The 72,089-nt window shown below is 49.8% G+C and overlaps 1 protein-coding gene across 1 annotated transcript; it reads right to left on the minus strand.

The window, feature by feature from the left end:
- Nucleotides 1–23,649: 23,649 nt before the first annotated feature.
- On the minus strand, nt 23,650–36,313 carry LOC141154128 (death domain-containing protein CRADD-like). Its single transcript, XM_073639604.1, has 2 exons — nt 36,159–36,313; nt 23,650–27,191 (listed from the first exon to the last, which is right to left on the minus strand). Exon 2 carries the CDS (start codon nt 27,166–27,168, stop codon nt 26,575–26,577), a length of 594 nt encoding a protein of 197 aa, XP_073495705.1. The 5' UTR covers nt 27,169–27,191; nt 36,159–36,313; the 3' UTR covers nt 23,650–26,574.
- Between the last annotated feature and the right edge of the window lie 35,776 nt (nt 36,314–72,089).

The following is a 72,089-nucleotide window of genomic DNA, read 5'->3' on the forward strand; positions in this document are numbered from 1 at the left end:
GAGCCATGATACAGTGTGAGGGCTACTAAGGGAGACATGATACAGCGTGAGGGCTACTAAGGGAGCCATGATACAGCGTGAGGGCTACTAAGGGAGCCATGATACAGTGTGAGAGCTACTAAGGTAACCATGATACAGTGTGAGAGCTACTAAGGTAACCATGATACAGTGTGAGAGCTACTAAGCGAGCCATGATACAGTGTGAGGGCTACTAAGGGAAAAATGATACAGTGTGAGGGCTACTAAGGGAGCCATGATACAGCGTGAGAGCTACTAAGGGAGCCATGATACAGCGTGAGGGCTACTAAGGGAGACATGATACAGCGTGAGGGCTACTAAGGGAACCATGATACAGCGTGACGGCTACTAAGGGAGCCATGATACAGCGTGAGGGCTACTAAGGGAGCCATGATACAGCGTGAGGGCTACTAAGGGAGCCATGATACAGTGTGAGGGCTACTAAGGGAGCCATGATACAGCGTGAGGGCTACTAAGGGAGACATGATACAGCGTGAGGGCTACTAAGGGAGCCATGATACAGCGTGAGGGCTACTAAGGGAGCCATGATACAGCGTGAGGGCTACTAAGGGAGCCATGATACAGCGTGAGGGCTACTAAGGGAGCCATGATACAGTGTGAGGGCTACTAAGGGAACCATGATACAGTGTGAGAGCTACTAAGCGAGCCATGATACAGTGTGAGGGCTACTAAGGGAACCATGATACAGTGTGAGGGCTACTAAGGGAGCCATGATACAGTGTGAGGGCTACTAAGACAGCCATGATACAGTGTGAGGGCTACTAAGGGAGCCATGATACAGTGTGAGGGCTACTAAGACAGCCATGATACAGTGTGAGAGCTACTAAGGGAACCATGATACAGTGTGAGAGCTACTAAAGGAGCCATGATACAGTGTGAGGGCTACTAAGGGAGCCATGATACAGTGTGACGGCTACTAAGGGAGCCATAATACAGTGTGAGGGCTACTAAGGGAGCCATGATACAGCGTGAGGGCTACTAAGGGAGCCATGATACAGTGTGAGGGCTACAAAGGGAGCCATGATACAGTGTGAGGGCTACTAAGGGAGCCATGATACAGCGTGAGGGCTACTAAGGGAGCCATGATACAGCGTGAGAGCTACTAAGGGAGCCATGATACAGTGTGAGGGCTACTAAGGGAGCCATGATACAGTGTGAGGGCTACAAAGGGAGCCATGATACAGTGTGAGGGCTACTAAGGGAGCCATGATACAGCGTGAGGGCTACTAAGGGAGCCATGATACAGTGTGAGGGCTACTAAGGGAACCATGATACAGTGTGAGAACTACTAAGCGAGCAATAATACAGTGTGAGGGCTACTAAGGGAGTCATGATACAGTGTGAGGGCTACTAAGGGAGCCATGATACAGTGTGAGGGCTACTAAGACAGCCATGATACAGTGTGAGGGCTACTAAGGGAGCCATGATACAGTGTGAGGGCTACTAAGGGAGCCATGATACAGTGTGAGGGCTACTAAGGGAGCCATGATACAGTGTGAGGGCTACTAAGACAGCCATGATACAGTGTGAGGGCTACTGAGACAGCCATGATACAGTGTGAGGGCTACTAAGGGAGCCATGATACAGTGTGAGGGCTACTAAGGGAGCCATGATACAGTGTGAGGGCTACTAAGGGAGCCATGATACAGAGTGAGGGCTACTAAGGGAGCAATGATACAGTGTGAGGGCTACTAAGGGAGCCATGATACAGTGTGAGGGCTACTAAGAGAGCTATGATACAGTGTGAGGGCTACTAAGAGAGCCATGATACCGTGTGAGGGCTACTAAGGGAACCATGATACAGTGTGAGAGCTACTAAGGGAACCATGATACAGTGTGAGAGCTACTAACGGAGTCATGGTACAGTGTGAGGGCTACTAAGGGGGCCATGATACAGTGTGAGGGCTACTAAGGGAGCCATGATACAGTGTGAGGGCTACTAAGGGAGCCATGATACAGTGTGAGGGCTACTAAGGGAGCCATGATACAGTGTGAGAGCTACTAAGGGATCCATGATACAGTGTGAGGGCTACTAAGGGAGCCATGATACAGTGTGAGAGCTACTAAGGGAGCCATGATACAGTGTGAGGGCTACTAAGGGATCCATGATACAGTGTGAGGGCTACTAAGGGAACCATGATACAGTGTGAGAGCTACTAAGGGAGCCATGATACAGTGTGAGGGCTACTAAGGGAGCCATGATACAGTGTGAGAGCTACTAAGGGAGCCATGATACAGTGTGAGGGCTACTAAGGGATCCATGATACAGTGTGAGGGCTACTAAGGGAGCCATGATACAGTGTGAGGGCTACTAAGGGAGCCATGATACAGTGTGAGGGCTACTAAGGGAGCCATGATACAGTGTGACGGCTACTAAGGGAGCCATGATACAGTGTGAGGGCTACTAAGGGAGCCATGATAGTGTGACGGATACTAAGGGAGCCATGATAGTGTGAGGGCTACTAAGGGAGCCATGATAGTGTGAGAGCTACTAAGGGAGCCATGATACAGTGTGAGAGCTACTAAGGGAGCCATGATACAGTGTGAGGGCTACTAAGAGAGCCATGATACAGTGTGAGGGCTACTAAGGGAGCCATGATAGTGTGAGGGCTACTAAGGGAGCCATGATAGTGTGAGAGCTACTAAGGGAGCCATGATACAGTGTGAGAGCTACTAAGGGAGCCATGATACAGTGTGAGGGCTACTAAGAGAGCCATGATACAGTGTGAGGGCTACTAAGGGAGCCATGATACAGTGTGAGGGCTACTAAGAGAGCCATGATACAGTGTGAGGGCTACTAAGGGAGCCATGATACAGTGTGAGGGCTACTAAGGGAACCATGATACAGTGTGAGAGCTACTAAGGGAGCCATGATACAGTGTGACGGCTACTAAGAGAGCCATGATACAGTGTGAGGGCTACTAAGGGAGCCATGATACAGTGTGAGGGCTACTAAGGGAACCATGATACAGTGTGAGAGCTACTAAGGGAGCCATGATACAGTGTGAGGGCTACTAAGAGAGCCATGATACAGTGTGAGGGCTACTAAGGGAGCCATGATAGTGTGAGGGCTACTAAGGGAGCCATGATAGTGTGAGAGCTACTAAGGGAGCCATGATACAGTGTGAGAGCTACTAAGGGAGCCATGATACAGTGTGAGGGCTACTAAGAGAGCCATGATACAGTGTGAGGGCTACTAAGGGAGCCATGATACAGTGTGAGGGCTACTAAGAGAGCCATGATACAGTGTGAGGGCTACTAAGGGAGCCATGATACAGTGTGAGGGCTACTAAGGGAACCATGATACAGTGTGAGAGCTACTAAGGGAGCCATGATACAGTGTGACGGCTACTAAGGGAGCCATGATACAGTGTGAGGGCTACTAAGGGAGCCATGATACAGTGTGAGGGCTACTAAGGGAGACATGATACAGTGTGAGGGCTACTAAGAGAGCCATGATACAGTGTGAGGGCTACTAAGACAGCCATGGTACAGTGTGAGGGATACTAAGACAGCCATGATACAGTGTGAGGGCTACTAAGGGAGCCATGATACAGTGTGAGGGCTACTAAGACTGCCATGATACAGTGTGAGGGCTACTAAGGGAACCATGAAACAGTGTGAGAGCTACTAAGGGAGCCATGATACAGTGTGAGAGCTACTAAGGGAGCCATGATACAGTGTGAGGGCTACTAAGGGAGCCATGATACAGTGTGAGAGCTACTAAGGGAGCCATGATGCAGTGTGAGGGCTACTAAGGGAGCCATGATACAGTGTGAGGGCTACTAAGACAGCCATGATACAGTGTGAGAGCTACTAAGGGAACCATGATACAGTGTGAGAGCTACTAAGGGAGCCATGATACAGTGTGAGGGCTACTAAGGGAGCCATGATACAGTGTGAGAGCTACTAAGGGAGCCATGATAGAGTGTGAGGGCTACTAAGGGAGCCATGATACAGTGTGACGGCTACTAAGGGAGCCATGATACAGTGTGAGAGCTACTAAGGGAGCCATGATACAGTGTGAGGGCTACTAAGGGAGACATGATACAGCGTGAGGGCTACTAAGGGAGCCATGATACAGCGTGAGGGCTACTAAGGGAGCCATGATACAGTGTGAGAGCTACTAAGGTAACCATGATACAGTGTGAGAGCTACTAAGGTAACCATGATACAGTGTGAGAGCTACTAAGCGAGCCATGATACAGTGTGAGGGCTACTAAGGGAAAAATGATACAGTGTGAGGGCTACTAAGGGAGCCATGATACAGCGTGAGAGCTACTAAGGGAGCCATGATACAGCGTGAGGGCTACTAAGGGAGACATGATACAGCGTGAGGGCTACTAAGGGAACCATGATACAGCGTGACGGCTACTAAGGGAGCCATGATACAGCGTGAGGGCTACTAAGGGAGCCATGATACAGCGTGAGGGCTACTAAGGGAGCCATGATACAGTGTGAGGGCTACTAAGGGAGCCATGATACAGCGTGAGGGCTACTAAGGGAGACATGATACAGCGTGAGGGCTACTAAGGGAGCCATGATACAGCGTGAGGGCTACTAAGGGAGCCATGATACAGCGTGAGGGCTACTAAGGGAGCCATGATACAGCGTGAGGGCTACTAAGGGAGCCATGATACAGTGTGAGGGCTACTAAGGGAACCATGATACAGTGTGAGAGCTACTAAGCGAGCCATGATACAGTGTGAGGGCTACTAAGGGAACCATGATACAGTGTGAGGGCTACTAAGGGAGCCATGATACAGTGTGAGGGCTACTAAGGGAGCCATGATACAGTGTGAGGGCTACTAAGGGAGCCATGATACAGTGTGAGGGCTACTAAGGGAGCCATGATACAGTGTGAGGGCTACTAAGGGAGCCATGATACAGTGTGAGGGCTACTAAGACAGCCATGATACAGTGTGAGGGCTACTAAGGGAGCCATGATACAGTGTGAGGGCTACTAAGGGAGCCATGATACAGTGTGAGGGCTACTAAGGGAGCCATGATACAGAGTGAGGGCTACTAAGGGAGCAATGATACAGTGTGAGGGCTAGTAAGGGAGCCATGACACAGTGTGAGGGCTACTAAGAGAGCCATGATACAGTGTGAGGGCTACTAAGAGAGCCATGATACCGTGTGAGGGCTACTAAGGGAACCATGATACAGTGTGAGAGCTACTAAGGGAACCATGATACAGTGTGAGAGCTACTAACGGAGCCATGATACAGCGTGGGGGCTACTAAGGGAGCCATGATACAGCGTGAGGGCTACTAAGGGAGCCATGATACAGCGTGAGGGCTACTAAGGGAGCCATGATACAGTGTGGGGGCTACGAAGGGAGCCATGATACAGTGTGGGGGCTACTAAGGGAGCCATGATACAGCGTGAGGGCTACTAAGGGAGCCATGATACAGCGTGAGGGCTACTAAGGGAGCCATGATACAGCGTGAGGGCTACTAAGGGAGCCATGATACAGTGTGAGAGCTACTAAGGTAACCATGATACAGTGTGAGAGCTACTAAGGTAACCATGATACAGTGTGAGAGCTACTAAGCGAGCCATGATACAGTGTGAGGGCTACTAAGGGAAAAATGATACAGTGTGAGGGCTACTAAGGGAGCCATGATACAGCGTGAGAGCTACTAAGGGAGCCATGATACAGCGTGAGGGCTACTAAGGGAGACATGATACAGCGTGAGGGCTACTAAGGGAGACATGATACAGCGTGAGGGCTACTAAGGGAGCCATGATACAGCGTGAGGGCTACTAAGGGAGCCATGATACAGCGTGAGGGCTACTAAGGGAGCCATGATACAGTGTGAGGGCTACTAAGGGAACCATGATACAGTGTGAGAGCTACTAAGCGAGCCATGATACAGTGTGAGGGCTACTAAGGGAACCATGATATAGTGTGAGGGCTACTAAGGGAGCCATGATACAGTGTGAGGGCTACTAAGGGAGCCATGATACAGTGTGAGGGCTACTAAGGGAGCCATGATACAGTGTGAGGGCTACTAAGGGAGCCATGATACAGTGTGAGGGCTACTAAGGGAGCCATGATACAGTGTGAGGGCTACTAAGACAGCCATGATACAGTGTGAGGGCTACTAAGGGAGCCATGATACAGTGTGAGGGCTACTAAGGGAGCCATGATACAGTGTGAGGGCTACTAAGGGAGCCATGATACAGAGTGAGGGCTACTAAGGGAGCAATGATACAGTGTGAGGGCTAGTAAGGGAGCCATGATACAGTGTGAGGGCTACTAAGAGAGCCATGATACAGTGTGAGGGCTACTAAGAGAGCCATGATACCGTGTGAGGGCTACTAAGGGAACCATGATACAGTGTGAGAGCTACTAAGGGAACCATGATACAGTGTGAGAGCTACTAACGGAGCCATGATACAGCGTGAGGGCTACTAAGGGAGCCATGATACAGCGTGAGGGCTATTAAGGGAGCCATGATACAGTGTGGGGGCTACGAAGGGAGCCATGATACAGTGTGGGGGCTACTAAGGGAGCCATGATACAGCGTGAGGGCTACTAAGGGAGCCATGATACAGCGTGAGGGCTACTAAGGGAGCCATGATACAGCGTGAGGGCTACTAAGGGAACAATGATACAGCGTGAGGGCTACTAAGGGAGCCATGATACAGTGTGAGGGCTACTAAGGGAGCCATGATACAGCGTGAGGGCTACTAAGAGAGCCATGATACAGCGTGAGAGCTACTAAGGGAGCCATGATACAGTGTGAGGGCTACTAAGGGAGCCATGATACAGAGTGACGGCTACTAAGAGAGCCATAATACCGTGTGACGGCTACTAAGGGAGCCATGATACAGAGTGACGGCTACTAAGGGAGCCATGATACAGAGTGACGGCTACTAAGGGAGCCATGATACCGTGTGACGGCTACTAAGGGAGCCATGATACAGTGTGACGGCTACTAAGGGAGCCATGATACAGTGTGAAGGCTACTAAGGGAGCCATGATACAGAGTGACGGCTACTAAGAGAGCCATAATACCGTGAGACGGCTACTAATGGAGCCATGATACAGAGTGACGGCTACTAAGGGAGCCATGATACAGTGTGAGGGCTACTAAGGGAGCCATGATACAGTGTGAGGGCTACTAAGGAAGCCATGATACAGTGTGAGGGCTACTAAGGGAGCCATGATACAGTGTGAGGGCTACTAAGGGAGCCATGATACAGTGTGAGGGCTACTAAGGGAGCCATGATACAGTGTGAGGGCTACTAAGGGAGCCATGATACAGTGTGAGGGCTACTAAGGGAGCCATGATACAGTGTGAGGGCTACTAAGACAGCCATGATACAGTGTGAGGGCTACTAAGGGAGCCATGATACAGTGTGAGGGCTACTAAGGGAGCCATGATACAGTGTGAGGGCTACTAAGGGAGCCATGATACAGTGTGAGGGCTACTAAGACAGACATGATACAGTGTGAGGGCTACTAAGACAGCCATGATACAGTGTGAGGGCTACTAAGGGAGCCATGATACAGTGTGAGGGCTACTAAGGGAGCCATGATACAGTGTGAGGGCTACTAAGGGAGCCATGATACAGAGTGAGGGCTACTAAGGGAGCAATGATACAGTGTGAGGGCTACTAAGGGAGCCATGATACAGTGTGAGGGCTACTAAGAGAGCCATGAAACAGTGTGAGGGCTACTAAGAGAGCCATGATACCGTGTGAGGGCTACTAAGGGAACCATGATACAGTGTGAGAGCTACTAAGGGAACCATGATACAGTGTGAGAGCTACTAAGGGAGCCATGATACAGTGTGGGGGCTACTAAGGGAGCCATGATACAGCGTGAGGGCTACTAAGGGAGCCATGATACAGCGTGAGGGCTACTAAGGGAGCCATGATACAGTGTGGGGGCTACTAAGGGAGCCATGATACAGTGTGGGGGCTACTAAGGGAGCCATGATACAGTGTGGGGGCTACTAAGGGAGCCATGATACAGCGTGAGGGCTACTAAGGGAGTCATGATACAGCGTGAGGGCTACTAAGGGAACAATGATACAGCGTGAGGGCTACTAAGGGAGCCATGATACAGTGTGAGGGCTACTAAGAGAGCCATGAAACAGTGTGAGGGCTACTAAGAGAGCCATGATACCGTGTGAGGGCTACTAAGGGAACCATGATACAGTGTGAGAGCTACTAAGGGAACCATGATACAGTGTGAGAGCTACTAAGGGAGCCATGATACAGTGTGGGGGCTACTAAGGGAGCCATGATACAGCGTGAGGGCTACTAAGGGAGCCATGATACAGCGTGAGGGCTACTAAGGGAGCCATGATACAGTGTGGGGGCTACTAAGGGAGCCATGATACAGTGTGGGGGCTACTAAGGGAGCCATGATACAGTGTGAGGGCTACTAAGGGAGCCATGATACAGCGTGAGGGCTACTAAGGGAGCCATGATACAGCGTGAGGGCTACTAAGGGAACAATGATACAGCGTGAGGGCTACTAAGGGAGCCATGATACAGTGTGAGGGCTACTAAGGGAGCCATGATACAGTGTGAGGGCTACTAAGAGAGCCATGATACAGCGTGAGAGCTACTAAGGGAGCCATGATACAGTGTGAGGGCTACTAAGGGAGCCATGATACAGAGTGAAGGCTATTAAAGGAGCCATGATACAGTGTGAGGGCTACTAAGGGAGCCATGATACAGAGTGACGGCTACTAAGAGAGCCATAATACCGTGTGACGGTGTAACATACCTGGCGGCGTCCTTGCATAGTGGTCCATCTCCCACTGTGCAGGAGCGCGCACTTGATCTCCTGTCCAGAATGTCTCTCTGGCTTCCCTCCATGCTGTCTTGTTTGTGTCTGTGTCTGTTTCTGCTGCTTAAGGGCGGCGCCCGATCACTTCCTGCCTTTTGTACCTGCTGTGGGTCACACCCCTTGTGCGTCCTCAGCCTATCGCTGTCTGTCTCTTGGTATATAGCTCAGCAGCTCCCTTCTATCCCTGCCTGAGCATATGTGTTTCTTTCAGTGTGTGCTTGCACTCTGAAGGTGCCAGGTCCCGTCTTTGTTTCCCTGTCCGCCTTTCCTGGAGGCTTGTTTCCAGGCCTGTCTGAACTAAGTCCTGTATGTTTCTTGCCTTGCGGTGTCAGCTCCCGTGTCTGAACTGTGTCCTGTATGTCTCCTGCTTTACGGTATTAGTTCCCGTGTCTGAACTAAGTCCTGTATGTCTCTTGCCTTGCGGTGTCAGCTCCCGTGTCTGAACTGTGTCCTGTATGTCTCCTGCTTTACGGTATTAGTTCCCGTGTCTGAACTAAGTCCTGTATGTCTCCTGCTTTGCGGTATTAGTTCCCGTGTCTGAACTAAGTCCTTTCTGTGTGCTGTCTGACACTTGGTATATAGCTCAGCAGCTCCCTTCTATCCCGGCCTGTGCATATGTGTTTCTTTCAGTGTGTGCTTGCACTCTGAAGGTGCCAGGTCCCGTCTTTGTTTCCCTGTCCGCCTTTCCTGGAGGCTTGTTTCCAGGCCTGTCTGAACTAAGTCCTGTATGTTTCCTGCCTTGCGGTGTCAGCTCCCGTGTCTGAACTGTGTCCTGTATGTCTCCTGCTTTACGGTATTAGTTCCCGTGTCTGAACTAAGTCCTGTATGTTTCCTGCCTTGCGGTGTCAGCTCCCGTGTCTGAACTGTGTCCTGTATGTCTCCTGCTTTACGGTATTAGTTCCCGTGTCTGAACTAAGTCCTGTATGTCTCCTGCCTTGCGGTGTCAGCTCCCGTGTCTGAACTGTGTCCTGTATGTCTCCTGCTTTACGGTATTAGCTCCCGTGTCTGAACTGTGTCCTGTATCTTGTCTGTCCTGTCTGAACACGCTCCTTGCCTGTTCGTCCCGCCTCTCTGGGGGCAGTATTCCCAGACCCGCTCCTGTATCCCGCTGCAGTGTCGGTCTCCTCCGTACACTCAGTTCCAGTCTGAACTCTCTCCTATCCTTTACCTGTTTTGTCTATGTCCATTCCCTTCCTTTTCCTGCAGAGTCTGTACTCGTACCTAACTCCTGCTTGTTGTCTCTGTACTCCCGTTTGTGAGTTTTTGGTCCACTCGCTACTTCACTGCAAGTACCCTGTGGGTGTCTGGCTCTGTCTTTCCCTTCCTGTCTGTTCCGTGTGAACAGAGTCCTGTCCTGCCCTGCTTCTGCCCGCTGCTCCTGCAGTCCTGTCCTGCCCTGCTTCTGCCCGCTGCTCCGGCAGTCCTGTCCTGCCCTGCCTGTACCCTATCCTGCCTGTATTGTTCCTGAGTCCCAGTGTGTACTGGGCCCTATCCTGCCTGTATTGTTCCTGAGTCCCAGTGTGTACTGGGCCCTATCCTGCCTGTATTGTTCCTGAGTCCCGGTGTGTACTGGGTTCTATCCCGCCTGTGTTCCTACCTTCTAGTGCCTCCCCGTCTGCACTCTAGCTGTGCTTGCCTTTACCCCCCTGCCTGCATACCCGCCTGCCTGCATACCAGTCTGTGTGCCAGCCTACCAGCCTGTTCCTGTATTCCCCTGTGTGGGTCAACAGCCGTGTCCGGGGTCTGTCCTGGAGTAGCACCTGGTCCCTCTGCTCGGTTCCTCCTTGGTGCACTGGCGTCGTATGCCGTCGTGCGACCCTGGTCGGATCGGGTGAATACTTAGTCACGCCCCTCCAGGCATACACTCTCCGGCACGGTCCAGTGGAATCACTACCAATCACATGCACACGCCGCTCTAGCCCGGGCGTGTGCATAACAGACGGCTACTAAGGGAGCCATGATACAGAGTGATGGCTACTAAGGGAGCCATGATACCGTGTGACGGCTACTAAGGGAGCCATGATACAGTGTGACGGCTACTAAGGGAGCCATGATACAGAGTGAAGGCTACTAAGGGAGCCATGATACAGTGTGAAGGCTACTAAGGGAGCCATGATACAGAGTGACGGCTACTAAGAGAGCCATAATACCGTGTGACGGCTACTAAGGGAGCCACGATACAGAGTGACGGCTACTAAGGGAGCCATGATACCGTGTGACGGCTACTAAGGGAGCCATGATACAGAGTGACGGCTACTAAGAGAGCCATGATACAGTGTGAGGGCTACTAAGAGAGCCATGATACAGTGTGACGGCTACTAAGGGAGCCATGATACAGAGTGACGGCTACTAAGGGAGCCATAATACCGTGTGACGGCTACTAAGGGAGCCATGATACAGAGTGACGGCTACTAAGGGAGCCATGATACCGTGTGACGGCTACTAAGGGAGCCATGATATAGAGTGGCGGCTACTAAGGGATCCATGATACAGTGTGAGGGCTACTAAGGGAGCCATGATACAGTGTGAGGGCTACTAAGGGAGCCATGATACAGTGTGAGAGCTACTAAGGGAGCCATGATACAGTGTGAGGGCTACTAAGGGAACCATGATACAGTGTGAGGGATGCTAAGAGAGCCATGATACAGTGTGAGGGCTACTAAGGGAACCATGATACAGTGTGACGGCTACTAAGGGAACCATGATACAGTGTGAGGGCTACTAAGGGAGCCATGATACAGTGTGAGGGCTACTAAGAGAGCCATGATACAGTGTGAGGGCTACTAAGGGAGCCATGATACAGTGTGAGAGCTACTAAGGGAGTCATGATACAGTGTGAGGGCTACTAAGGGAGCCATGATACAGTGTGAGAGCTACTAAGGGAGCCATGATACAGTGTGAGAGCTACTAAGGGAGCCATGATACAGTGTGAGGGCTACTAAGGGAACCATGATACAGTGTGAGGGCTACTAAGGGAACCATGATACAGTGTGAGAGCTACTAAGGGAGCCATGATAAAGTGTGACGGGTACTAAGGGAGCCATGATACAGTGTGAGGGCTACTAAGGGAGCCATGATACAGTGTGAGGGCTACTAAGGGAACCATGATACAGTGTGAGAGCTACTAAGGGAACCATGTTACAGTGTGAGGGCTACTAAGGGAGCCATGATACAGCGTGAGAACTACTAAGGGAGCCATGATACAGTGTGAGGGCTACTAAGGGAACCATGATACAGTGTGAGAGCTACTAAGGGAGCCATGATACAGTGTGAGAGCTACTAAGGGAGCCATGATACAGTGTGAGGGCTACTAAGGGAGTCATGATACAGTGTGAGGGCTACTAAGGGAACCATGATACAGTGTGAGAGCTACTAAGGGAGCCATGATAAAGTGTGACGGGTACTAAGGGAGCCATGATACAGTGTGAGGGCTACTAAGAGAGCCATGATACAGTGTGAGGGCTACTAAGGGAGCCATAATACAGTGTGAGGGCTACTAAGGGAACCATGATACAGTGTGAGAGCTACTAAGGGAACCATGTTACAGTGTGAGGGCTACTAAGGGAGCCATGATACAGCGTGAGAACTACTAAGGGAGCCATGATACAGCGTGAGAACTACTAAGGGAGCCATGGTACAGTGTGAGGGCTACTAAGGGAGCCATGATACAGTGTGAGAGCTACTAAGGGAGCCATGATACAGTGTGACGGCTACTAAGAGAGCCATAATACAGTGTGAGGGCTACTAAGGGAGACATGATACAGTGTGAGGGCTACTAAGGGAGCCATGATACAGTGTGAGGGCTACTAAGGGAGCCATGATACAGTGTGAGGGCTACTAAGACAGCCATGATACAGTGTGAGAGCTACTAAGGGAACCATGATACAGTGTGAGGGCTACTAAGGGATCCATGATACAGTGTGAGAGCTACTAAGGGAGCCATGATACAGTGTGAGGGCTACTAAGGGAGCCATGATACTGTGTGACGGCTACTAAGGGAACCATGATACAGTGTGAGAGCTACTAAGGGAGCCATGATACAGTGTGAGGGCTAGTAAGGGAGCCATGATACAGTGTGAGGGCTACTAAGGGAGCCATGATACTGTGTGACGGCTACTAAGGGAACCATGATACAGTGTGAGAGCTACTAAGGGAGCCATGATACAGTGTGAGAGCTACTAAGGGGGCCATGATACAGTGTGAGGGCTACTAAGGGAGCCATGATACAGTGTGAGAGCTACTAAGGGAGCCATGATACAGTGTGAGGGCTACTAAGGGAGCCATGATACTGTGTGACGGCTACTAAAGGAACCATGATACAGTGTGAGGGCTAGTAAGGGAACTATGATACAGTGTGAGAGCTACTAAGGGAGCCATGATACAGTGTGAGGGCTACTAAGGGAGCCATGATACAGCGTGAGGGCTACTAAGGGAACCATGATACAGTGTGAGAGCTACTAAGGGAACCATGATACAGCGTGAGGGCTACTAAGGGAACCATGATACAGTGTGAGGGCTACTAAGGGAGCCATGATACAGTGTGAGAGCTACTAAGGGAACCATGATACAGTGTGAGGGCTACTAAGGGAGCCATGATACAGCGTGAGGGCTACTAAGGGAGCCATGATACAGTGTGAGGGCTACTAAGGGAGCCATGATACAGTGTGAGGGCTACTAAGGGAGCCATGATACAGAGTGAGGGCTACTAAGGGAATCATGATACAGTGTGAGAGCTACTAAGGGAGCCATGATACAGTGTGAGGGCTACTAAGGGAGCCATGATACAGTGTGAGGGCTACTAAGGGAACCATGATGCAGTGTGAGAGCTACTAAGGGAGCCATGATACAGTGTGAGGGCTACTAAGGGAGCCATGATACAGTGTGAGAGCTACTAAGGGAGCCATGATACAGTGTGAGGGCTACTAAGGGAACCATGATGCAGTGTGAGGGCTACTAAGGGAGCCATGATACAGCGTGAGGGCTACTAAGGGAACCATGATACAGTGTGAGAGCTACTAAGGGAGCCATGATACAGTGTGAGGGCTACTAAGGGAGCCATGATACAGTGTGAGGGCTACTAAGGGAACCATGATGCAGTGTGAGAGCTACTAAGGGAGCCATGATACAGTGTGAGGGCTACTAAGGGAGCCATGATACAGTGTGAGGGCTACTAAGGGAACCATGATGCAGTGTGAGAGCTACTAAGGGAGCCATGATACAGTGTGAGGGCTACTAAGGGAGCCATGATACAATGTGAGGGCTACTAAGGGAACCATGATGCAGTGTGAGGGCTACTAAGGGAGCCATGATACAGTGTGAGAGCTACTAAGGGAGCCATGATACAGTGTGAGGGCTACTAAGGGAACCATGATGCAGCTCCCTTAGTAGCCGTCACACTGTATCATGGTTCCCTTATTAGCCCTCACACTGTATCATGGCTCCCTTAGTAGCTCTCACGCTGTATCTTGGCTCTCTTAGTAGCCCTCACACTGTATCATGGCTCCCTTAGTAGCCCTCACACTGTATCATGGCACCCTTAGTAGCCCTCATGCTGTATCATGGTTCCCTTAGTAGCCCTCACGCTGTATCATGGCTCCTTTAGTAGCCCTTACGCTGTATCATGGCTCCTTTAGTAGCCCTCACGCTGTATCATGGCTCCCTTAGTAGCTCTCACGCTGTATCATGGCTCCCTTTGTAGCCGTCACACTGTATCATGGCTCCCTTAGTAGCCCTCACGCTGTATCATGGTTCCCTTAGTAGCCCTCACGCTGTATCATGGCTCCTTTAGTAGCCCTCACGCTGTATCATGGCTCCCTTAGTAGCTCTCACGCTGTATCATGGCTCCCTTAGTAGCCCTCACACTGTATCATGGCTCCCTTAGTAGCCCCCACACTGTATCATGGCTCTCTTAGTAGCCCCCACACTGTATCATGGTTCCCTTAGTAGCTCTCACACTGTATCATGGCTCCCTTAGTAGCCCCCACACTGTATCATGGCTCTCTTAGTAGCCCCCACACTGTATCATGGTTCCCTTAGTAGCTCTCACGCTGTATCATGGCTCCCTTAGTAGCCTTTACACTGTATCATGGCTCCCTTAGTAGCTCTCACACTGTATCATGGCTCCCTTAGTAGCTCTCACACGGTATCATGGCTCCCTTAGTAGCCGTCACTCTGTATCATGGCTCCCTTAGTAGCCATCACACTGTATCATGGCTCCCTTAGTAGCCATCACACTGTATCATGGCCCGGACAGGTCAGCAGCAGGTCCCGAGCCGACCAACGTGGAGATGCCATCGCACCAGGACACGCAGATGATGTCTGAGTCGCTCTAGAAGATGGTCTTGGATTCTTGTTAATTGTCTGGTGTTCACGTCTCAAGTAATCTTGTTGGGGGGCACCAGGGTGAAAATGTAGCGGTGGGGGTGTAACATACCTGGCGGCGTCCTTGCATAGTGGTCCATCTCCCACTGTGCAGGAGCGCGCACTTGATCTCCTGTCCAGAATGTCTCTCTGGCTTCCCTCCATGCTGTCTGTTTGTGTCTGTCTCTGCTGCTTAAGGGCGGCGCCCGATCACTTCCTGCTTTTTGTACCTGGTGTGGGTCACACCCCTTGTGCGTCCTCAGCCTATTGCTGTCTGACACTTGGTATATAGCTCAGCAGCTCCCTTCTATCCCTGCCTGAGCATAGTGTTTTCCTTCAGTGTGTGTTTGCACTCTGAAGGTGCCAGGTCCCGTCTTTGTTTCCTTGTCTGCCTTTCCTGAAGGCTGTATTTCCAGGCCTGTCTGAACTTAGTCCTGTATGTCTCCTGCTTTGCGGTATCAGCTCCCGTGTCTGAACTGTGTCCTGTATGTCTCCTGCTTTGCGGTATTAGTTCCCGTGTCTGAACTGAGTCCTGTATGTCTCCTGCTTTGCGGTATTAGTTCCCGTGTCTGAACTGAGTCCTTTCTGTGTATCTTGTCTGTCCTGTCTGAACACGCTCCTAGCCTGTTCCTCCCGCCTTCTAGGGGCCGATTACCTAGACCCGCTCCTGTATCTTGTCTGTCCTGTCTGAACACGCTCCTTGCCTGTTCGTCCCGCCTCTCTGGGGGCAGTATTCCCAGACCCGCTCCTGTATCCCGCTGCAGTGTCGGTCTCCTCCGTACACTCAGTTCCAGTCTGAACTCTCTCCTATCCTTTACCTGTTTTTCCTCTATGTCCGTTCCCTTCCTTTTTCTGCAGAGTCTGAACTCGTACCTAACTCCTGCCTGTTGTCTCTGTACTCCCGTTTGTGAGTTTGTGGTCCACTCGCTACTTCACTGCAAGTACCCTGTGGGTGTCTGGCTCTGTCTTTCCCTTCCTGTCTGTTCCGTGTGAACAGAGTCCTGTCCTGCCCTGTTTCTGCCCGCTGCTCCGGCAGTCCTGTCCTGCCCTGCTTCTGCCCGCTGCTCTGGCAGTCCTGTCCTGCCCTGCTTCTGCCCGCTGCTCCGGCAGTCCTGTCCTGCCCAGCTTCTGCCCGCTGCTCCGGCAGTCCTGTCCTGCCCTGCTTCTGCCCGCTGCTCCGGCAGTCCTGTCCTGCCCTGCTTCTGCCCGCTGCTCCGGCAGTCCTGTCCTGCTTCTGCCCGCTGCTCCGGCAGTCCTGTCCTGCCCTGCTTCTGCCCGCTGCTCCGGCAGTCCTGTCCTGCCCTGCTTCTGCCCGCTGCTCCGGCAGTCCTGTCCTGCCCTGCCTGTACCCTTCTGCCTGTATTGTTCCTGAGTCCCGGTGTGTACTGGGTCCTATCCCGCCTGTGTTCCTACCTGCTAGTGCCTCCCTGTCTGCACTCTTGCTGTGCTTGCCTATACCCCCCTGCCTGCTTACCCGCCTGCCTGCATACCAGTCGTGCCTGCCTATACCCACCAGTCAGTGTGCCAGCCTACCAGTCTGTTCCTGTATTCCCCTGTGTGGGTCAACAGCCGTGTCCGGGGTCTGTCCTGGAGTAGCACCTGGTCCCTCTGCTCGGTTCCTCCTTGGTGCACTGGCGTCGTATGCCGTCGTGCGACCCTGGTCGGATCGGGTGAATACCTAGTTACGCCCCTCCAGGCATTCACTCTCCGGCACGGTCCAGTGGAATCACTACCAATCACACGCACACGCCGCTTAGCCCGGGCGTGTGCATAACAGGGGGGCTTTACTATAGGTATTCAGCCAATGCTATGTCAAGCTAGGAAAGTGAATGCCACTTTCTGAATACACCAAATCCACTGTCCCCAGCAACGAATACGAAACCAAAATGGCTGAAGAGCCGTTGAGCCAAGGAGAGTGTGAAGGACGGTGTTTGATGCTTTTCGGGCTCCATTACGGCCACGTCAGATTTTGTATAGTCCGACTTACTTAAATACAAAGAGATGTGACCTGTAAATGACGAGGGTCTTTATTCTCGACACTGATTTACGCTTGTGGTCACACACAACTCTCTTACTACTAATGTCAATGACCTGATGTTACAGTCCTGCTGATCGTTATTGGCACCATGAAGTGTAAGGACATAATGTGGAATATCTCCTGAAAAAAATGAATCAAGTGAAACAGTTTTTTGTATAGAGACTCATGTTAAATACAAAAGAGCAAATGATAAATAATAATTTACAACAAAGAACAATGGGAGGGAAAAATATAAAACCCTAAAGCTGCTGTCACTGGTATCGGCACCTTTACATTAATTTAGAATGGAAACGCATTTTGACTCATCTGTGGTAAATCACAATATTCTCCCATGATTAATTGTCGGTGCCCAAGTGACATGAATTAGCGAATGAATGATGACTTCGGTGTTTTAAAAAGCCACATGGTAGGCTCTGTTCCTTTGTCACAATGGTGAAGACAAAGGAGTTGTCTGAGGACATCAGAACTGCTATTATTAGCAAATACAAGACTTCCAAAGGGTATAAGGCCATCTCCAAAGACCTTGGTATCCCAGTTTCAACAATGCACAAAGTTATTAAGAAGATTGCCAAGTATGGAACCGTCAAGAACCTCCATGGACATGGGGAAAGACCAAAATTGACAAGAGATTTTTTGGTGTGAATGGTGGAAAAAAACACTATGTCTAACAGCCAAAGACCTGAAGGCCAACCTGGAACAGTCCGGGGTCATGTTTCAACAAGTACCATATGCCGCACACTCAACCAGGCAGAGACTGATCTTTGCCAAAGAGTACCATGACATACCACAATCCTTCTGGGAAAATGTTCTGTGGACAGATGAAACAAAAATACAGCTTTTTGGCAATGCAAAGCAACAATTTGTTTACAGACGGTGCAATGAAGCTTATAAGGAAAAGAACACCTTGCCAACAATTATGCATGGTGGAGGATCCATAACACTGTGGGGTTGCTTTGCTGCGTCTGGTACTGGAGGCCTTGACCGTATAACAGGAATCATGAAATCAGAGAATTATCAAGAGATTTTAGAGTGAAATGTCCTACTCAGTGTAAGAAAACTTGGTTTGAGTCGAAGATGATGGGTCCTCTGGCAAGAGAATGACCCAAAGCACATATCCAAAAATACATAGGAATGGTTGAAAAGAAATTAACTGTTATAAAATGGCCAGCAATGAGTTCTGACCTCAATCCCATTGAAAATCTTTGGGGTGAGCTGAAATCTGCCATTGGGAAAAAACCCTGCAAATATTCAAGAGCCTGAACAAACTGCAAAGGAAGATGGGAGAAAACTGCAGCTGAGAAGAGCAAGAAGCTTATAGATGGCTACAAGAAACGTGTGGAGACTGTCAGGAATGCCAAAGAGAGTGTGCAACCAAGTATTAATTAGGGGGGCAACCCAGTATTAATTAGGGGGCAACCAAGTATTAATTAGGGGGGGCCTTTATTGCTGCACATGTTAGTTTTTCTGTTTCTTCGTTGAAATTGCAACATGGAAGTTGAAAAACAATGTTTTATTGTTGTATTACTTTGGATCACTAATTGAAAAATCCTGAGGATTAGTGTTGAGCGATACCTTCCGATATCGGGAAATATCGGATCGGATTGGATCGGGCCGATACCCAAAAAGTATCGGATATCACCGATTCCGATACCGGAAACCAATGCAAGTCAATGGGACACAAATATCGGAATGAAAATAAACCCTTTCTTTCCTTGTAGGTTAATTCTAAATGAAGGAAAACAACTAACAATAATGTAGAATGTATTGGGGGAGGTGGTTGCCCAAATCGATGGGAACAGTGATCACAGTGAAACATGAAAAGCCGGCAATTCAGCAGCGGCATACACCGGTACCCGACAATTTAGAACAGAAAGAATAGAGCATCACACATACAGTGCCTACAAGTAGTATTCAACCCCCTGCAGATTTAGCTGGTTGACACATGCGGAATTAACTTGGCATTGTGACATTTGTACTGTAGATCAGCCTGGAAGTGGGAAATGCACTGCAGCAAATTTTTTTTTTTTTTTTTTAAACGTAAAAAGTTAATTCAGAGTGTCATTTATTATTCAACCCCTCAAACCACAAGAATTCTGTTTGGTCCCCCTAAAGTATTAAGAAGTAGTTCAGGCACCAAGAATAAATAGCTTCACATGTGTGGATTAAAGATCTCTTTTGCCAGCCTTTTCTGACTATTTAAGACCCTCCCCAAACTTGTGAACAGCACTCAGACATGGTCAACATGGAAAAGACAAAGGAGCATTCCAAGGCCATCAGAGACAAGATCGTGGAGGGTCACAAGGCTGGCAAGGGGTACAAAACCCTTTCCAAGGAGTTGGGCCTACCTGTCTCCACTGTTGGGAGCATCATCCGTAAGTGGAAGGCTTATGGAACTACTGTTAGCCTTCCACGGCCAGGACAGCCTTTGAAAGTGTCCTCCCGTGCCGAGGCCAGGCTTGTCCGAAGAGTCAAGGCTAACCCAAGGACAACAAGGAAGGAGCTCCGGGAAGATCTCATGGCAGTGGGGACATTGGTTTCAGTCAATACCATAAGTAACGTACTCCACCGCAATGGTCTCCGTTCCAGACGAGCCCGTAAGGTACCTTTACTTTCAAAGCGTCATGTCAAGGCTCGTCTACAGTTTGCTCATGATCACTTGGAGGACTCTGAGACAGACTGGTTCAAGGTTCTATGGTCTGATGAGACCAAGATCGAGATCTTTGGTGCCAACCACACACGTGACGTTTGGAGACTGGATGGCACTGCATACAACCCCAAGAATACCATCCCTACAGTCAAGCATGGTGGTGGCAGCATCATGCTGTGGGGCTGTTTCTCTGCCAAGGGGCCTGGCCATCTGGTCCGCATCCATGGGAAGATGGATAGCACGGCCTACCTGGAGATTTTGGCCAAGAACCTCTGCTCCTCCATCAAGGTTCTTAAGATGGGTCGTAATTTCATCTTCCAACAAGACAACGACCCAAAGCACACAGCCAAGAAAACCAAGGCCTGGTTCAATAGGGAAAAAGTCAAGGTGTTGGAGTGGCCTAGTCAGTCTCCTGACCTTAACCCAATTGAAAACTTGTGGAAGGAGCTCAAGAATAAAGTCCACATGAGACACCCAAAGAACCTAGATAACTTAGAGAAGATCTGCATGGAGGAGTGGGCCAAGATAACTCCACAGACCTGTGCCGGCCTGATCAGGTCTTATAAAAGACGATTATTAGCTGTAATTGCAAACAAGGGTTATTCCACAAAATATTAAACATAGGGGTTGAATAATAATTGACCCACACTTTTATGTTTAAAAATTAATAAAATTCAACTGAGCAACATAACTTTTTGGTTTGTAAGATTTATGCTTCTGTTCATAAAACCTACTCTCGTTTGCAGTTTGAAGGCTCTAACTTATTTGCATCTTATCAAACCAGCTAAATCTGCAGGGGGTTGAATACTACTTGTAGGCACTGTAGATTAGATAGATTGAAACATGTCAGTCACATACATAAGAAGTACAGTGATAGTGTTGGTTACTGTACTTGTCATTTAGTGTAAAGGATTTATTAAAAAAAATAATTGTGTTTTCATGCACTGTCTCTTTAAAAAAGCCGGCCGGCAATTCAGCATCTGTACCCGACAATTTATAACAGAAAAAATAGAGCATCACACATAGATTAGATAGATAGAAACATGTCAGTCACATATATATGAAGTACAGTGACAGTGTTGGTTACTGTACTTGTCATTTAGTGTTAAAATAAAGGATTTATTAAAAAAAAAATTGGCGTGGGGTTCCCCATAATTTTAGTCTCTAGCGGAGGTTAAGCAGACGGCTGGGGCAGATGTTTGAAGCCTGGGAAGGGGGTAATACCCACGGAGCTTCCCAGACTACTAATATCAGCCCCCAGCTGAATACCTAGCCTTTACTAGCTATTAAAATGGGGGACCCCCCCCAAAAAAAATGACGTGGGGTCCCCCCCTATTTTAATAGCTAGCAAAGGCTAGGCAGACAGCTGGGGGCTGATATTAATAGCCCAGGAAGGGTGCCATGATTATTGGCCCCCTCCCAGGCTAGAAACACCAGCCGTCAGCCGCCCCAGAAATGGCGCATCCATAGGATGCGCCAATTCTGGCACTTAGCCTCGCTCTTCCACGCTGCCCTGGTGCGATGGCAGGGGGTAATAGGGTTGGGGTTCATGTCAGCGCCAGCTGCCATGAAGCCCAGGTTAGTAATGATGGGCGTCTATAAGACACCCCCATTACTAACCTACAAAGTGTTAAAAAGAAAACACACACTACACCCAGAAAAAAATAATTTATTTGAAATAAAACACACCATTTTATTTAATTCTTAGGCTGCGTGCCCACGTTGCGGATTACAAGCGTTTTTGCTGCGGATTTTCCGCAGCGGAAACGCTTGTAAAACGCTAGGTAATCCGCATCCCATTGTCCCCAATGAGAATCGGCAAGTTCTATGCACATGCTGCGGATTTTTCCGCAGCGTTTATGCTGCGTTCAAAAATCCGCAGCATGTCCATTAATTTTGCGTTTCCGCATGCGGAATTGCCTTGTGCAATGCATTAAAAACGCAAGGCAATTCCGCATGTGGAAAACGCGCGATAAACGCGTGCGGAATTCCGCATGCGTTTTTCCAGGAGAGGACATGCGGAAATGAAGCAGAAATTTTCTGCTTCATTTCCGCAACGTGGGCACATAGCCTTAGTTTACTAAAAAAAAAATAGTTACCTGTCCACGTTCCTGCGCTGATCTCCCATGCACAGCTGTCACATCTGGAGATGGTGACAGCTGTGCATGGCTGCTGTAAGCTCACGCTGCCGGGAACACGTCCGCTCCCGGCAGCGGGAGCCACTGACTGAGGTCACCGGAGTGCATTCAGTCAGCGCTGCTCCGGAGACCTCCTTTACGGCACTGCTGTACCGTGGGAATTTCTCACGATACAGCAGGGCCGTAAAGGAGCTAACCGGAGCAGCGCTGCCTGAACTCCGGTGAACCCGCTTATGCAATGACGGGGCTGCTTTACGGCCCCATCATTCTAGCGGCGGCAGCGGTTCAGAGCGGTCACATTCTATGTGGCTGCTCTAAACTGGAGATCATCGTGGGACACTCGTGGACTACTACGGAGGGGTAAGGATAAGGTTGTGGTTTATTATTTTATATTTTATAACAGGAGATCGATGGCTTCGGGGAATTAGGTGTCTAGGTGAGTATAGGTGTAGTTTTTTATTTTTTACTTTATTTTAGGTGGCGATCGGCGGGGACAGGTAATGTATGAACTAATTTATTGTAGGTAACCACTGGCCACCAATGACATGTATTTACAATTTATTGGGGACACAGTAGGGCAATTTATATAGCAGGATCAGGCTGATGGGAACTACTGCTCCCATCGAGCTGATCCTGCTGGCACGAGTGGACGGGGGACAGACATAGGCCGATGGGAGTAGTAGTGTCACATCGGCCTATGTCTGCCTGCACGCACACACCCGCAGACATCGCACAGACACCGCGCACACCAGCACACACTCGCAGACATCGCACAGACACCCACACACACCCACAGACATCGCACAGACACCGCACACACCCGCACACACTCGCAGACATCGCACAGACACCGCGCACACCCGCAGACATCGCACAGACACCGCGCACACCCGCACACACACCGCGCACACATCGCACAGACACCGCGCACACCCGCAGACATCGCACACACTAATCATGACCGGTCTGATGGTCTTGGAGGTGAGGCTGACCTGTGCGGCCGTGGGAAAGTTCATGTGAGTTCATGCAATGCAGTCAAGCATGAACTCACATGAACCCTCTGAGGGCACCGTGGCTACTTCAAATGAACAGCTGATCGGCATCACCTGATACCTCAGCTGTTCATTTGAAATAACCGGCGGGAGAGAGCAGCACAGAACGGGAAAGCTGGCGGTGAAGTCTTTTCACTGCCGGCTTCCCCGCCCGGGTCCTTCGCTCCCCTCTCCTTGGTGCTGCGCTCCCCGCCCGGTCCTAACTTACGATCGGGATGGGAGGAGGCGAGGGGAGCGGAGGATCGGGGTGGGAGGCTGCGGGGAAGCAGTATGGGGCTGTGTGATTGTTTAAAAGTCGGCGGCTTTTTACCGCCCGCCGGCTTTTAAACAATCAGGAGAATTCTCCCACGCTGGGATGGCATTCTGATGACAGGCTGGATCTCAGCTGAGCGCTGCCATCCAGCTTGTCATCCTTCAGAGACACTGCAGAGCGCAGGCATTATGGGAACTTCCGATTCCGGTATTCGATATTCTAAAAGTATCAGAATTCCGATACCGCGAATATCGGCCGATACCCGATATTTCAGTATCGGAATGCTCAACACTACTGAGGATATAACTTTGGTACATTGCCATTTATTTCTGAAGATATTGTAAAGTCTATGAAAAAATGAAGAGGTGCCAATAATGGTGAGCAGGACTGTATATGCTTGGTGGAACATTTTACATTTCACAGATTTTGTTGTTTCCAAACGGTTTGATGGAATTGCTGTGATGTAATCACAGTGGGAAAAAAACAGAGTGAAAAGCAAACAGTCTTTAATAAAAATGATCCAATTATAAAAAGAAAAAAAGAAGGAAAAATGTGCATTATTTCCATTGACCTGGATGATCTTGTATAGGGTTTTTTCCATTGAAAAGGAAACAGCATCATTACAGTCAGGTATATTACTCTCTCAAATGTTCCGGTGTTTCAGAAAAAATATCCTTTGAAATACCAACCGGGAAGCAGACTAGTCTGGCGCAGCCCCCAGCCGGCTCTTCCCAGCACCGCTGTCGGTGATTGACAGGTCTCTCCTTTTCTACATATGAGGGGGAGACGCCGCAGCAACTGAGAGAATAATATACCTGGCTGTAATCGTGCAACCAGGATCTGATTCTTGCTGTCCACGGTTTGGGCAACGTCGAACAGGTTTCCTTTAAATGAAAACATAATTCATATTGAGCTGGAGAATCTTGTTTCTAGGTTGTTTTTACCCTACAATGAATGCCATAAATACCCCCAAACAATGGGGAAATTGGGTTTTTTCTTTCACCATTTCATCCCCCCCTCAAATTTTTTTTTGCACACGGTTTAAATGAATGGCATTATTCAAAACAGAACTTGTCCCGCAAAAAACACGCCCTCAATGAAAGGAAAAAAATGAAAAATCGTCCCGCCCTTAGTCATCTCACACGTCCTGATATTTCAGGCACTGGAAATACCAGTAGCGGAGATATCCGTGTCCATGTGTACCTGTGTGACATACGTGTGCCGCATCAGAATCACATGTCCTGGTGCCTGGTAAACAGCGGTACGGTTTGCGCTGTTCCCAAGCCCTGGGTGCTGCAGGCAAATCTCATTGTCCCCTGCTTGAGCTGCGATCAGAGCCAGCAAGGGACAATGCTGGGACTAATATTCTGCTTCCGCTGTCTCCAAGTGTAAAAATAAGAATAAAATAAAAAACACCTATTTCATCGTCGGAGAGCTGAGTATAAGTGTCCCACGTTTAAATCCATCTGAACAACATTTCTTCATCAGTGTGCGCAGTGGCTTGAGGCGACCACACACGCTGAGGAGAATTACTCTGCTCCTCAGTGTGTGCAGACACCTCAAGCCCCCAAACACACTGATGAAGACATGTTGGTCAGATGGATTACAGTGTGGTACACTGGATTATTTAATCTTCGAACAGGTGAGTATAATGATTTTTTTTATTTTATTCTTATTTTTACACTTGGAGACAGCGGGAGCATGATACTATTCCCAACATTGTCCCCTGCTGGCTCTGATAGCAGCGCAAGGAGCAGGGCTGTGGAGTCGGTATTCCAAACCTCCGACTCCTCAATTTCCATGACACTGACTCCACGACTCCGACTCCCTCATACACGGCTCATGTTTAAGTGATAAATTTATTGCAGCACAGATTCATCTCAGCTAAAAGTCCAGACCCTGAGATCAGGAATAGGACAGACATTTATAGGACATTTCATAACTTTCCCAAATTCTTATGGAAAAATATTCCCCACAAACTGCATTGAACTACTGCACCCAATTTATTATATATTTTAGGAGTTGGAGTCGGTCCATTTTATACCGACTCTGATTCCACCAAAATGGACTCCGATACCAACTCCACAGCCCTGGCAAGGAGAGGAAAATGATGAGACTTGCCTCCAGCAGCCGGCGCTTGGGAACAGCGCTAACTGTACCGCTGATTCCCAAGATGGAGGCAAAGAGGGTCAGATGGTCCCAACTGCCGTGTTAACCCGACACCCTGTGAGTGTGACGAGACCCAGATCGGGCACAAAAGCTTGTTAAAAACATTTAGAAGTGGCTACCAGAGAAGGACAGTGGCACCTCAATGGTTAAACAGCAGTGATCCTTGCCAACTCTGGTCGCTGCCGTTAGCAGCAGTTGTCGGGTGTATAGCAGCCAAAATCCTGGGCCTGCTCCATACAACACTTCATCCATGATGTAAACAAAAATCATGGTTCTGGTAAGGGTTAAACTAGGGGAAACAGCCATTACAACTTAAGAGCCATTAAAGAAGAAGCACAAAGGTCAATGATCCACATCCCACAAGAGTAGAGAAGCCTGTAAAATGGATTTTTTTCACATTTCATTGCCCTAATAAGTACAATCAGATGAGTGGGGGTCCAGGTCCTGGGACCACCACTAATTGCTCCAACCTCCCTTCCTCAAGAGGAGCACAACTCAAGAGCTCCAGGCTGAGCGTTCTCCTGGCCGAGCGGGCTGCTGGCCGAGCGGGCTCCTGACCGAGCGGGCTGCTGACCGAGCCGGCTCCTGACCGAGCGGGCTGCTGACCGAGCGGGCTCCTGACCGAGCGGGCTCCTGACCGAGCGGGCTGCTGGCCAAGCGGGCTGCTGGCCAAGCGGGCTCCTGGCCGAGCGGGCTGCTGGCCGAGCGGGCTGCTGGCCGAGCGGGCTGCTGGCTGAGCGGGCTCCTGGCTGAACGGGCTGCTGGCCGAGCGGGCTCCTGGCCGAGCGTGCACACAGAGCAGGGAATGTATGCTATAGGAAGCACAGGCGCCGTAGCTTGTCTTCTGCACACTCTGCACTGTGTGCACTCCTGTCTTCTGACCTGCGCACCTATCAAGGGCGATCGGTAGGGGTCTCACGAGCAGGACCACCAACAATCTACCTGTAAATAATAGGGCAGTCAAATATGAAAACAACATTTTAAAAGGTTTAGTTAACTCTTTAAAACTTTCCAGCCAAACATGTAGGAACCGTACAGATCCAGGAGGGATGTGCCTGGATCCTCAGGACAGTTTGAGTATGGTATTCAGGACTGAAGGATGGACTTCTGCGGCCTGTAAAGCTTCCCACAGACCCAGCATTGTTGCTTTCCGTCCATTTTGCTGCTTCCATTTGATTAACCCTTCCACTGCTTGCGAGTTCACACAGTAAGGATGCAGTGCTTTACATCTGTAGAGGTCCACGTGATCCAGTCCTAGACAACAAAGTACTTTTTCCCATTCGGCACCCAAATGATCTGCCAAAAAGCTGAGCTGCTTATCGGTGGGGCGGATGTCTTTAATGTTGTTCGGGAGATCGGATGTTTTTGCCACTAAACTTTCTTTGCATATTTCCTCTAATTTATCCTGGATCCATGGAAATTCATATAAGGACGCCAAAAAAACTTCAAATGCTTTGGGTCCTCGTGTAGGAAGAACATCCAGAAGCTTCATGGCCCGTCTCTGACTGGTGGTGGCCTGCGAGGTGATCTCCTCGAGCTGCTCGCGGGTGATAACACCTTCCTGAAACAAGTAGTGAGGCGCCAGTCCATCAGCCACGCCATGCGAGCAGAGGTCCAGCCGCATGCTTCTGAGGACGTCTCGATGTTTAGGATCCATCGTATGGTATAGGTCCTAGAGGACTACAAGCAGAACTGCCATTATTTAAGCATACTCAATAATGAGGGTTCATTTAAGGCTTAGGGTACATTCACACAAATACATTTTTTTGTCCGTGTGGAAAACAGACAGTACACGGACCTAATGTTAGCCTTTATATTAGTGCCCATGGGCCATCTTTACACACAGCCCTATTCCGCATCAATGGGAGAATGGATGGAGCCATGTACCACAAAATCCTGAGTAACAACCTCCTTCCCTCCACCAGGACATTAAAAATGGGCCGTGGCTGGGTCTTCCAGCAAGATAATGACCCAAAACATACAGCCAAGGCAACAAAGGAGTGGCTCAAAAAGAAGCACAGTAGGGTCATGGAGTGGCCTAGCCATTCTCCAGACCATAATCCCATAGAAAACTTATGGAGGGAGTTGAAGCTCCGAGGTGCCAAGCGACAGCCTCAAAATCAGAATGATTTAGAGATTATCTGCAAAGAGGAGTGGACCAAAACTCCTCCTGACATGTGCGCAACCCTAATCATCAACTACTAAAAACGTCTGACTGATGAGCAGCCAACAAGGGTTTTGCCACCAAGTATTAAGTGTTGTTTGCCAGAGGGATCAAATACTTATTTCTCACTGCAAAATGCAAATAAATGTATCTAATTTATACAATGTGATTTTCTTGTTTTTTTTGGGATATTCTATCTCTTGTTTGGACACACCTTCTCATTTAAAGATTTTCTGTATTTTCATGACTATGAAAATTGTACATTCACACTGAAGGCATCAAAACTATGAATTACCACATGTGGAATTATATACTTAACAAAAAAGTGTGAAACAACTGAAAATATGTCTTATATTCTAGGTTCTTCAAAGTAGCCACCTTTTGCTTTGATGACTGCTTTGCACACTCTTGGCATTTTGATGCCTTCAATGTGATTGTACAATTTTCATAGTCATGAAAATACAGAAAAATCTTTAAATGAGAAGGTGTGTCCAAACTTTTGGTCTGTACTGTATGTATATATGCTGTATGTATATACGTGTGTATGTGCTGTGTATATATATATGTGTGTATATGCCCGACATTAGAGGAGGGGAATTCCCAACACCTTCTTCCTTATAAGGACCCTGTAGCGCCGGCGTCCCTGCACGCTGTCCATCTCCCACCCACTCAAGGCCGCGGCCACCGTTCTGCACTTCCTTCTCCCTCGTCGGCTGCTGCCTGGGGTACGTGCACGGCGAGCAGATCCTGGGCACTGCGCTTAGGGCGCCTGTTCTGTGGTTCCTGTGCTCTCAGGGGGCGGCTCTGGTATAATCCCTTGGGGGGGCGGCTCTGGTATAATCCCTCGGGGGGGGGGGGGGTGGGAGACGGCTCTGGTATAATCGCTCGGTGGGGGGAGGCTCTGGTATAATCCCTCGGGGGACGGCTCTGGTATAATCGTTCGGTGGGGGGAGGCTCTGGTATAATCATTCGGTGGGGGGCGGCTCTGGTATAATCGCTCGGTGGGGGGAGGCTCTGGTATAATCGCTCGGTGGGGGGCGGCTCTGGTATAATCGCTCGGTGGGGGGCGGCTCTGGTATAATCGCTCGGTGGGGGAGGCTCTGGTATAATCGCTCGGTGGGGGACGGCTCTGGTATAATCGTTCGGTGGGGGAGGCTCTAGTATAATCCCTCGGGGGACGGCTCTGGTATAATCGTTCGGTGGGGGGAGGCTCTGGTATAATCATTCGGTGGGGGGCGGCTCTGGTATAATCGCTCGGTGGGGGGCGGCTCTGGTATAATCGCTCGGTGGGGGGCGGCTCTGGTATAATCGCTCGGTGGGTGGAGGCTCTGGTATAATCGCTCGGTGGGGGACGGCTCTGGTATAATCGCTCGGTGGGGGTCGGCTCTGGTATAATCGTTCGGTGGGGGGAGGCTCTGGTATAATCGCTCGGTGGGGGGAGGCTCTGGTATAATCGCCCGGGGGGGGGGGGGGGAGGCTCTGGTATAATCGTTCAGTGGGGGGAGGCTCTGGTATAATCGTTCGGTGGGGGAGGCTCTGGTATAATCGCTCGGTGGGGGGCGGCTCTGGTATAATCATTCAGTGTGGGGAGGCTCTGGTATAATCGCTCGTTGGGGGACGGCTCTGGTATAATCGTTCGGTGGGGGGAGGCTCTGGTATAATCGTTCGGTGGGGGGAGGCTCTGGTATAATCGCTCGGTGGGGGGGCGGCTCTGGTATAATCATTCGGTGGGGGGAGGCTCTGGTATAATCGCTTGTGGGGGCGGCTCTGGTATAATCGCTCGGTGGGGGACGGCTCTGGTATAATCGTTCGGTGGGGGGAGGCTCTGGTATAATCGCTCGGTGGGGGGAGGCTCTGGTATAATCGCTCGGTGGGGGACGGCTCTGGTATAATCGTTCGGTGGGGGAGGCTCTGGTATAATCGCTCGGTGGGGGGAGGCTCTGGTATAATCGCTCGGTGGGGGGAGGCTCTGGTATAATCGCTCGGTGGGGGGCGGCTCTGGTATAATCGTTCGGTGGGGGGCGGCTCTGGTATAATCGTTCGGTGGGGGACGGCTCTGGTATAATCGTTCGGTGGGGGGGGGCTCTGGTATAATCGTTCGGTGGGGGGAGGCTCTGGTATAATCGTTCGGTGGGAGGGGGGTTCTGGTATAATCGCTCGGTGGGGGACGGCTCTGGTATAATCGCTCGGTGGGGGAGGCTCTGGTATAATCGTTCGGTGGGGGGAGGCTCTGGTATAATCGCTCGGTGGGGGGAGGATCTGGTATAATCGTTCGGTGGGGGGCGGCTCTGGTATAATCGTTCGGTGGGGGATGGCTCTGGTATAATCGTTCGGTGGGGGGAGGCTCTGGTATAATCGCTCGGTGAGGGGAGGCTCTGGTATAATCGTTCGGTGGAGGACGGCTCTGGTATAATCGTTCGGTGGGGGGAGGCTCTGGTATAATCGCTCGGTGGGAGGGGGGTTCTGGTACAATCGTTCGGTGGGGGACGGCTCTGGTATAATCGTTCGGTGGGGGGAGGCTCTGGTATAATCGTTCGGTGGGGGGAGGCTCTGGTATAATCGCTCGGTGGGAGGGGGGTTCTGGTATAATCGTTCGGTGGGGGACGGCTCTGGTATAATCGTTCGGTGGGGGAGGCTCTGGTATAATCGCTCGGTGGGGGACGGCTCTGGTATAATCGTTCGGTGGGAGGGGGGCTCTGGTATAATCATTTGGTGGGGGAGGCTCTGGTATAATCGCTCGGTGGGAGGGGGGCTCTGGTATAATCGCTTGTGGGGGCGGCTCTGGTATAATCGCTCGGTGGGGGACGGCTCTGGTATAATCGTTCGGTGGGGGGAGGCTCTGGTATAATCGCTCGGTGGGAGGGGGGTTCTGGTATAATCGTTCGGTGGGGGATGGCTCTGGTATAATCGCTCGGTGGGGGACGGCTCTGGTATAATCGCTCGGTGGGGGGAGGCTCTGGTATAATCGTTCGGTGGGGGGAGGCTCTGGTATAATCGCTCAGTGGGGAACGGCTCTGGTATAATCGTTCGGTGGGGCGCGGCTCTGGTATAATCGCTCAGTGGGGGACGGCTCTGGTATAATCGCTCGGTGGAGGGAGGCTCTGGTATAATCGTTCGGTGGGGGATGGCTCTGGTATAATCGTTCGGTGGGGGAGGCTCTGGTATAATCGTTCGGTGGGGGGAGGCTCTGGTATAATCGCTCGGTGGGGGACGGCTCTGGTATAATCGTTCGGTGGGGGGAGGCTCTGGTATAATCGTTCGGTGGGGGAGGCTCTGGTATAATCGCTCGGTGGGGGAGGCTCTGGTATAATCGCTCGGTGGGAGGGGGGTTCTGGTATAATCGTTCGGTGGGGGGAGGCTCTGGTATAATCGCTCGGTGGGGGGCGGCTCTGGTATAATCGTTCGGTGGGGGAGGCTCTGGTATAATCGCTCGGTGGGGGGAGGCTCTGGTATAATCGCTCGGTGGGAGGGGGGTTCTGGTATAATCGTTCGGTGGGGGACGGCTCTGGTATAATCGCTCGGTGGGGGGAGGCTCTGGTATAATCGCTCGGTGGGGGGCGGCTCTGGTATAATCGTTCGGTGGGGGGAGGCTCTGGTATAATCGCTCGGTGGGGGGCGGCTCTGGTATAATCGTTCGGTGGGGGGCGGCTCTGGTATAATCGCTCGGTGGGGGGCGGCTCTGGTATAATCGCTCGGTGGGGGGCGGCTCTGGTATAATCGCTCGGTGGGGGGCGGCTCTGGTATAATCGTTCGGTGGGGGGCGGCTCTGGTATAATCGCTCGGTGGGGGGCGGCTCTGGTATAATCGTTCGGTGGGGGCGGCTCTGGTATAATCGCTCGGTGGGAGGGGGGGCTCTGGTATAATCGCTTGTGAGGGCGGCTCTGGTATAATCGCTCAGTGGGGGCGGCTCTGGTATAATCGCTTGTGGGGGCGGCTCTGGTATAATCGCTCAGTGGGGGACGGCTCTGGTATAATCGCTCGGTGGGAGGGGGGGCTCTGGTATAATCGCTTGTGGGGGCGGCTCTGGTATAATTCCTCGCGGGGGGGCTCATGTATAATCTCTCTCTCGGGGGGTGGCTCTGGTATAATCCATAATCCCTCGGGGGGGGGGCTCTGGTATAATCGTTCGGTGGGGGACGGCTCTGGTATAATCGTTCGGTGGGGGGGGGCTCTGGTATAATCGTTCGGTGGGGGGAGGCTCTGGTATAATCGTTCGGTGGGAGGGGGGTTCTGGTATAATCGCTCGGTGGGGGACGGCTCTGGTATAATCGCTCGGTGGGGGAGGCTCTGGTATAATCGTTCGGTGGGGGGAGGCTCTGGTATAATCGCTCGGTGGGGGGAGGATCTGGTATAATCGTTCGGTGGGGGGCGGCTCTGGTATAATCGTTCGGTGGGGGATGGCTCTGGTATAATCGTTCGGTGGGGGGAGGCTCTGGTATAATCGCTCGGTGAGGGGAGGCTCTGGTATAATCGTTCGGTGGAGGACGGCTCTGGTATAATCGTTCGGTGGGGGGAGGCTCTGGTATAATCGCTCGGTGGGAGGGGGGTTCTGGTACAATCGTTCGGTGGGGGACGGCTCTGGTATAATCGTTCGGTGGGGGGAGGCTCTGGTATAATCGTTCGGTGGGGGGAGGCTCTGGTATAATCGCTCGGTGGGAGGGGGGTTCTGGTATAATCGTTCGGTGGGGGACGGCTCTGGTATAATCGCTCGGTGGGGGACGGCTCTGGTATAATCGTTCGGTGGGAGGGGGGCTCTGGTATAATCATTTGGTGGGGGAGGCTCTGGTATAATCGCTCGGTGGGAGGGGGGCTCTGGTATAATCGCTTGTGGGGGCGGCTCTGGTATAATCGCTCGGTGGGGGACGGCTCTGGTATAATCGTTCGGTGGGGGGAGGCTCTGGTATAATCGCTCGGTGGGAGGGGGGTTCTGGTATAATCGTTCGGTGGGGGATGGCTCTGGTATAATCGCTCGGTGGGGGACGGCTCTGGTATAATCGCTCGGTGGGGGGAGGCTCTGGTATAATCGTTCGGTGGGGGGAGGCTCTGGTATAATCGCTCAGTGGGGAACGGCTCTGGTATAATCGTTCGGTGGGGCGCGGCTCTGGTATAATCGCTCAGTGGGGGACGGCTCTGGTATAATCGCTCGGTGGGGGGCGGCTCTGGTATAATCGTTCGGTGGGGGAGGCTCTGGTATAATCGCTCGGTGGGGGGAGGCTCTGGTATAATCGCTCGGTGGGAGGGGGGTTCTGGTATAATCGTTCGGTGGGGGACGGCTCTGGTATAATCGCTCGGTGGGGGGAGGCTCTGGTATAATCGCTCGGTGGGGGGCGGCTCTGGTATAATCGTTCGGTGGGGGGAGGCTCTGGTATAATCGCTCGGTGGGGGGCGGCTCTGGTATAATCGTTCGGTGGGGGGCGGCTCTGGTATAATCGCTCGGTGGGGGGCGGCTCTGGTATAATCGCTCGGTGGGGGGCGGCTCTGGTATAATCGCTCGGTGGGGGGCGGCTCTGGTATAATCGTTCGGTGGGGGGCGGCTCTGGTATAATCGCTCGGTGGGGGGCGGCTCTGGTATAATCGTTCGGTGGGGGCGGCTCTGGTATAATCGCTCGGTGGGAGGGGGGGCTCTGGTATAATCGCTTGTGAGGGCGGCTCTGGTATAATCGCTCAGTGGGGGCGGCTCTGGTATAATCGCTTGTGGGGGCGGCTCTGGTATAATCGCTCAGTGGGGGACGGCTCTGGTATAATCGCTCGGTGGGAGGGGGGGCTCTGGTATAATCGCTTGTGGGGGCGGCTCTGGTATAATTCCTCGCGGGGGGGCTCATGTATAATCTCTCTCTCGGGGGGTGGCTCTGGTATAATCCATAATCCCTCGGGGGGGGGGCTCTGGTATAATCGTTCGGTGGGGGACGGCTCTGGTATAATCGTTCGGTGGGGGGGGGCTCTGGTATAATCGTTCGGTGGGGGGAGGCTCTGGTATAATCGTTCGGTGGGAGGGGGGTTCTGGTATAATCGCTCGGTGGGGGACGGCTCTGGTATAATCGCTCGGTGGGGGAGGCTCTGGTATAATCGTTCGGTGGGGGGAGGCTCTGGTATAATCGCTCGGTGGGGGGAGGATCTGGTATAATCGTTCGGTGGGGGGCGGCTCTGGTATAATCGTTCGGTGGGGGATGGCTCTGGTATAATCGTTCGGTGGGGGGAGGCTCTGGTATAATCGCTCGGTGAGGGGAGGCTCTGGTATAATCGTTCGGTGGAGGACGGCTCTGGTATAATCGTTCGGTGGGGGGAGGCTCTGGTATAATCGCTCGGTGGGAGGGGGGTTCTGGTACAATCGTTCGGTGGGGGACGGCTCTGGTATAATCGTTCGGTGGGGGGAGGCTCTGGTATAATCGTTCGGTGGGGGGAGGCTCTGGTATAATCGCTCGGTGGGAGGGGGGTTCTGGTATAATCGTTCGGTGGGGGACGGCTCTGGTATAATCGCTCGGTGGGGGACGGCTCTGGTATAATCGTTCGGTGGGAGGGGGGCTCTGGTATAATCATTTGGTGGGGGAGGCTCTGGTATAATCGCTCGGTGGGAGGGGGGCTCTGGTATAATCGCTTGTGGGGGCGGCTCTGGTATAATCGCTCGGTGGGGGACGGCTCTGGTATAATCGTTCGGTGGGGGGAGGCTCTGGTATAATCGCTCGGTGGGAGGGGGGTTCTGGTATAATCGTTCGGTGGGGGATGGCTCTGGTATAATCGCTCGGTGGGGGACGGCTCTGGTATAATCGCTCGGTGGGGGGAGGCTCTGGTATAATCGTTCGGTGGGGGGAGGCTCTGGTATAATCGCTCAGTGGGGAACGGCTCTGGTATAATCGTTCGGTGGGGCGCGGCTCTGGTATAATCGCTCAGTGGGGGACGGCTCTGGTATAATCGCTCGGTGGGGGGCGGCTCTGGTATAATCGTTCGGTGGGGGAGGCTCTGGTATAATCGTTCGGTGGGGGGAGGCTCTGGTATAATCGCTCGGTGGGGGACGGCTCTGGTATAATCGTTCGGTGGGGGGAGGCTCTGGTATAATCGTTCGGTGGGGGAGGCTCTGGTATAATCGCTCGGTGGGGGAGGCTCTGGTATAATCGCTCGGTGGGAGGGGGGTTCTGGTATAATCGTTCGGTGGGGGGAGGCTCTGGTATAATCGCTCGGTGGGGGGCGGCTCTGGTATAATCCTTCGGTGGGGGAGGCTCTGGTATAATCGCTCGGTGGGGGGAGGCTCTGGTATAATCGCTCGGTGGGAGGGGGGTTCTGGTATAATCGTTCGGTGGGGGACGGCTCTGGTATAATCGCTCGGTGGGGGGAGGCTCTGGTATAATCGCTCGGTGGGGGGCGGCTCTGGTATAATCGTTCGGTGGGGGGAGGCTCTGGTATAATCGCTCGGTGGGGGGCGGCTCTGGTATAATCGTTCGGTGGGGGACGGCTCTGGTATAATCGTTCGGTGGGGGGCGGCTCTGGTATAATCGCTCGGTGGGGGGCGGCTCTGGTATAATCGTTCGGTGGGGGACGGCTCTGGTATAATCGTTCGGTGGGGGGAGGCTCTGGTATAATCGCTCGGTGGGGGGCGGCTCTGGTATAATCGCTCGGTGGGGGGCGGCTCTGGTATAATCGTTCGGTGGGGGGCGGCTCTGGTATAATCGCTCGGTGGGGGGCGGCTCTGGTATAATCGTTCGGTGGGGGCGGCTCTGGTATAATCGCTCGGTGGGAGGGGGGGCTCTGGTATAATCGCTCAGTGGGGGCGGCTCTGGTATAATCGCTTGTGGGGGCGGCTCTGGTATAATCGCTCAGTGGGGGACGGCTCTGGTATAATCGCTCGGTGGGAGGGGGGGCTCTGGTATAATCGCTTGTGGGGGCGGCTCTGGTATAATTCCTCGCGGGGGGGCTCATGTATAATCTCTCTCTCGGGGGGTGGCTCTGGTATAATCCATAATCCCTCGGGGGGGGCTCTTGTATAATCCCTCGGTGGGCGGCTCTGGTATAATCGCTCTGTGGGGGTGGGGGGCTCTGGTATAATCCCTCGGGGGGGGGCTCTAGATATCGTGCAGGAATGGTCGCCCTGGAGGTCAGCAGGATACAGTGTCTTGTTGGACCCTGCAGCGAGGTGTGAACTGGCCCAGAACTAACAATCAGGCTACCAGCCACGTGGGGGCGCCAGTGGACGCAGGATGTGACTAGTGGGGAGGGCCGGGTACAGCCAGCAGCCATGTCACGTGACCGAGCAGAGAAAAGACGTGCGGGCGGGGGCTCCAGCTGTGCGGCCCGATCCCCGGCACCACCGCAGGCACGGAGCAGCAGCCGCCGTCGTGTCCTGCCCCTCCCCCACTGCACCGGAGCTCAGCGCCGCCGCCGTGTCCTGCCCCTCCCCCACTGCACCGGAGCTCAGCGCCGCCGCCGTGTCCTGCCCCTCCCCCACTGCACCGGAGCTCAGCGCCGCCGCCGCCTCTCATCCCGGCACTGACCTGTGATTGGCCGCCGCTTCCTCGGTTGCTGGCAATGCTCGCTCAGCCGCGCCGGTCACGTGGTGGAGGTCACGTGGTGTGCAGGGCTGGGCGGTCTGTGAGGGGCAGGACATCAAGAGCCTGCGCCGCTGCCCCCGAGCACACGGCCGTGTTCACACTGTGCGGCATGTTCTGGAGCGGCTGTCGCTACGCCACAAGTCTTCCAAGCACTGGAGTGCGGTTTGTGTTGAGGGGAACAGCGAGGTCGCGTTACTCAGGGAGGTACTAAAAACAATGAAGACGAGGAATAAAAAGAATGAATAGAATAGTTTATTGCTCCACAATCTGGAGCGGTGTAATATGTGAATCTAAGAAATAGCGAAAGTGACAGCACATCCAACCTAGTGTGAACAGGAGCCAAGGAAGACCTCAGTCACACGGAGACACATTCACATGAATTGGGTCTGTGCACGTCAGTGTGTTCCCACGGTCCGTGTGTCTGTGTGCTCAACACGCTGCAAAACGTCCCGCACTGATGACACCTGGATGACATCGGTGTATGATCAGCACCAGCAGGGACAATGATGAGAGTAGTATCCTGCTCCTGCAGTGTGTGTGTGATCAGTGTGACACGGACCAGCGCCTGGGAATCAGTGTATAGTTAGCGTTCCCAAGCGCCGGGTGCTGAACGCTGCCCTCATCATTGTCCTCTGCAATCAGCACCAGCAGGGACAATGATGAGAGTAGTATTCTGCTCCCGCAGTGTGTGTGTGATCAGTGTGACACGGACCAGCGCCTGGGAATCAGTGTACAGATAGTGTTGTTCCCAAGCACCGAACACTGCCCTCAACATTGTCCCCTGCAATCAGCACCAGCAGGGACAATGATGAGAGTAGTATTTTGCTCCCAGTGTGTGTGTGATCAGTGTGACACGGACCGACGCCTGGGAATCAGTGTACAGTTAGCGCTGTTCCCAAGCACCGAACGCTGCCCTCATCATTGTCCCCTGCAATCAGCACCAGCAGGGACAATGATGAGAGTAGTATTCTGCTCCCAGTGTGTGTGTGATCAGTGTGACACGGACCAGTGTCTGGGAATCAGTGTACAGTTAGTGTTGTTCCCAAGCGCCGGGTGCTGAACGCTGCCCTCATCATTGTCCTCTGCAATCAGCACCAGCAGGGACAATGATGAGAGTAGTATTCTGCTCCCGCAGTGTGTGTGTGATCAGTGTGACATGTACCGGCGCCTGGGAATCAGTGTACAGTTAGTGCTGTTCCCAATCGCCGGGTGCTGAACGCTGCCCTCATCATTGTCCTCTGCAATCAGCACCAGCAGGGACAATGATGAGAGTAGTAATCTGCTCCTGTGTGTGTGTGTCATCAGTGTGACACGGACCGGCGCCTGGGAATCAGTGTACAGTTAGCGCTCTTCCCAAGCACCGAACGCTGCCCTCATCATTGTCCCCTGCAATCAGCACCAGCAGGGACAATGATGAGAGTAGTATCCTGCTCCCGCGGTGTGTGTGATCAGTGTGACACGGACCAGCACCTGGGAATCAGTGTACAGTTAGCGCTGTTCCCAAGCACCAAACGCTGCCCTCATCATTGTCCCCTGCAATCAGCACCACCAGGGACAATGATGAGAGTAGTATTCTGCTCCCACAGTGTGTGTGTGATCAGTATGACACGGACCGGTGTCTGGGAATCAGTGTACAGTTAGCGTTGTTCCCAAGCGCCGGGTGCTGAACACTGCTCTCATCATTGTCCTCTGCAATCAGCACCAGCAGGGACAATGATGAGAGTAGTATTCTGCTCCCACAGTGTGTGTGTGATCAGTATGACACGGACCGGTGTCTGGGAATCAGTGTACAGTTAGCGTTGTTCCCAAGCGCCGGGTGCTGAACACTGCTCTCATCATTGTCCTCTGCAATCAGCACCAGCAGGGACAATGATGAGAGTAGTATTCTGCTCCCACAGTGTGTGTGTGATCAGTATGACACGGACCGGTGTCTGGGAATCAGTGTACAGTTAGCGTTGTTCCCAAGCGCCGGGTGCTGAACGCTGTCCTCATCATTGTCCTCTGCGATCAGCACCAGCAAGGACAATGATGAGAGTAGTATTCTGCTCCTGCAGTGTGTGTGTGATCAGTGTGACACGGACCGACGCCTGGGAATCGGTGTACAGTTAGCGCTGTTCCCAAGCACCGAAGGCTGCCCTCATCATTGTCCCCTGCAATCAGCACCAGCAGGGACAATGATGAGAGTAGTATTCTGCTCCCGCAGTGTGTGTGTGATCAGTGTGACATGGACCAGCGCCTGGGAATCAGTGTACAGATAGTGTTATTCCCAAGCACCGAACACTGCCCTCAACATTGTCCCCTGCAATCAGCACCAGCAGGGACAATGATGAGAGTAGTATTTTGCTCCCAGTGTGTGTGTGATCAGTGTGACACGGACCGACGCCTGGGAATCAGTGTACAGTTAGTGCTGTTCCCAAGCACCGAAGGCTGCCCTCATCATTGTCCCCTGCAATCAGCACCAGCAGGGACAATGATGACAGTAGTATTCTGCTCCCAGTGTGTGTGTGATCAGTGTGACACTGTTAGAACCTTGCTGTTAGGTTTTTTTTCCTTTGCTGGTCACATGACCTTGTTGGCCTATTTAATCCTGCTCCGCCCTTCTGGCTTTGCTGGACTTCATTGTATATCTACTTTCTAGCTAGCCTGTGCTCTGTATCTAACTCTGTTAGTTTGCTTGGTCTACGGACCTCTAGGTTCTATCTATTTTGTTTGTTCGTCTGTCTGCTACTATTTCTGTTAGGAGGTGTCCCATATTCCTCCCAGTCCTTAGTACTTGTAGGGATTCCCTCCCCAAATCTATAGGTCTCCGTACAGACTAGATTAGGACTTTAGCAGGTCTGATCGCAGGATCAGGTTCCCTGTTACATCGTAGGGATTCAGCTGAGTCTTATAGTAGGGACAGATCTCCTCTCTTTCCTTAGCTTTGGTAGCAGAACTTAACAGTAAGTCCAGCCTGTAAATTCTCTAAGGAAAGATTTTTTTTTGTTCCATCATGGTGTCGGTTCAGGATTTGGCTAAACACCTGCAGGGACTCTCTCTGGAAGTGGCCGAGCTCCGTCAGCACGTGAGTAACTGTCCTGGAGCATATTTCTTGGAGCCTAAGGTATGTTTGCCGGATTTATTTTTTGGTGAACATCGAGAATTTTTTTCATTTAAAAATGCTTGCTTATTGTATTTTCGTTTGAGACCCAAGTCCTCTGGGGATGAATCCCAGCGCGTAGGGTTCATAATGTCACTTTTGCGCAAAGAGCCTCAGGAGTGGGCCTTTTCTTTGCAACCTAGTGATACATGCTTCAGATCAGTGGATAGTTTTTTTTCTGCTTTAGGACTATTATATGATGATCCTGACCGTGTGGCATCAGCTGAGACTGAGTTGAGACGTTTAAAACAAGGATCAGGTAATATGGAAAAATATTGTACACATTTTCGTCGTTGGTCCACTCAAACAGGGTGGAACGATTCTGCTCTGAAAAGTCTATTTCTTGCTGGGCTCAGTGAAAAGGTTAAAGACCTGCTAATTGCTTATCCTACACCTGAGGATTTGCAACAGGCTATGCAATTAGCTATACGGGTGGACAGAAGACTGCGTGCAAGGGTTAATGAGAGCAAATCCTCTGCTATGTCAGTTTCTGGTTATGATAATGTGTGTACTAACAGTGGTGAACCGATGGAGATTGGATCGGTGGCACCTCACTCTCAAGAAAAAGACCGTCGTTTTTCAGAAGGCTTGTGTTTCTATTGCGGGAAATCTGGTCATTTGATTAAAGGCTGTGAGCTTCGTATGAAGAAAGAAAAAAAAATGGTCAGTCACGCCCGTATTGCCTGTTTAAATTCCAAGGGTATATTTTTAGCTGCTTCCACGATTGCTCAGGAAAAATTAATGGAATTTCGGGTGTTTGTTGATTGCGGGTCTACACTGAATGTTATTGATGGGGGATTCGTGGAAAAACTCAATTTAAAACCTGAACCTTTATCATCCCCCATTGCTGTGGTTTCTGTGGATGGCTCCCCTTTGAAGAATATTACTCTCAAGGTCTGTGAATTTCCTCTCACTATTAATGGTGTTCACCATGAGAAATTGGATTTGGTAGTGTTGAATAACTTGCCTTCTCCAGTAATATTGGGTTTGCCCTGGTTAAAATTTCACAATCCTGTACTGGATTGGTCTACCAGTGAAATTAAATCCTGGAGCCATAAATGTTATGACAAGTGTTGTAACGGGCGTATTGCAGCTTTGGATAGGGGAGAATTGCCTGTTCCTATTCAGGATTTTTGGAGAGTTTTTTCTGAGAAAGAATCGCAGGTTTTGCCTCCCCATAGAGACTATGATTGTTCTATTGAATTTGTCCCTGGAGCGACTCTTCCTAAAAGTCGTTTATTTAACCTTACTATTCCTGAGAGGAAGGCTTTGGAGGAATACATACAGACAAGTTTGGCCGCCGGTCACATTAGGCCCTCTAAGTCTCCTGTGGCGGTTGGATTTTTTTTTGTAAAAAAAAAAGGACGGCGGTTTACGTCCTTGTCTGGATTTTCGTGAGATTAACAAAATTACGGTACGCAATCCTTACCCACTGCCATTGATTCCTGATCTGTTTAACCAGTTATTGGGGGCCAAGTGGTTCTCTAAAATTGACCTTAAGGGGGCATACAATCTGTTGCGCATGAAGGAGGGTGATGAATGGAAGACTGCTTTTAACACTCCTGTGGGTCATTTTGAGAATCTGGTTATGCCTTTTGGTCTTACTAATGCTCCTGCATTTTTTCAGAATCTGATTAATGACATCCTTAGACCTTTGATCGGTAAAAATGTGGTTGTGTATTTGGATGACATTTTGATTTATTCGCCAGATCTGGAGTCTCATTGGCGGAGCGTGCGTGAGGTATTACAGTTATTAATGGACAATTCGCTTTTTGCTAAGCTGGAGAAATGTGAGTTCGCTGTACAGAGAATTAGTTTTTTGGGCTACATTATCTCCAGCAAAGGTTTTGAGATGGATCCGGTTAAGGTTCAGGCTGTGCAGGAATGGCCTAGGCCTATTGGTTTGAAATCAATACAGAGGTTTTTGGGTTTCGCCAATTACTATAGAAAATTCATAAAAAATTTTTCTAGTATTGTCAAACCTCTGACTGATCTCACCAGGAAAGGTGCTGATGCGGTTCAGTGGTCTTCTGAGGCCATTGAAGCTTTTGTGTATCTCAAGGAGAGGTTCACCTCTGCTCCCATCCTTATGCAGCCTGATGTTACTAGGCCGTTTTTGGTTGAGGTTGATGCTTCCTCTGTGGGGGTTGGCGCAGTATTGTCTCAGGATAACGGGGATGGATTACATCCCTGTGCATTTTTTTCAAAAAAATTTTCGGAGACTGAATTGAATTACGATATTGGTAATCGGGAATTATTGGCTATTAAACTCGCATTTGAACACTGGCGCCACTTCTTGGAAGGTGCGGAATTTCCCGTTCAGGTTCTTACGGATCATAAAAATCTGATATATCTTGACGCTGCCAAGCGCCTGAATGCCCGTCAGGCTAGATGGGCACTGTTTTTCTCGCGGTTTAATTTCTCCGTTACTTACATCCCTGGTACTAAGAATGTTAAGGCGGATGCCTTGTCTCGCAGTTTTTCTCCCATAGTCGGTGCTGAGAAAGAGGAAAACATTTTACAAGAAGGTGTTGTGATAGCTGCTTTAGACTCCGTTTTGGAAGATGAGATTCTTAAAGCTCAGGAGAATGCCCCATCTAACACTCCTCATGGGAGGTTGTTTGTGCCTGGGACCTTTAGGAGAGATTTGTTTGTTGAGTGTCACGAATCTCGGTTGGCAGGTCATCCCGGAATCTCTGAGACCAAGAGACTGGTGGGTCGCAGTTTTTGGTGGCCTGGATGGCAGAAGGAAGTCATTAAGTGGGTGCGCCAATGTACTATATGTGCTAGATCTAAGTCCTCACATACTCCTGCTGCGGGGTTGCTTTGTCCTTTGGAGGTCCCCAGTGCTCCTTGGACACATTTGGCTATGGACTTTATAACTGACCTTCCCCCCTCTGAGGGTTTTACTGTCATCTGGGTGGTCGTGGACCGTTTTAGCAAGATGTGTCACTTGGTTCCCTTCGTCAAACTGCCCTGCGCTAAAACTCTCTCTAAGGCCTTTGTCAAGGAAATTGTCAGACTTCATGGCGTTCCTACTGACATTGTTTCTGATAGGGGTCCTCAGTTCGTGGCTCGTTTTTGGCGTGCCTTTTGTGACAGGTTGGGAATTCATTTGTCGTTTTCGTCCGGATATCATCCTGAATCTAATGGCCAGACAGAAAGGAAAAACCAGGATGTTGAGCAGTTCTTGCGTTGTTTTGTGGCAGACAATCAAGAGGGGTGGTCTGAGTTTCTGCCACTTGCCGAATTTGCTCTGAACAATCATACATCTTCTTCTGCTGGTTGTTCGCCTTTTTTTTGTTGTTCTGGGAGACATCCGTCGTTTGGGTCGTTCTCCAAGTTGGGATCTGCCGTGCCTGAGGAGGAGAATTTTTCCGGTGATTTGGAAAGAGTTTGGACGGATGTGCGTGGTAATCTTCAGGAGGCCAACAGAAAATCTAAAGACTACTTTGATAGGAAACGACAGGAGGTTTTGTTCGCTGTTGGTGACATGGTTTGGTTGTCCTCTAGGAATCTGCGGTTGAGGATTCCTTCTAAGAAATTGGGTCCCAAGTTTGTAGGGCCCTTTAAGGTGCTTCAGGTTGTCAACCAATCTGCTGTTAGGTTGGAGGTTCCTACCTCCTGGAGAATTAATCCGGTCTTTCATGTCTCTCTGTTAAAAAAAGCTGTTGTGTCGGATGGTGACGCCTCTGCCTCTGTTCCTCCGGTGGTGGAGGACGGGGAATATGAAATTTCTCGCATCCTTGACTCTAGACGGTATAGAGGTAGTTTGCAGTATCTTGTGGCCTGGAAAGGTTTCGGACCCGAGGATAACTCTTGGGTGAGGTCAGATGATGTTTCTGCGTCCAGACTTATCAGAGCGTTTCACAGGAGATTTCCTGATAAGCCTGGTCCTAGGGGATCCGGAGGATCCTCTTAGAAGGGGGGGTACTGTTAGAACCTTGCTGTTAGGTTTTTTTTCCTTTGCTGGTCACATGACCTTGTTGGCCTATTTAATCCTGCTCCGCCCTTCTGGCTTTGCTGGACTTCATTGTATATCTACTTTCTAGCTAGCCTGTGCTCTGTATCTAACTCTGTTAGTTTGCTTGGTCTACGGACCTCTAGGTTCTATCTATTTTGTTTGTTCGTCTGTCTGCTACTATTTCTGTTAGGAGGTGTCCCATATTCCTCCCAGTCCTTAGTACTTGTAGGGATTCCCTCCCCAAATCTATAGGTCTCCGTACAGACTAGATTAGGACTTTAGCAGGTCTGATCGCAGGATCAGGTTCCCTGTTACATCGTAGGGATTCAGCTGAGTCTTATAGTAGGGACAGATCTCCTCTCTTTCCTTAGCTTTGGTAGCAGAACTTAACAGACACGGACCAGCGTCTGGGAATCAGTGTACAGTTAGTGTTGTTCCCAAGCGCCGAGTGCTGAACGCTGCCCTCATCATTGTCCTCTGCAATCAGCACCAGCAGGGACAATGATGAGAGTAGTTTTCTGCTCCCGCAGTGTGTGTGTGATCAGTGTGACATGTACCGGCACCTGGGAATCAGTGTACAGTTAGTGCTGTTCCCAATCGCCGGGTGCTGAATGCTGCCCTCTCATTGTCCTCTGCAATCAGCACCAGCAGGGACAATGATGAGAGTAGTAATCTGCTCCCGCAGTGTGTGTGTGATCAGTGTGACACGGACCGGCGCCTGGGAATCAGTGTACAGTTAGCGCTCTTCCCAAGCACCGAACGCTGCCCTCATCATTGTCCCCTGCAATCAGCACCAGCAGGGACAATGATGAGAGTAGTATCCTGCTCCCGCAGTGTGTGTGATCAGTGTGACACGGACCAGCGCCTGGGAATCAGTGTACAGTTAGCGCTGTTCCCAAGCACAAAATGCTGCCCTCATCATTGTCCCCTGCAATCAGCACCAGCAGGGACAATGATGAGAGCAGTATTCTGCTCCCGCAGTGTGTGTGTGATCAGTGTGACACGGACCAGCGCCTGGGAATCAGTGTACAGTTAGTGCTGTTCCCAAGCGCCAGGTGCTGAACACTGCTCTCATCATTGTCCTCTGCAATCAGCATCAGCAGGACAATGATGAGAGTAGTATTCTGCTCCCACAGTGTGTGTGTGTGATCAGTATGACACGGACCGGTGTCTGGGAATCAGTGTACAGTTAACGTTCCCAAGCGCCGGGTGCTGAACGCTGCCCTCATCATTGTCCTCTGCGATCAGCGCTAGCAGGGACAATGATGAGAGTAGTATTCTGCTCCCAGTGTGTGTGTGATCAGTGTGACATGGACCGACGCCTGGGAATCAGTGTACAGTTAGCGTTGTTCCCAAGCGCCGGGTTCTGAACGCTGCCCTCATCATTGTCCTCTGCAATCAGCACCAGCAGGGACAATGATGAGGGTAGTATTCTGCTCCCAGTGTGTGTGTGATCAGTGTGACACGGACCGGCGTCTGGGAATCAGTGTACAGTTAGTGTTGTTCCCAAGCGCCGGGTGCTGAACGCTGCCCTCATCATTGTCCTCTGCAATCAGCACCAGCAGGGACAATGATGAGAGTAGTATTCTGCTCCTGCAGTGTGTGTGTGATCAGTGTGACACGGACCGACGCCTGGGAATCAGTGTACAGTTAGCGCTGTTCCCAAGCACCGAAGGCTGCCCTCATCATTGTCCCCTGCAATCAGCACCAGCAGGGACAATGATGAGAGTAGTATTCTGCTCCCAGTGTGTGTGTGATCAGTCTGACACGGACCAGCGTCTGGGAATCAGTGTACAGTTAGTGTTGTTCCCAAGCGCCGGGTGCTGAACGCTGCCCTCATCATTGTCCTCTGCAATCAGCACCAGCAGGGACAATGATGAGAGTAGTATTCTGCTCCCGCAGTGTGTGTGTGATCAGTGTGACACAGACCAGCGCCTGGGAATCAGTGTACAGTTAGTGCTGTTCCCAGGCACCGAACACTGCCCTCAACATTGTCCCCTGCAATCAGCACCAGCAGGGACAATGATGAGCGTAGTATTCTGCTCCCAGTGTGTGTGTGATCAGTGTGACACGGACCGACGCCTGGGAATCAGTGTACAGTTAGCGCTGTTCCCAAGCACCGAAGGGTGCCCTCATCATTGTCCCCTGCAATCAGCACCAGCAGGGACAATGATGACAGTAGTATTCTGCTCCCGCAGTGTGTGTGATCAGTGTGACACGGACCGGCGCCTGGGAATCAGTGTACAGTTAGTGCTGTTCCCAAGCGCCGGGTGCCGAACACTGCTCTCATCATTGTCCTCTGCAATCAGCATCAGCAGGACAATGATGAGAGTAGTATTCTGCTCCCACAGTGTGTGTGATCAGTGTGACACGGACCGGCGCCTGGGAATCTGTGTACAGATAGTGTTGTTCCCAAGCACCGAACACTGCCCTCAACATTGTCCCCTGCAATCAGCACCAGCAGGGACAATGATGAGAGTAGTATCCTGCTCCCGCAGTGTGTGTGATCAGTGTGACACGGACCAGCTCCCACAGTGTCCTGGTGTAAAAAAAAAATAATAATAACATCCTTATACTCACCTGTCCTGAGTGTCCCCCGCTGTAGTCCTCTGACCGCTCAGCAGAGGAGCCAGGGGAATGACTCGCTCCACAGGTACACGGAGATCTCCGCTACTGGAAATATCAGGACATGTGAAAGAGGCTGAAGAACATTCACACTATGAAAAAAACGTCAAAGTTGCCTCCTGAATTGCTAATAGTGATCGCTGTGAAACCCTGAGCCTACACCGCTGCTCTACAGACACCGGAAACATCCCCGGAGAGGGGAGAAAGCAGCACAGGCACCCAACGATGCAGGACGCCTGCACGCTGCCTGCATTCATTTCCCAATCTATGCGCTAACTACCTTCCTTTAGGCTATGTTCACACACATTGGGTTTTTCATTGTATTTTGCTGCAGATTTTTATGCAAATTTTCAGCTGCGTTTTGCAGTACCAGCAAAGTCTATGAGAAACCGAATTCTCTGTGCACACATCTTGTTTGTTTTTTTTTTTGCTGTGTATTTTGTGCCCTGGTCGGGTTTTTAGAAAATGGAGCATGTCACTTCTTTCAGGGTTTTTCACCCATAGGAAGTAATGGGTGGTGGAAAAACGCAGGTAAATTTTTTCAGCGTTTTTGATGGCAAAATAGAATGGGTTTCTTTTTTCACAGAACTTTATGTACATGCATAAAAAGAGACAGAAGGACAGAGAAAAAAGCACTGAAAAAACACATCACAAAATGCAGCAAAACCTGCATTTTTGAAGCAGCTGATTTCCTGCCAGAGATCAGTTTTGCTGCAGATTTCGGACATATAAAAACACAAGTGAGAACATAGTCTTACTGTCATTTTTCATATTAATATTGCAAACATTTTTTTGAAATATTTAATGTGTACATTAGGTAGCACTTTCCTATTTTCTATAGCAGCGATCACTATTAGCAATCTTGTGAATCTTAGACATTCTTAGAATGAACGTGACATATGTAGATAATAGGACAATGAACACATATCCCATATAAACAGCTGCATATTATATTCCCTGTGCTTGATAGGTGGGGAATATAGCACAGGGAATATAATCTATGCCTGTTTATATGCGATATGTGTTCATTCCCCTATTATCTACAAATTCATGATCATTCCCCACCTACCAAGCACAGGGAATATAACATACACCTGATTATATAAAATGTGTTCAATCACCTATGAGGATTGCAATAAATCAGCCGCACTTTAAATAGAAACTGTTCCTGTGTCTGCCTCTTTAAAAAAGCTGAGTGAGTCGATCTACCACAGTTGGTGGAGAATGCGGGCAAGATCCCCAGGAACCAGGTTTTACTTCTGTGGGCAGCTATGAGCTCTGAACTGCGGTCAGACAAAATGGAGGAGCTGATCAAGCACCTGGTCCAAAGCCAACAGCTGCAGCAGCACCGGGAACAGCAGCAGAAGCATCAAGAACAGCTGCAGCTGCAACAGCTGGCACAACAGGAGACAAGTTAGCTGCTGACGCAACAGCTGCGACAGAGCGGACAACAGCAGCAGCAGATTGATTTACTCACAGAGGCGGTTTGTGCACTGCAGCAGCTCCGACTCCAATGTCAGCTGGTGATTTCTCTGGAAGGCGGTGAGGAGAGCCTTGCAGAAAATGACTCCGGGTGATGACATAGAGGCCTTTATAACCGTTTTTGAAAAGGTCAACCATAGAGAGAAACTCCCGCCAGAGAAGTGGGCGGAAGTCCTGGTTCCATACTTAACGAGGGAGCCATAAAAGGCCTACTATGATTTGGTTTTACAGGACGCCAAAGAATATGAAAATTGGAAACAGAAATTTTGGTGCGCTTCGGGGTAACCATGTCTGTCAGGGCACAACGGGTCCACTGCTGGGCATATCACCGGGACAACCCTCCCCGCTCCAAAATGTTTGACCTGCTGCACATTGTCCAAAAGTGGTTACAGCTGTAGTCCTCTACCTCAGCGCAGATGGTGGAGGGAGCTGTAATGGACGGTTTATGCACTAACTTCCGAGCCCTATGCAGACTTGGGTTGGCCAGGGAGATCCCTGGAACGCCAATGACTTGGTCGGACTGATCGAAAGGTATCAGGGGGTCGACGGGTCTGTGGGGAGGCAACCCATTCCATACTGGGTTGCGGAGGTTAAAAAAGGGGTGGGGCGTCCAAAGTCCAAGGGGGCGGCAGAGGTCATTCCAAGACCCTCATCGAGGAATGTAATTTGTTGGAAATGTCACGGCCCAGGTCATATCGCTGCCCATTGTCCCCTGACCACTAAGCAAATGGACTGTAGCATGGGACGCTAGGGTTCCCTCTACGCATATCCAGCTTGCAGCGTGGACTAGTCACCCGGCGAGGGGCCCCAAGCGTGTCCTGTAAAGGTGAATGGCCTGCAAATGACTGGACTACTAGATTCAGGGAGTTTGGTGATCCTTGTGAGGGCCACACTCCCTCTCCAATTGATCTCAGGAAAGAAGGTTGGTGTCTGCTGCATTCATGGGGATGCTAAAGACTATCCGGTGGCCAGAGTGGTCATTGAGACGGCCCAAGGTACTGAGTCCCATGAGGTCGGCGTGGTCCAGGATTTGTTGCAACCACTTATCATAGGTTGGGACTTTTGTGTTGTTTTGGGACTTGGGGAGGGGCCGATACCTCAATTGCTTGGGTAAGAAATAGGTTGACCCTAAAATGGTCACACCAACCTCAGAGTCTGTCGAGTTTCCCTTCTGTGTAATAAGTGAAGAGGATAAGGTAGTATCCCCTGAGATAGACATTCCTGTGATAGGGGTGACCAGAGAAAATTTTCTATTTACCCAACATAGGGACCTAACTCTAAAAGAGGCATTCAATAACGTAACAGTCATAAACGGCATACCACAGGAATCAGGGGCTGAAACCAGGTTTCCCTATTTCATGTTGAGTGGGGACTTATTGTACCGGGTCACTAAAGTGAGAGAGGAGATAGTGGAGCAATTATTGGTTCCATGACCCTACAGACAAACGGTGTTGGACAGCGCCCATTCACATGTCTTGGGGGGGACATCTGGGGGTGGAGAAAACTCAACAACGGGTCATACAGAGCTTCTATTGGCCACCGTGGTATCCTAAAATATTGCAAGTCCTGTCCCAACTGCCAGTTAACCGCTATCACCTCTTTATTCCAAAATCCTCTCATGCCGCTATTCGTCAAGGCTGGGCAACAGAGAAACCAAGTTGAAACTCCATGTTGGCTCGACAGACCAGAAGGTGACACTAAAGGTGTCCCTGTGACAGAGACACTGTCACCAGCCCAGAAACAACAGTGCCGAGAACTTCTTCAGCGGAACCAGGACCTGTTTTTGGAGTTACCAAGACGAGTGCAGGTTGATGAACAAGGAATCCTGACGGAACCACACGTGCAGGTGAACCAAACGCCGTATAGAATCCCCAAAGTCCAAGGTGATTTCGAAGGAAGGGGCTAAAAATTACGCGTATCCGATAACCCGTGACAAACTCATATCGAAGCTAGGGTCAGCCAGATACACAACATCCCTGCACCTAATGAAAGATTACTGGCAAATCCTCTTCTCTCAAGGTGCAAGAAGAAGACAACCTCTTTTACACATGATGGTTGCTTCCAGTATATTAGAAACCCATTGGGCCTGCAAAGAGACCCAGCCACCTTCCGGAGGGCCATAGACCGGATCTTAGCCCCTCACAAAAAGTATGCTGCAGCTTACCTCAACGATATTGTGATATTCAGCCCGGATTGGGAAAGTCATCTGCAGAAGGTCCAAGCCGTATCAAAAACCCAAAGAAATGTACCATCGGGAAAAAGAAGGGAAAATACCTGGGCTACAGGACTTCATCTTTCATGTGAACACAGGCCTGGGAAGCAGCACAGTAACGCAGACGCCAGTTTACACTCCCCTATTTGGTGACTGAAGGTGCCAAAAACCTATGGCTACGTGAAAGTCACTGACAAAGTACTGGAGGGAACATACAGGTGCATCTCACTAAATTAGAATATCATCAAAAAGTTAATTCAGTTCTTCAATTCAAAAAGTGAAGCTCCTATATTATATAGAGTCATTACACGCAGAGGGATCTATTATATAGAGTCATTACACACAGAGGGATCTATTATATAGAGTCATTACACACAGAGGGATCTATTATATAGAGTCATTACACACAGAGTGATCTATTATATAGTCATTACATGCAGAGTGATCTATTATATAGAGTCATTAGACGCAGAGTGATTATTATATAGAGTCATTACACGCAGAGGGATCTATTATATAGAGTCATTACACACAGAGGGATCTATTATATAGTCATTACACACAGAGTGAGCTATTATATAGAGTCATTACACACAGAGGGATCTATTATATAGAGTCATTACACACAGAGGGATCTATTATATAGAGTCATTACACACAGAGGGATCTACAATATAGTCATTACACACAGAGGGATCTATTATACAGAGTCATTACACACAGAGGGATCTATTATATAGAGTCATTACACACAGAGGGATCTATTATATAGAGTCATTACACACAGAGGGATCTATTATATAGAGTCATTACACACAGAGGGATCTATTATATTGAGTCATTATTCACAGAGTGATCTATTATATAGTCATTACACACAGAGTGATCTATTATATAGAGTCATTACACGCAGAGGGATCTATTATATAGAGTCATTACACGCAGAGTGATCTATTATATAGAGTCATTAAATGCAGAGGGATCTATTATATAGAGTCATTACACGCAGAGGGATCTATTATATAGAGTCATTACACGCAGAGGGATCTATTATATAGAGTCATTACACGCAGAGGGATCTATTATATAGAGTCATTACACGCAGAGGGATCTATTATATAGAGTCGTTACATGCAGAGGGATCTATTATATAGAGTCATTACACGCAGAGTGATCTATTATATATAGTCATTACACGCAGAGGGATCTATTATATAGTCATTACACGCAGAGGGATCTATTATATAGAGTCATTACACGCAGAGTGATCTATTATATAGAGTTACTACACACAGAGGGATCTATTATATAGAGTCATTACACGCAGAGTGATCTATTATATAGAGTCATTACACGCAGAGGGATCTATTATCTAGTCATTGCACGTAGAGGGATCTATTATATAGAGTCATTACACACAGAGGGATCTATTATATAGAGTCATTACACACAGAGTGATCTATTATATAGAATCATTACACACAGAGGGATCTATTATATAGTTATTACACACAGAGGGATCTATTATATAGAGTCATTACACGCAGAGGGATCTATTATATAGAGTCATTACACACAGGGATCTATTATATAGAGTCATTACACGCAGAGGGATCTATTATATAGAGTCATTACACGCAGAGGGATCTATTATATAGAGTCATTACACACAGAGGGATCTATTATATAGAGTTATTACACACAGAGTGATCTATTATATAGAGTCATTACACACAGAGGGATCTATTATATAGAGTTATTACACACAGAGGGATCTATTATATAGAGTCATTACACGCAGAGGGATCTATTATATAGAGTAATTACACACAGGGATCTATTATATAGAGTCATTACACACAGGGTGATCTATTATATAGAGTCATTACACACAGAGGGATCTATTATATAGAGTCATTACACAGAGGGATCTATTATATAGAGTTATTACACACAGAGGGATCTATTTTATAGAGTCATTACACACAGAGGGATCTATTATATAGAGTCATTACAACAAGAGCGATCTATTATATAGAGTCATTACATACAGAGGGATCTATTATATAGAGTCATTACACACAGAGGGATCTATTATATAGAGTCATTACACACAGAGGGATCTATTATATAGAGTCATTACACACAGAGCGATCTATTATATAGAGTCATTACACGCAGAGGGATCTATTATATAGAGTCATTACACAGTGGGATCTATTATATAGTCATTACACACAGATGGATCTGTTATATAGAGTCATTACACACAGAGGGATCTATTATATAGAGTCATTACACACAGAGGGATCTATTATATAGAGTCATTACACACAGAGGGATCTATTATATAGAGTCATTACACGCAGAGGGATCTATTATATAGAGTCATTACACACAGAGGGATCTATTATATAGTCATTACACACAGAGGGATCTATTATATAGATTCATTACACACAGAGGGATCTATTATATAGAGTCATTACACACAGAGCGATCTATTATATAGAGTCATTACTGTCAGGAAAACTTGCTGACTGGTGAGTGCAGCTCTCTGGCGCCCCCTTGCCTCTCAGGTCAGTCAAGGTACTGCACCTAGAGTAAGTAGTGCCAGGAAGCTGCTACCAGCGGGGGAAAACACGGTGGTGTGTTATCCCTTACACGTCACCAATCCGTGATGCCACAATACAGGCACAACTCTCTGGTGCCCCCTTGCCTCTCAGGTCAGTCAAGGTACTGCACCTAGAGCGAGTGGTCGCCGGAGAGGCTGTCCTGTAGCCCACTGGGTATTTGAGGCCCTCTGCAGTGAGGGCGGTATATATATATTTCCCTGGCTGCGCCAGTAATATATATCCACACCTCCAACCGTCACTGCCAGCCTTCCTCAAATCCCCCAGATGGTATGCTGCCACCAGTTTCTCGTTTGATGCAAGTCCGGTGTTAATGAACTTGTATCGGGTCAGGAACCAACCCGGTAGCGTTATGGCTTCGGGGAGGAGAACGATTACAGAGCAAAAGAAACAGAACTATTAAATTTTATATTTAATCCAAAAGGGAGGCAGTGTTTAGGAAAAATATATACAAGGATGTTACAAAGGGGACATTAAAATACCTAAACAGTTACATAAAATAAAACAAGATAAAGAGTGAAAATTACTTACACTACACGATCACAGAGACGATTCAATATAGTGGGAGGGGGGGTTCTCCAGATTGCTGTTATTGAACAGGACCCTTTGCGTATAATTCGTATTCCCCCCAGCAATGAGTGCCCCTGTCTTCTCCATAGACTCTTTTATGCCTAAGGGAGATCTGGCCACACGCCCCTTGTGGTGACATCATGTGGGCCGGTCTCCAGCCTGTACATTTTTATTAGAAAATGCTAGCTTCTGCGATAACTCATTGCTCGTTGATTGCAGAAGCTTGCAAACTACGCCATTTTTTCCCTTATGATTTTATCTTTCTTTTGATATCATGCATCCCATAGCTGCAGTCTACTATTCGGGTGTTTTTGCGCTGCAGCTCCCTGATTGTGGTTACAGCCGTGGAAAAATACCTGCATATTCCGGGGCTGATTTGGTCACTACCCATTTGGGTCTCGTTATTGTCGGACCTATGGAACTCCTAATATCTCATAATTCATATCGGAGTCATCATGTCTGCAAATTTCCCTTTGAAGCTGGGGAACTAGCTTTCAACAGTTACATACAAATTAGGGCCAGCCTGCATTCTAATTACCCCCTGCTCTCTCAGAGACAAGAGGCTTGGTTCCCTAACGAAGTTTTCACACTTCTTCCCTGGCCGTGTGTGAATAACGATTTATCAGTCGTGCGTTAATTGGGGCTTTGTGTTGGCAGAAGGAGAATAAGGGTGGGGGGTGAACATGTGTGTCACACAGATGGAAGGACATTTTCCTGATATTAATATTTTATAATATTCCTGACAATTACACACAGAGGGATCTATTATATAGAGTCATTACACACAGAGGGATGTATTATATAGAGTCATTACACACAGAGGGATCTATTATATAGAGTCATTACACACAGAGTGATCTATTATATAGAGTCATTACACACAGAAGGATATATTATATAGAGTCATTACACACAGAGGGATCTATTATATAGTTATTACACACAGAGTGATCTATTATATAGAGTCATTACACACAGGGTGATCTATTATATAGAATCATTACACTCAGAGGGATCTATTATATAGAGTTATTACACACAGAGGGATCTGATGAAGACGGCTTAGACCGTTGAAACGCGTTGTGGCAGTGGTATTGGAGGAAGAATAAAAGTCGGTTGACATCTATTAAATTGTCCAGTATTCCTTTGGCGCTCCCTGAGACCACTGCACCATTGTTTACTTGTGATATATCTCCATACGGAGCCAAAGCGGCAGGAGCAGCTGGGCATATTTGGATGTGTGAGGACCTGCGGTTATCCAGCCACCGGGTTAAACTACTGAGGACCTGCGGTGACGTGGTATCTGGTCCAGCAGGATCGTGTGACCACTTGAGGAGCACGGAGTTGCGAGGCAAACACCGACAGGACGGTACTACAAATAGAGGCGACCCGGAGCCTCATTAATCACACGCTTAATCTTGGTTGTGTAGACGTGCACAACCATCACAGGTGAGTGTACTGGCACTTTTTAAATTATTTAAATAGCCCTGTGAGTCTACACATGCGCCCTTTCTTTTCTTTTCGCAAGACCGTGTTCAGACAGGCCTGGGAATACAGCCTCCAGGAAGGCGGACAGGCAGGAAAAACAGAACAGGACCTGGCACATCAGAGGCAAGGAGCACTCTGAGGATAAGAGTTGCTCAGGCACCAGCTTCAAGGTGGAGCTGGTTTAAATATCCGGTGACAGACAGCAATAGGCTGAGGACACATTAGGGGTCTGCCCACAGCAGCTACAAGAAACAGGAAGTAACGGGGCCGCCGCCCTAAGCAGTTAGAACAGAGACAAACAGACAGCATGAATGGAAGCCAGGCTAGCGGACTGGACTCAAGATCAAGTTTGCGATCTTGCATAGTGAGAGATGGTGCACCATGCAAGCCCGCCACCAGGTATGTTACACTAGAGATGTCACAGCCCAGGTCATATAGCTGCCCAGTGTCCCCTAACCACCGAACAAATGGACTGTAGCATGGTATGGGATGCCCGTGTTCATTCTATGCATATCCAGCTTGCAGAGTGGACTATCCACCTGGCAAGGGGCCTCAAACTTGTCCTGTAAAAGTGAATGGCCTGCAAATGACTAACTTACTAGACTCAAGGAGTTTGGTGACACTCGTGAGGGCCACACTCCCTTTCCAATTGATCCCCGAGAAGAAGGTGGGCGTCTGCTGTATTCACGGGGATGCTAAAGACTATCCGGTGGCCAGAGTGGTCATTGAGACAGCCCAAGGATCTGAGACCCATGAGGTTGGCATAGTCCAGAATTTATTGCACCCATTTATCATAGGATGGGACTTTGTGTTGTTTTGGGACTTGTGGGGGAGGGGTGGAGACCTTCGTTTGCTCAGGTAAGAAACGGGTTGGCCCTATAAAAGAGGAAAATATAGTATCCCCTGGAGGCAGACATTCCTGAGATAGGAGTGACCAGAGAAAATGTTGGGTTCATCCAATAAGGTAACAATTACATAAACGGCATAACACTGGAGTCGGGGTGCTGACACCAGGTTTCCCTATTTCATATTGAGTGGGAACTTATTGTACCAGGTTACTAAAGTGAGTGAGGAAATAGTGGAGTAATTGTTGGCACCAGGACCCTATAGACAAAGGCTGTTAGACAGGGCCCATTCACATGTCTTGGGTGGCCATCTGGGGGTGGACAAAACTCAAGAACGGGTCATGCAGAGGTATTATTGGCCCAGATGTTACCATGAAATCCTAAGATATTGCAAGTCCTGCCCCACCTGCCAGTTAACCGCTACCAACTCTCCCTTCCAAAATCCTCTCGTGCCGCTATCCATTAAGGCAGGACCAAAGAGAAACCACGGTGAAACTCCATGTTGGCTGGACAGACCAGAAGGTTACACTAAGGGTGTCACCGTGGTAGAGATATTGTCACCAGCCCAAAAGCAATAGTGCCGAGACCTGTTTCAGTGGAACAGGGACCTGTTTTCGGAGTTATCAAAACATACTCAGATTGGTGAGCATGGAATACTGATGGAACCACATGTGTAGGTAAACCAAAAGCCATATAAAATCCCTAAAGCCTGCAACAAGGTAATTTCGTAGGAGGGGGCTATATTTGATGCGTATCCAATACTCCGCGATGATGGATGTATAGAGAAGCTAGTGTCAGCCGGATACATCACCTCCCTGGACCTAACGAAAGGTTACGGACAAATCCTCCTATTTCAAAGTGTCAAGAAGAAGACGGCCTCTTTTACACCTGACGGTCGCTTCCAGTATGCCAGAAGTCCATTCGGGCTGCAAAGAGACCCAGCCACCTTCCAGAGGGCCATAGACCAGCTCTTAGCCCCTCACAAAAAGTATGCCACACCTTACCTCGACGATATTATGATATTCAGCCCGCATTGGGGAAGTCATCTGCAAAAGATCCCAGCCGTGCTGGATGCGCTGAGGAAAAGGGGTTTCACCATAAACCCAAAGAAGTGTGCCATGGGGAAAGAGGAGGCAATATACTTGGGTTATATCGTCGGAAGAGGGTAAGTAAAGCCGCAAGTGAATAAGATGGAGGCAGTCCAAAATTGGCCGAAACCGGTCTCCAAACAACAGGTTCGGACATTTCTGGGAATGGTGGGTGTGACGAAACAGCTTCTTATCTTTATTAGCCAGATGTCTAGATTTATTAAGCCAAGAGATATACACTATTGTGTTTGTGTTGACTTGTGAATGTATGTGTATTTCTGTGGCTGGTCAAGAAGGACATACTATTATGTGTATAAACCCGAATGGTGACTTCTCTTAGTTTGGGAACAATGATGTTTGTTACTATGCTAATTGCATATTGCACTAAACCAGCTAGTTTATTTACAAGAGCAGGGGGATTAGCTCAAACAATGAGACCTGAGCACTGCTGCACCTTTCCCCCATGGACCTGTGACTGATGACCTTAGCCCCATATGTAAATATAAAAAGGGTTTTTCTATCCTGCTGCAAGGGGGATCTGAAGATTAGAGAATCATAGAGACACTCCTCAAAACTTCAGCTTGGTAATGTGACACAGGTACTTTAGATGCAGTGACACAGAAACACAGAGCAGCCAGTACAGGGTTAATAAACCGGGGGGATTTATTGTAACAGGGTCAATCTCCATGCAGGGAGTAACAGGGGAAATATGGGGACAACAAGGGAAGTATCAGGTAACAGGCTATAACCGACAATACACAGTTTGGCTAGATGTAGAAGAATCGAGACGGTTGTAATCGGCAGTTTCACACTTAGCTGACTCTTGTTCTCCACAAGGCTGTTGCCGGCTGATGCCGGAGTTGTTTTCTTCTGGCTTCCCCGCCTAAACAATGCTTCATCTTCTGAAGCGGGCGGTCTCCGGTTTGACCCGCTGAGCCCCTAGTCCATAACACTGCATCTCACTTGCTCGGCTCCATGGACCCTGCGTCTCTTCTCCCTCTAGTCGGGCTTGACTCCAACTGTCAACTGCCTGCTTTCCCACGCAAAATTCCTTTTTCTCCCTCTTCCTAGACACGCCCCCAGCTCCCCGGTCACGTGAGCTCTGGCTCTGGACACGCCCCCAGCTTCCCGGTTACCTGACTTCTGTGCTCGCAGTCTGTCTTCCTCCTGCAACCAGAGGCACGGCCCCGGCAGTTCCGGATCCCTTGTTCTGAAAGTACTTACACCCCGGTCTTCCCCCTTACACTCCCACTCTCCTTTAACTCGCCATTCCACGGGCGAGAGTTCCTTCACCAAACGTTCACATTCTTGGACTTCCTGAATGATGCGTTGCCATATAAACTGATCTTGTTCGTAACGGTGAGGAGGCACTCCTGCTGTTGTCCGTTCTGACCGGCGTAACTCAGTTTGACTGATGGGGGGTGCAGGGTCACATGGATTCCCAATCTCCGCCTGCCCTGTGGCTTCAATCGATGGTGTTCCCTCGCCGCCTGCACTGGGGACTGCAGGTAATCGAGTACTGGGGCTCAGAGGTAGAATCAACAATTCTTCTGCATCCACATCGTGGCTTGGGGCAACTGTGACAGGACCCTCTCTAGAAGCAGGTGATCCTTCTTCATCCTCGTCATCTTTAGACAGACAGGGTCACAGCATACTACAATGAACCACTCTGGTAGGGGCTCCTTCAGCCCCCTCGGGTTGAACTTCATACACAGGTCCTTCAGCGCCAACCCTGCGCTTCACTCGGTGCGGGGTCCGTTCCCACCGCCTACTCAATTTTCCCCAGGGCCGCCTGTCTCGAACCAACACCCGCTCTCCGGGCCTCAGAGCTGTCCCTTGAAGAGGCAATGTCTCATGATGTTTGAACTCCTGAAACTTTTGTTGTAACAACCGTCGGAGGGTCTGCAGTCGATGCCGGTGGGAAGACATCCCCGTCCGTGGGTAGTCCTCCTCGGGGTCCAGCTCTAACTCTGTAATCTCTCGCCCCTTTCACCCAAACAGTAAGGTATAAGGAGAGAACCCCGTTGTACTATTCACTCGGTTGTTGTAGACCCACACCAGCTCGGCCACAAACTCAGGCCATCGTACCTTCCGATCTTCCTCCAACGTGTGGAGCATTTGGATCAGTGTCCGATTAAAGCGTTCACAGGCCCCATTTCCTTAAGGGTGGTAAGTAGTAGTCTGTGACTTCTCAATCCTGTACAACCGGTGCAGCTCATCCATCACCCAGCCCTGGAAGCAAGTGCCTTGATCGGAATGGATCCTCTTTGGGCAGCCATACACCCGAATGAAGTCTCGGCAGATGGCCTGCGCAGCTGATTCGGCTGTCTGGTCTCTGGTCGGGGTCACCACCGAAAACTTTGTGAAGTGGTCTGTCATCACCAGGCAATGTTCATACCCGAGATGCGCCAGTCCAACAGTCAAATAGTCGATCATCAGCACCTCCAAGGGGGCAGAAGTCACAATGGTTTGTATGGGGACCCGCTGCTCCGGGGGCTTAACCAGCTCACAGCTCCGACATCTTCGACAAGTGTCTTTAATTGTTGCTCGCAGTCGGGGGTGATACACCAGCCTCTGCAGCCACTGAAATGTCTTCTCTGGTCCGAAGTGAGCCCCTCGTTCATGAGCCTCCTTAGCCACTACTCCGACCAACTTCTCCGGGATCACTACTTGCCAGGTGATCTCGAACTCTCGAAGTAGCTGTACCCGTCGGTACAGTAGCCTGTCTCGCAAACAAAGTCTCTCCCATTGTCCCAGCATTTTCAGCGCCCCCGGGGACAGGGTACTCCTCTCCTCTCAACTGGGGACCTGTCTCAAAGCCACCCATTGACGTAATTGGGCAACTTCTTTGTCAGTCTGTTGAAGTCGGTCCCAGTCATCTCTTGGCTGCCCTAGCACTTGTTCTTCCGACGTTTCTCCGATCTGTCCCTGCGCCGCGACCAGCGGTCCCACGAAACTTCGGAAGCTAGGGACCTCATCCGCCTCCAAATCTTTATCGCGGTCATGATCAGGCCGTTCATATGTCACTCTGGAGAGGGCGTCGGCGTGAGTATTTTCTGCCTTAGACCGATAGGCGATCTTATACCGGTACCTGACCATGCGGGCCACCCATCGCTGCTCCAGGGCCACCCATCGCTGCTCCAGGGCCCCCAATTTTGCATTCTCCAGGTGAGCCAGCGGGTTGTTATCTGTTCTCACCAGTTCTTCAGACCCGGACAAATACTCAGCGAACTTTTTGGTCATTGCCCAAACCAGAGCCAGCAACTCTAATTTGAAAGAGCTATAATTATCCTGGCGTATGCAATCACTCGCTCTTTCTCCTCCTGTACTTGGGATAACATGGCTCCCAGACCATGTAGGCTCCCATCAGTGTGGAGTATGAAGGGTTGGGAGAAATCCGCATAGGCAAGTATTGGGGCCTCGGTCAGGGCCATTTTTAGGGCATGGAAGGCCTCTTCCTCGCTGCTTCCCCACCGAATCGCCCGATTCTTAGAGCCCGCCGGCACTCCCTTAAGTAGCTCCAGCAATGGGTTGGCTATGCGGGTGAAGTTCTTCACGAATCTTTGGTAGTACCCGGCAAGTCCCAGGAAGGCCCGAACGTCCTTCACTGTCTTCGGACTCCTGTACGGCGGCCTCCTTTTCCTAGGTTGGCCTGACTCCTTCACCGGACACAGTATGACCGAGATATTCGATCTGTTTGCGGAACAGATGGCACTTCTGGGGCTTTACCTTTAGGCCATGACTCTGTAGGCGACTCAGTACTTGCTCCAGTCACTGGAGGTGCTCCTTGAAGGTGACGGCATAGACAATTATGTCGTCAAGATAAATCAGTGTCGCCTTGAAGTTCAAATCGCCCAGGCACTTCTCCATCAGACGCTGGAACGTCCCGGGGGCATTAGTCAGGCCGAAGGGCATCCAATTAAACTCGAACAGTCCCATGGGTAATATGAACGCCGTCTTCGCACGGTCATGTTCAGCCACTGGCACTTGCCAATACCTGCTGTCCAGATCCAAGGAGGAGAAGTATCTTGCCTTCCCTAAGGCCGACAGGGACTCTTCGATTCGGGGTAGTGGGTAAGAGTCTCGTACTGTACAGGCATTCAGTCGTCTATAGTCCACACAGAACCACAGGGTCCCATCTTTCTTCCTGACCAGGACAATCGGGGCTGTCCACGGACTCTGACTCTCCCGTATCACACCATTCTGTAACATATGGGCTAGCATCTCCTTAACCTCTTTATACATCTGGGGAGGTATCTGTCGGTATCTCTCCCACACTGGGGCAGCGCTCCCCATAGGAATCTTGCGGGTAATGGCTACAGTGCAACCAAAATCATCCTCATGGCGAGCAAAGACTTCCTGGTACCGCTCCAGTACCTCCTCAACCTGCTGCACCTGTCGAGGTGAAAGTCCCGTCAATTCAGCCCGCATTTGTTCTAGGATTCTCTGTCCCCCCTTCGCACTAGCACGGTGGGATTCCGGCGGCACGGTGACCGCCAGAGTCCAGGGGTCTCCTCGTACAGCGGACAGCTGTACCACATCAGGTCGCACCGACTTCTCTGGCATTCCCAGAATCCGGGCTATTTCTGCTCTTGGAGGGAGTGTGAGATCACCTTCACCCAAATTAACGCACCGCACTATAACAATGCCACCCTTGGACGGTGGCCAGTGTCCGAGCCACCAGGAGTCCGGGGGGTACTTTGTCCATCAATGTTGGTTCTATCTGAACTTCGACCCCCTCAAGAGGTGTGCAGACCCGTGTGGGTAACGTGAGTACAGTTTGTCCTGGCGGTAAGGTGAGCGCTGTTACTGCTGGTACTATTATTTTCCCCAGGACCTTCCCTTCACTCAACGTCTCCTGAGCCTGGGCGGCTCGGATTAATTTTTGAAAAACCCTCCTTTGGGGGGTTCGTGGGTCCCACCGGTCTAGAGGAATCTCCTTCGGCTCACTAATCAGGATTTGCCTGATCTCTTTCAGCACATTCATTCCGAGGGTCACCGGGGGTCCACTTCCGGTTCCCCCTGTGACCAACCAAGACGACCCCTTTTTTTCCCACATCTTTTCCACATACTCGGATCTTCATCCACACCACCCCTGCGACTGGGATGGGTAATTGATTAGCTGCCGTGAGTCTAATTACTGGTCCCCATTCAGGCTGCATTATCTTTGGAAATCGCTGTTGAAGGTAGGCTTCTGTCATCGTAGTCACCTGGGATCCTGTGTCAATCAGGCAGTGAACAGCCCGACCGCTTATTTCGGCCCAGACAGTCGGGCTGGTGGAAACTAGGTCCTTGGGACTTCCTCTTTTTCTTTCCCCTTCCTTAGGCTCCGGGCTGTGTCCCCCAAACACAGAGCCCGTTAGTTTAACGGCTGCCGCGACAGGGGCCGCCCTCGGCTAGCACAGCCCCTGGCGTAATGTCCTGCGCCTCCACACTTCCAGCAGGTCGTGTCTCCGTCTGTGTAGGGCTGCCTCACTCCTCTACGGTACTCTCCTGCAGGGGGGGGGCCTGAATTCAATTCTTTCCATAACTGGGGCAATCGATCCGGGCATCTCTGGTGTCGGTGCAGGGGTCTTCTTGAGACTGGACCATTCATCTCGCATCTCCTGTACCTCCTTCCGCATCTCTCGAGCCCATTCCGGTTCAGCTGCAGACGGTGTGGGTACCTCGTTACTCCGGACCATCCCTGCCAGGGCCGTCACCCCCATCTCCTGCTCTCTCACACGTGCCTCCGCCCCCACTTCTAGAAAAGTCATACATGGGTTGGCGCGCAGACGCTCCCGCAAGGCCTGCTTCAGCTGCACATCCCTGAGGCCTGCCACAAACTGGTCCCTCAAGATCACGCCAGTGGGGCCCATTCCCAAATTCCCCATGTCATCTTTTATAGTGATATAGGCATGCACCCTCTGTAATGCATTAACATACTGCGTCACAGTCTCCCCCTCCTGCTGCACTTGGTGAAACAGTTGTATCCTCAGCTCTCCTACATTGGTGGGATCCCCATGCATCTCCTCCTGTATCCGCACTACTTTTTCTACAGTATCCCGGTCATGGGGAGGACGGTACATCATGGAGTACCGGGCCTAGCCGTCCAGGGCCAGTAAGGCTATTTCGGCTTGCATAGCTGGGGTCATCGGATGCATACGTAACATACTCCTCCTAACTCTCTCAACCCAGTCCCACAGCATCATATTGTCCCCGGTGAACTTTGGGAGATTGCTGAGCATGGCCCCCAGAGGCAAGCTAGATCCAGGGGCTCCCAGGGTGGACTGATCTGCAGTTTCTGTGTCTAAAGACTGCATCCTGCCGACTACGCCAAATGTGACACAGGTACTTTAGATGCAGTGACACAGAAACACAGAGCAGCCAGTACGGGGTTAATAAACGGGGGATTTATTGTAACAGGGTCAATCTCCACACTGGGAGTAACAGGGGAAATATGGGGACAACAAGGGAAGTAGCAGGTAACAGGCTATAGCTGACAATCCACAGTTGGGCTAGATGTAGCAGAGTCGACACGGTTATAATCAGAAGTTTTACACTAAGCTGACTCTTGTTCCCCACAAGGCCATTCCCGGCTGATGCCGGTGTTGTTTTCTTCTGGCTTCCCCGCCTAAACAATGCTCCGTCTTCTAGCAGCAGCGGGCGGTCTCCGCTTTGACCCGCTGAGCCCCTAGTCCATAACACTGCACCTCACTTGCTCTGCTCCATGGACCCTGCATCTCTTCTCCCTCTAGTCGGGCTTGACTCCAACTGTCAACTGCCTGCTTTCCCGCGCAAAACTCCTTTTTCTCCCTCTTCCTAGACACGCCCCCAGCTCCCCGGTCACCTGACCCCTGAGCTCTGGCTCTGGACACGCCCCCAGCTTCCTGGTCACCTGACTCCTGTGCTCGCAGTCTGTCTTCCTCCTGCAACCAGAGGCACGGCCCCGGCAGTTCCGAATCCCTTGTTCTGAAAGTAGTTACACCCCGGTCTTCCCCCTTACAGTAGCATGTTTACCAAATGGGGAAACCCCATATAATACTATGATATGATGTGGCGAAGTTTAAGTGGTGAGTTGTACACACAGCCAATGAATCCTTGCCACGTCATTGTGACGAGCCGCGATTATGCACTTTCCCTTATCATGATTGGGTTGATCGTTTGATCATTTGGATTGGAGTGTGGTGGTGTGTGATCATATCCGGTAATTTGGAGGATACACCCTGATTGGTTATGGATGTATACAGAGGCTATATATAGAAGGTGTGTCTGGACATTCATGCCAGTGTCACATCCCCTGATAACGCCGCTAAAGCAGTTAAACATGTTGGGAGGACATGTGCTAGTATAAACTATCGTCCTATTCTTCCACAAATGGTGGCCTCCTATGAGGTCATCAGTGCAAAATATATAAACAATTATACCGAAAGATTAGGTAGATTAGGGATGATTTTTAATACCCAGTGTGCATTTTAATTGAATATTAAATAAAAGTTACATTTTATAGCCTATAGCGAGGGGTATTATATGGGGTTTCCCCATTTGGTAAATATTGTATAAACATCCCTCCAGGCTATTTTTTAGTCCTCTTGTTGGTTTTTGGGCTTGGTAGCATGGTTCGATCAAGAAAGACACAGATTTGGATTCTACATGATTCCGGCCTAAGGATATACGGCCCTGATTGTAAGGAAATAGATCTGTTCCATTGACCATCAGAGAACCCATGGAGACATTCGGAGAAGCCAGATTGGGACCAGCCAGTCATCTGGCCCCATGGAAACTCTCAGAGAGGCCAGGGTGGGACCCTCGGGTCTCCTTGCCTTGTACCTCGATGGACTGTCAGCTTCCTAAGCTTGCCGCTACCTCCTCTTGTTGGGGGCCTGCCAAAAGCCGGGGGCCACTGGTTTAGGTAGTTGGCCCTGGAAGTCCCAAAGTCGCAGTTTTTCTATCCCAGGCGGGCCAGCAGAAGGGTGAGACTGTGTAATGTTGCACCATCTTGGGTATTTGCTGGGACTGTTATATTTGTTTATTGTCTGTTTTGTGGTTCAATAAAGTATTGCCACATTGTTTTACCCTCACCCTATGTTGTCTGAGTAGTCTTCTGCCCACGAAAGACCCCGGGTCTTCACCGTGGGATATTATCAGTGGTGTATCCCTAATTTCGCCATGATAGCCACACCCCTGACCGACCTTCTTAAGGGTACGAAGACATCAATGGCCAAATGGGCTATTGAGCAGAGATGGCGTTCGAAGAGTTGAAACTCAGGGCTGCAGGTCTTCATCTTTCATGTGGAACACAGGCCTTGGAAGCTACACGGTAATGCAGATGCCCTTTTTAAACTTCCCTTTTTAGTTGACTGAAGGTGCCAAAGCCTTTGGCTTTGGACAGAGGAGGAGGGTATGTGACAAAGTACTGGAGGGAAGATATGTAGCACTGAGATGGTTAGCTCCAGTAATATAAACATAGAAAAAATGTTCCAGCACATGAAGTAAAGAGAGGGGTTAATCAGCCATGTTAAGTGCTAGGGTGATTAAACACCTGTAGAGAGAGGAGTTCAAATGATAAATTCCCAGCCTTTTAGAACATTTGGTGTGGGGTGGGTCTGAAGGCACAAGCTCTGGAGCTGTATTATCATGTGAAGGAAAGATACATTTTTGGTTGTTTGTTCCTGAAGTGGTCTTGCCATATGTTATGTTAGGCCGAGAAGGCTGTATTAATTTTTCTAACATTGCCGTGGTTTATGTAGCACTCTAAATACACCATAGGAGGATTTAAAAAGACAGTGTTCCAATGTCTACCGTCATGTGCAGCCGAGTGAACCGATCTACTATATTACATATATTTCATGTTCATTCCCCACCTATCAAGCAAATGGAATATATTATATACCTATTTGTATGGAATGTGTGTTCATTTCTCTATTATTTACATATATTTCAGGTTCATTCCCCACCTATAAAGCACAGGGAATATAATCTATACCTGTTTATATGGAACTAGCTATTGAACCCGTTCTACGCCCAGGTGGCGAGCATTTTTATTGGTATATGGTCTCCCATGTTGGTATGTGCTGCCCCCATCCTGGTATTTGTGCTGCCCCCATCCTGTTCCCCCATTCTGTAATGTGCTGCGCCCATCCTATCCTGGTATGCATAGCACCCCTCATCCCAATCCTGGTATGCATGGCACCCCTCACCCCCAATCCTGGTATGCATGGCACCCCTCATCCCAATCCTGGCATGCATGGTGACCCTCATCCTGGTATGCATGGCTCCCTCATACCCAATCCTTGTATGCGTGGCCCCCTCAGCCTTATCCTGGTATGCATGGGCCCCTCACCCCCTTCCTGGTATGCATGGCACTCCTCATCCCTATCCTGGTATGCATGGTACCCCATCCCTCATCCCTATTCTGGTATATATGGTATCCTTCATTCCTATCTTGTGTGGTAGGACGACTCGCTCGGCCACTTCCGGAAGTAGACTCAGGAACCCGATTTTCTTTGCAGGCTTTATTAATGGCATAAAGCTCTGCACTCCAGCAAAATAAACACAGTCTTACTTGGAAAAACAACAAAGCAAAAGATAAACTGTAGCACAGTCCATATACGGTATGTGTGGGGGTCGCCCACACAGGTTATGTCCAGCCTTCAGTTCCCTCCTGAGCTATGGCTGTCCAGTTTGGAGACCTTGCCTCTCCAAACACAACAACTCACAGGAAAAAAAACAGGACTGAACATTTTAAATGTTGCTCAGCCACACCCGGAGGTGGAGGTATGGGAAATGACGTCCCTCCCATCACTATGTCATTCCCCTAAAGCCACGCCCTTTTAAGTAAGTTAACCCACCAGCAAATAACATGCTGGCAGAAAGTCCATTGGTTTCAGTTCACACAGGTTAGCAACCTGTGCGACACATACTGTACCTCCCCTCATAAATCTTACCAGTGACTCTGTCACACCTGGTATGCATGGCACCCCATCCCTCATCCTGGTATGCATGGTACCCCTCATCCGAATCCTGGTATGCATGGCCCCCCCACATCCCTATCCTGGTATGCATGGTACCCCTCATCTCCAATCCTGGTATGCATGGTACCCCTCACCCCCAATCCTGGTATGCATGGCACTCCATCCCTCATCCTAGTATGCATGGTACCCCTCATCCGAATCCGGGTATGCATGGCCCCCCCACATCCCTATCCTGGTATGCATGGTACCCCTCATCCCTATCCTGGTATGCATGGTACCCCTCATCCCCAATCTTGGTATGCATGGCACCCCTCTTCCCCAATCCTGGTATGCATGGCACCCCTCATCCCCAATCCTGGTATGCATGGCACCCCTCATCCCCAATCCTGGTATGCATGGCACCCCTCATCCCCAATCCTGATACGCATGGCACCGCTCATCGCCAATCATTGTATGCATGGACTCCTCATCCCCCCAATCCTGGTATGCATGGTACCCCCTCATCCCTATCCTGGTATGAATAGACCCCTCACCCCCCCAATCCTGGTATGCATGGCACCCCTCATCCCTATCCTGGCATGCATGGCACCCCTCATCCCCAATCCTGATACGCATGGCACCGCTCATCGCCAATCATTGTATGCATGGACTCCTCATCCCCCCAATCCTGGTATGCATGGTACCCCCTCATCCCTATCCTGGTATGAATAGACCCCTCACCCCCCCAATCCTGGTATGCATGGCACCCCTCATCCCTATCCTGGCATGCATGGCAACCCTCATCCCCAATCCTGATATGCATGGCACCCCTCATCCCCAATCCTGGTATGTATGGCACCCCTTATCCCTGAAGGAAGACTTTATGGTGATCTGACAGTAGATGGCGATGTTGTGTAAAGTTTCCTTGTTTACTGTATTGTAAAAGAAAAAAGTCTCTCTTGTACTTTGTTTTGTTCTTACTTCCTGGTTCAGTACTGTGTGACTGTGCATTTTTCCTATACCTCATGTTCTGAGAAGTAAAAGCTTGTTATCCCATGTAATCTGCTCTGTGAAGTTTTCTACTGCAACTGTGGATATCCAGAAGCTGTGCAACAGGTTATGAACCCAGGCACCGAGGACCCCAGACACTCAGGACACCGGAACTATCAGCAAGACCCTGGTGAATGCAGAAGAATTCTTCTGTACAATTCTCTCCAAACAAGTAAGACAAGTTAAAGATGACCAGTAGCACAGAGCTAAAACTCACAGTAGCTAAGCTGAATAATGAGAATTATCAGTTATGGAAGTTCAAAGTAGAAATGTTATTGTCTAAAGATGATTTATGGGAAGTAATCACTACAATTAGACCTGATGAGGATAATCAGACATGGGATAAGAAAAATAGACAAGCAAGAGCTACCATCAGCCTATTAGTGGATGATGCTCAATTAATTCACATAAGGAAAGAAAGCTACATGAAAGACCCAGCTTAAATCACAAGTTATTTCTGCTAAGTAAGCTTTACAGTATGAGAATAAGTGCAGACAATGACATGCAGAAGCATATATTCTCTATTATGGAAGTGATATCACAGCTAAGAGCAATTGGTGAAGATATTAAGGAAAGCCATGTAGCAGCAATATTATTGTGCAGTTTACCGGATTCATATACTTCTTTGATAAATGCACTAGAGACAAGACCTGAAACAGACATTACATTAGAGTTTGTGAAGACCAGACTCATAGATGAATATCAAACAAGGATAGAACAAATAAATGATTCTTCTACTGAAAAAGATAATGGAAATGCTATTAAAGCTACAGAATCAAAGACCCTATAATAAAGAGACAAGAGAATGTTTCAGATGTAAGAAAAAAGGACATTTAAAGAAAGACTGTAATATATTGAAAGCAGAACAACAGAAATTACATCATAAAAAGAATACACAGAAGGTGAAAAACACAATTTCTGATTCATTTGAAAATAATTGGAATGGCACATTTAAAGTGACTGATAAGAAATCATCGTTGGGTTGGTTTATTGACTCAGGAGCAACAAGTCACATGACAAGTAATAAAAATTTCTTTAATGAACTTAATTTAAATAAGAAGGAAGCCATTTATCTTGCAGATGGAAGCAAAATAACTGCAGAAGGTGTTGGACAAGGAATGCTAAACTGTTCTAACAAGTTTGGGCATGATTCAAAAATACTTGTACAGGATGTGTTATGCACTGCTCAAAAAATAAAGGGAACACTTAAACAACAGAATATAACTCCAAGTAAATCAAACTTCTGTGAAATCAAACTGTCCACTTAGGAAGCTACACTGATTGACAATCAATTTCAGATGCTGATGTGCAAATGGAATAGACAATAGATGGAAATTATTGGCAATTATCAAGATACCCTCAATAAAGGAGTGGTTCTACAGGTGGGGACCACAGACCACATCTCAGTACCAATGCTTTCTGGCTGATGTTTTGGTCACTTTTGAAGGGTGGTTGTGCTTTCTCACTCGTGGTAGCATGAGATGGACTCTACAACCCACAGAAGTTTCTCAGGTAGTGCAGCTCATCCAGGATGGCACATCAATGCGAGCTGTGGCAAGAAGGTTTGCTGTGTCTGTCAGCGTAGTGTCCAGAGGCTGGAGGCGCTACCAGGAGACAGGCCAGTACACCAGGAGAGGTGGAGGGGGCCATAGGAGCGCAACAACCCAGCAGCAGGACCGCTACCTCCGCCTTTGTGCAAGGAGGAACAGGAAGAGCACTGCCAGAGCCCTGCAAAATGACCTACAGCAGGCCACAAATGTGCATGTGTCTGCACAAACGGTTAGAAACCGACTCCATGAGGGTGGTATGATGGCCCGACGTCCACAGATGGGGGTTGTGCTCACAGCCCAACACTGTCACGCTGTCTCTGTATACTGGAGGTAGGGGGCCTAAGCTGACCCTAAGCTGGGGCCCTGACTAATCCCTCAACCTGGAGGTACTGTTAAAGGTACAGAGGTCCAGGCCGCCAGCGTAACCCCTACCTCCTGAAGATCCCTGCACCTCAGTAATCTAGTCCTAAGAAGGACCCCGATCACAACCAAAGGGAACAAGAAATAATATGCCCAAACACAGTATTTAGACGAACGAGACAGTACAAGGGAAAAACCAAAACCACCTTGCATACAAACAACTTCTCAACTACAACAGAGGGAAAACCAACGGGAAAGGAGATAAATGATAAAGCGAGGAAAGGGAAAAAACACTTCCAAATACACTTATCTCAGCAACTCCAAACACCACGATCCGCTCTGTCAGTCTGAATGAAATGCTTTCACCGACACCTCCCAAACAGACCAGCAGGTATATGAAGGAGTCTCACTACAGAAGTATTGATTGCAGCTGGGCGAGGCTGGACCTCATCTAGCCCAGAGAGAGAGAGAGAATTAACTCCCTCACTGCCGAGAAACACAAAGCACCAACAAGTCAGCTGCGAGAAGTCAGGCTGTGTACTCGTGACGATCTTCGTGGCAACAAACCCGTGACAGTACCCCCCCTTCTACGAGGGGCCTCCGGACCCTCAGGGCCAGGTTTATCCGGGTGAGTCGTGTGGAAGGCCCGAACTAATCGGTCTGCGTTAATATCCGACGCAGGAACCCACATCCTCTCCTCAGGACCATACCCCTTCCAATGAACCAGGTACTGAAGGGACCGGCGATTAAAGCGTGAATCAATGACCCTCGATACCTGGAACTCCAAGTTACCATTGACAACCACTGGAGGGGGAGGTAAAAGTGACGGTACCACCGGCGCCACATACCTCTTAAGCAATGATCTGTGAAACACGTTGTGAATTTTAAACGTAGGGGGGAGGTCAAGACGGAATGCCACCGGATTAATAATAGAACTGATTCTGTACGGCCCGATGAACCTGGGACCCAGTTTCCAGGAGGGAACCTTAAGTTTTATATTCCTGGTAGACAACCATACCCGATCGTTCACACTTAGGTCCGGACCAGACACTCTCCTCCTATCAGCCATACGTTTGTATCGGTTCCCCATAGTATTCAGATTCTTCAGCACCCCTCTCCATACTGAAGCGAGTGATGAGGAAAATCGTTCCTCCTCAGGAACCCCCGAAGAGCCCCCCCACTGAAAGTACAAAACTGGGGGTGAAAACCATATGCCCCAAAAAACGGGGACTTACCAGTGGACTCGCTCCGCCTATTATTAAGAGCAAACTCTGCCAGAGGTAAGAAAGAAGCCCAGTCCTCCTGGTTCTCTGACACAAAACACCGGAGATATGTCTCCAAGCTCTGGTTCATACGTTCCGTCTGACCATTGGTCTGAGGATGAAAAGCCGATGAGAATGACAACTGCATCCCCCGCCGTGCACAAAACGCCTTCCAGAACTTGGACACAAACTGAGACCCCCGATCAGACACCACCTCGGAGGGTACCCCGTGAAGCCTCACAATCTCCCCAATGAACACCTGCGCAAGAGTTTTAGCATTAGGGAGAGCCGGAAGAGCAATAAAATGTGCCATCTTGCTGAACCTGTCCACTACAACGAGTATGACCGTTTTACCCGAAGACGGAGGGAGGTCCGTAATAAAGTCCATAGACAGATGAGTCCAAGGACGCTCCGGGATCTTCAAAGGTAAGAGGGCCCCAGACGGACGGGTATGTGAGGTCTTAGAGCGCGCACAAACCCCACAGGACGCGACAAAAGTTACCACCTCCTTATGTAAATTAGGCCACCAAAACCGACGCGAGAGGAGATCCACAGTTGCTTTTACTCCCCGGGTGTCCTGCAAAAACTGAGTTATGGTGTGCCTCGATCACCTTTTGTCGCAACTGATCTGGAACAAACAATCTCCCTGGAGGTCCAACAGGGGCGTCCCCCTGAGCCTCCAATACCTCCTCCTCCAGCTCAGAGCATACTGCCGAAACCACCACCCCCTCCTGAAGGATAGGAATCGGGTCGTCCGTATTCCCGGCCCCCGGGAAACTACGAGATAAGGCATCCGCCTTTACATTTTTTGACCCAGGACGATATGTAACGACAAAATTAAACCTGGTAAAAAACAATGACCACCTAGCTTGTCTGGGATTCAGACGTTTCGCGGACTCCAGATATAGCAGGTTCTTGTGATCGGTGATGACGGTGACCGGATGAACTGCCCCCTCCAGAAAATGGCGCCACTCCTCAAAAGCTAACTTAATGGCCAAGAGTTCCCTATTGCCAACATCGTAATTCCTCTCAGCGGACGACAATTTTTTAGAGAAAAAGGCGCACGGATGCCACTTACCAGGGGACGAACCCTGTGACAATACTGCTCCCACCCCTACCTCGGAAGCGTCTACCTCTACAATGAATGGCTGAGACGCATCAGGTTGAATGAGTATGGGCGCCGAGGCAAAACATTTTTTCAAAGAGGAGAATGCTTGACAAGCCTTGTCAGACCACCTAGAAAAATCCGTCCCCTTTTTAGTCATGTCAGTGAGAGGCTTAACCATGGACGAGAAATTACGAATGAACTTTCGGTAATAATTAGCAAACCCCAGGAAACGTTGTAGTGCCTTAAGATTCTCTGGCCGATCCCACTCAAGAACTGCCCGCACTTTCCCAGGGTCCATACGAAAACCGGACGCTGAAACCAGGAAGCCTAAAAACTGGAGTTCCTGTACGGCGAACACACACTTTTCCCACTTGGCATACAGTTTATTATCCCGCAAGATCTGTAACACCTGCCTAACGTGCTCCTGATGAGACACCAGATCCGGCGAGTAAATTAGGATATCATCCAGATATATGACAACAAACTGTCCCACCAAGCGGCGAAAAATGTCATTAACAAAGTGTTGGAACACCGCCGGGGCATTAGTCAGACCGAATGGCATGACA

The sequence above is a fragment of the Phyllobates terribilis genome, unplaced genomic scaffold (assembly GCF_046119375.1).
Source record: "Phyllobates terribilis strain yellow unplaced genomic scaffold, ASM4611937v1 Scaffold_7__3_contigs__length_470593459, whole genome shotgun sequence".
NCBI classification, from domain to species: domain Eukaryota; kingdom Metazoa; phylum Chordata; class Amphibia; order Anura; family Dendrobatidae; genus Phyllobates; species Phyllobates terribilis.

What these genes read in the sequence shown, in the direction of transcription:
- LOC141154128 (XM_073639604.1), bottom strand. Translation starts at nt 27,168, where the DNA reads ATGGATCCTAAACATCGAGACGTCCTCAGAAGCATGCGGCTGGACCTC.